General features: G+C 27.3%; 3 protein-coding genes, 1 long non-coding RNA gene and 1 pseudogene across 7 annotated transcripts; 2 read left to right on the forward strand and 3 right to left on the reverse strand.

Moving 5' to 3' along the window:
• Window positions 1-1,224: 1,224 nt before the first annotated feature.
• On the reverse strand, window positions 1,225-10,049 carry LOC114119910 (uncharacterized; annotated as a pseudogene).
• Window positions 10,050-10,207: 158 nt separating this feature from the next.
• Window positions 10,208-16,809, forward strand: LOC114119899 (protein bicaudal D). The gene is made up of 12 exons (XM_027981634.2): window positions 10,208-10,421; window positions 10,508-10,701; window positions 11,283-11,423; window positions 11,514-11,738; window positions 11,821-11,958; window positions 12,044-12,143; window positions 12,278-12,624; window positions 12,715-12,885; window positions 12,987-13,176; window positions 13,241-13,462; window positions 13,536-13,799; window positions 13,880-16,809. The coding sequence occupies exons 2-12, from the start codon at window positions 10,510-10,512 to the stop codon at window positions 14,152-14,154; spliced, it is 2,265 nt and encodes a 754-aa protein (XP_027837435.2). The 5' UTR covers window positions 10,208-10,421; window positions 10,508-10,509; the 3' UTR covers window positions 14,155-16,809.
• A 504-nt stretch (window positions 16,810-17,313) lies between these two features.
• LOC114119914 (Bardet-Biedl syndrome 4 protein homolog) lies at window positions 17,314-31,978 on the reverse strand. 4 transcript variants are annotated; one of them, XR_007604670.1, is made up of 12 exons: window positions 31,835-31,978; window positions 31,591-31,742; window positions 31,279-31,391; window positions 28,835-28,929; window positions 28,537-28,699; window positions 27,238-27,391; window positions 27,010-27,132; window positions 25,954-26,125; window positions 23,503-23,699; window positions 23,267-23,418; window positions 22,811-23,035; window positions 17,736-17,834 (listed from the first exon to the last, which is right to left on the reverse strand). XR_007604670.1 is itself a non-coding variant. In XM_027981653.2 (10 exons), the coding sequence occupies exons 1-10, from the start codon at window positions 31,866-31,868 to the stop codon at window positions 17,718-17,720; spliced, it is 1,320 nt and encodes a 439-aa protein (XP_027837454.1). In that variant the 5' UTR covers window positions 31,869-31,978; the 3' UTR covers window positions 17,314-17,717. The 4 variants fall into 4 exon arrangements, 2 of the variants coding, with proteins under 2 accessions (XP_027837454.1, XP_050058351.1); XR_007604671.1 differs by lacking the exon at window positions 23,267-23,418; XM_027981653.2 differs by lacking the exons at window positions 22,811-23,035; window positions 23,267-23,418 and having other exon boundaries at window positions 17,314-17,834.
• LOC126550559 (uncharacterized) lies at window positions 20,548-22,565 on the forward strand. Its single transcript, XR_007604672.1, has 3 exons — window positions 20,548-20,702; window positions 22,122-22,224; window positions 22,299-22,565. It is a non-coding gene; the product is annotated as an uncharacterized LOC126550559 (long non-coding RNA).
• On the reverse strand, window positions 31,929-43,653 carry LOC114119889 (ran-binding protein 9). The gene is made up of 11 exons (XM_027981620.2): window positions 42,786-43,653; window positions 36,699-36,863; window positions 36,419-36,609; window positions 35,007-35,191; window positions 34,835-34,947; window positions 34,515-34,776; window positions 34,112-34,449; window positions 33,887-34,047; window positions 33,695-33,806; window positions 32,940-33,111; window positions 31,929-32,864 (listed from the first exon to the last, which is right to left on the reverse strand). Exons 1-10 carry the CDS (start codon window positions 43,048-43,050, stop codon window positions 32,981-32,983), a joined length of 1,923 nt encoding a protein of 640 aa, XP_027837421.2. The 5' UTR covers window positions 43,051-43,653; the 3' UTR covers window positions 31,929-32,864; window positions 32,940-32,980.
• Window positions 43,654-61,350: the final 17,697 nt, after the last annotated feature.

The following is a 61,350-nucleotide window of genomic DNA, read 5'->3' on the forward strand; positions in this document are numbered from 1 at the left end:
GAAATTTTCAAGTATCTACGGCCAGTACTACTTATAGTTTTTGAATAATAACAAATATTTAAAATTGTTTAAGGATAAATCGTTATCGTTACGCAATTTCGTAAAATTTTTAAATTCAAACGCACTTAAAATTATCCCTATAATGATATTTCGGTTTCGACGTTTTCTCCGAAGCTATTTGAAGGAAAACTTATGGAGAACTTAGTGTAAACTTATTTTTAACCTTATATATAAACACAATTTATATGTTTTTTTAACTACAAAATTACTTATTGCGAATTTTCGTGATTTTGAAATACTTTGTACAAATTTGAACTATAAACGCTCATAAAAAAAATGGTGACAACGATTTTTGATTTTTTTTTTAATTACAAAAAAATAACTCATAAGGAACTTTGTATTAAATTTTCAAGATTTTTGGTCACCCAAAATTTTTTTAACGACTCTTCAAAGAAAAATTCTCAGAAAAATCGAAAATTTTAGTTGTCTATAAATAGCTCAAAAAAAGTCAAAATATTTTAAAAATGTAAGTGTACATAATACTACTATAGACATTTGGTGAAAATTTCAAGTATTTCAGGTGATTATTTTTAGTTTTTTTTTTATGAATTAAAGTTACAATCATATAAAAAAATCGATTTGATCGAAAACTGGTTTTTCGTAAAAATCCTCGTTTTTCAGTCACTTTTTTTGTTGGTTTTTTCTTTTTTTTTTTTTTTTGATCTTTATAAATAATATATTAAGGATATCCACTTTGCCATTGGAGACCATCCCTGAAGTTTGAAATTGAAGCATTATTTGGACAAGATATGCTGTACACAGATAAAAAAGAACAATACAATCATCACTTCGTTCAGAAACTAATAAAGTTTAAAATATTTGAATTTAAAAATAAATCAGTTGTAACAATAATATCATAAAGCGTTTTTATATATGCATTTTTTTTTAAATTAAAAAAGTTTAAGTTATGCACTTAGTACACAATAAATTAACTTGTGGATACACGGCAGGCAATTTGGACATTTTTTTTGTGCATCCAATTTGGATGTAGCCATGTAGCCCATTCTATTTAATTATTACAGTATCAGACATGAATAGGTACCACCTACCTCAAAATTATTTAAATACAAAAATATTGGTGATAGTAAAATAATATACTTGATTATTATTTATTACTCATTTATTATTAAATACAATTTCATCCATTTCTATACGTATATTGAAAACTGTTAATAGTTAATAGTATACAATAGTTGCTTATTATACCTACATTGTGTGGTTATAGATGTATCTTTCTATTTACTAATTGCTTTTACCATGACGGATATAATGTTGTAAGACTTATTCAAAACCTGAAATTTCATAGCAATATTAAAGTATCAGTTCGAATGCATAACATGTTAACCGTAAAACAAAAAATTTAATATTTACATTAGAAAATAGTTGTAAGTTAACTATTTTGTTCGTTGTAGCTTTCATTGTTATTTGATTAGCATTATTCATCTGCATAGTTAATAATAAAAGCTTTTTAAATATTAAATTCATCTTTGTCCAATTACAAGAATATACTCCAAGGTTGACAAATTCTCTCTGCTTAGTGTAAGTTTATAATATTATCATTAATTAATTAATTAAAAAAAAAAAAATAATTTTAAATTTTAACCTATTATTTTTGTATAAGTATACCTACCTTTAGGTTAATATTATCGAATAAATGACAATACAGGAATAATTGTAGACATATATAGAATATTCCAACCCCGATTTTAAATAAGTTTACGATTAGGATAGTAAATGATTCTTTTGATAATATAATCTGTTGGAAAATTTTTTTTGTAGTAGCTACTATAGTAAAATATATAGACTTATATAATACAAGAAAATTCATTAGAATTTTATTAAAATAATATGACTATTTAGCATTTTATGATATTACCATAATGAATGAGTTTGATAACATTATGAATAAGCCTGAACTAATAGCAACGTGCATTAAAACAATAGGCTTCACAATGGAAAAATATAATTTTACTTTCCTGTAAAAATTTATAAAAATAATCTTATTATAATGTTGTTGTTACTAGTTGATGTCAATTATTAATTATTTATCATGGCTATAACATAATAAATACCTAGTTCTTATATTTTGTTATGACCAATTGACTAAGTTGTAAGCCATAAGAAAAATTGATTACTTATCAGGGTAATTAAATTTTATGTTGTATACGATTTTTTTTTTTTTTTTTTATATTTTATTGTCGTTTTAAATCCATAAATATGTGTTTAATATTGTATATAATTCAAATTTCAAGTAGATATTGTATTAAGATATTTTTTTATTTGATTGCCTGTTATATTTAATATTCTAATCAAAGATTATAGTACTTAAAATTTTCAATGTATGTAATAATATACCTACTGCGTGATCATAATATGATTTTACTTAAACTGACTGGATATTATTTATATTGAGCTCAATGAATCGATTATATGTTGCACGTATGGGTTATAATGTAGGATTGAATCAGCTTTGACCCGGAGGAAACTTAGAGGAAGAACATTATCTCAGTAAGTATAAGTTCTTTACATTTTTAAGTAAGTTATAAACATTTGTAAAATGTTATATTATATGCCTATTGCTTACTCATACCTAAGTCATAACACGTTTAAAAATTCAAATAGGTATCGTAAAAAGATAAAAATCAACGTGCTGCAGATGTACAGAAAATTCTAAATATTTATCTTTCATTTAAGCTTAAAAATAGGACAATTATTTAATAATTATATAGTTAAAAATTAACAAAAAAATTGATTCTGTTGAACACCATTTTTTATTATGTAGTTACAGTAGTTCTCAACCAGGGTGACACGAAATATCAACGAGAAAAGGAAAAAAATTTAAAAATAAATAAATTTTTGCGAAAAAAATCCTATTATTATATCATCGTTTTGAAAGTTGTTTTCTGTGTACTGTATTTTTTTTTTTTTAATAATAGAATAATTTTTAAATATGCAGCTAAGATTGTTTATTATTTTGATGTTAGGGTGATGTAGTGTTTGGTTCTAATGGTTAAAGGTAACATAAATCAAAAAAGGTTGAGAACAACATGTAGTAGGTACCTAGTCACTTATTATAATATGTGAGCGTGTAATAAGTGTGTATAAATGTATCGAATATGACAGTAAACTAGTAAACATATATAATTTAAAAATATACGTTAACCTATCAAACTATTAAAGTTACAAGCAGTACAATATTTAATTTTAAGGTAAAATTGTGTCATGTGTTGCTGTCAATGAGCTTTAAAGTTAGGTTATGTGGTTGTGTTCTTTACAAGGTTCCCGTATCCCGTTTGTATGTAAGACTAATACATTCATTGTTCCGTTCAGAATTTAAAGTACACCAACTCTATTGTACGTAATAATTATGTCTTGAAACTATGAAAAACATAAAATATAAAGAGCACTGATGTTTTATGTGACAGTAGAGACATGAGACACTGATCGAGTATGTGCATTGTGAAGTTGTAAAATATGATCAGCATTCGTCTCGTTAATTTTTGCCATGTTAATTTTTGCCATGTTAATTTTTGGTACCTATTGTATATGAGAATGTAAAAATATACTTACAGATCAAGTTGTTGTTGATCAATTAAAATCGATTTAAAATATTTATAATCATCTACATTATAATCATGATCTGAAAAATTAAATGTATGTAATGGGTATTACCTATAATATTCAATACATAAAATAATATTATTGTATGTACTATACTATAAAATACTAAAATGTTAATAGAACTTTAAGGTCTTCGGCTTCTTTTGCTTTATTTTATCAGTAAAATTGGGTATTTGGGTGGGTCGAGTTGCGAGGATAAGGGTAAATAATTAAGGGAATAAGTTAATTTCGGTCATTTTTTTTTATTCAGTTGTCTTGTCTTAGTTTATATTATCGTAAATATCGAAATATAAATTACCTATTTATTAACTATAGGTACCTATTTTATCTTATTTTATATTAGTTGTAATTTGTAAAGAATAAAAAATCTTATAAAATATGAGTAGATTTTTTAGTGATTTTGATTCCTCGTTTTTATTTATCTAGTTGATTATTCTAAATTTTAACTCGAACTTATATATTTTTTTAAATAATGTAGTCTCACCTTTTTGAAAGTTAACATCATGTCCGAGGTTCTTAAATGCAACAGCCAATACTTCGTATTGAACGGTTATCGCCCAACCAATAGACAATAATAATATATCGATCATCAATATTAAGTATAATGATTTTATTGCTATTATTGTTTCGATTATGTAAAACAGGACATAATACTGATTGTAAGTGTTGACAGTGATAGGATAGCGTCTGTTTATAACGTTCTCTAAACGCCGATTGTCATTTTTATCCACTATGAATGAATTTATTATTATTGGACAAAAAAACCCATTGAATGATCACCAAAATGCAGAAATTGAAATATAATTGTGTAAGTTGTAGAGTTCTGTTGCGATGTTTGTACAGTATTTCAATATTATTATAACACTGTTTGCTTTTCAAAAATTTTAAACACGTAACGTCCAAAAGGTCTAAAATGTTTTTTCTGTTGAGTATAAGTATGATCACTTTATATAGAATAAGATAATTAAATGAACCAGAAAATATGATTAGAAATAAATCAATGTAGTTAATAGCGTCTTCCAACTCAAAAAAAAACCCACAATTCCCGAAACCAATTAGACACTGGGTTATTATTGTTAATGATATAAAAGAAAGTCTGTAAATATTCCAACCGAATATTTTTTTGCTGTTAGAATCAAATATTTGATAAAATCCGCATTGTTTCAAAATTTTCAAATGAATAGCAGCAGTATGATCGTTTAATATGGCCATCGGATTTGGTTCTATTTTACCGATGCAATCTGTAAAAAAAAAAAGTATCTATTAACAATTTAAATTTTAAATATTTATATTTAATGTATCAACAATAATACCAATGAATTAAAATTATTCTCGTGAAATTGTATTTTATAATACGTTTTAATTTTTGGTACCTATACTGTTGTTAATAAAAACTATTTTTGAAATCATTTTAATTTTTGGATAGTTTCATAATTTCTGCATCTCTTTATATAGGCTGTATTTAGCAAAGTGTTTGGAAAACTATAGGTAGTCAAATAAGCAAACTTTATGTTATATATAACCTAACTTACAAGTCACACAGTACATACTGCAGTTAAGATACAAATTAAAGATATACAATTAGCAAGTTATAGAAGCCAGGATGGTGTACCTACTTGACAATATAATGTATTAATTGAAAAAAAATTATAGGTCTTCGATGAAATGCACATCATCCTAAAGATAGACCAGTTGCGGTTATAAATAGTGCAGTGCTCAATGGAAAAAAAGATAAGGTGATCGAAACCAGAAGTACGACTTCCTATAAACTTCTAAAACAGACTTAGCGAAGACTGAAGTAGGATAATTGATCGTTCCTTCGATAAAATTCAGTATGAATGTCTGGTTAACAGTTACACACTATAACTTTCAGCAATGGATTGTTAACTTAATATATATTATCTATATTAAATTATTAAACACTGGATCTTACTGAGTCATGCTAAACATTTTAGACTATAGTGAATAGTAATACATATTCAATAAATAATTATAACTTATTATACAATAATATGATGTAAATAGATAGTTACCACTTATCGGTAATCGGTACCGTATTGGCTCTAAGTAAAAATGAAATAATGTTGAAGTAGTACTTAGCTAGCGTTCGTATTTTAAGGATAATTTGCTACACCACACGCGTTTCTATGGATCGTCGCTAAAATATTATAGTCTTAATGTAGTAGTAAAAATATAAAATCATTTATCAATCACAATGAAGAAAAAAACGAATTCAAATAGAATTAAACTTCCCGGCATTTGGGTGGCTAAAGCTCAAATGACACAGTAAAACATTCAGATACAAAATTACAAGCAACGGTGATAAATTTTATTATATGACTAAATATAATTATATACTGAATAACTAAAATTTTAAATTAGGTATCACTATGCATAACGTCTTTACTGATATAATTACAATTAAATATTCAGATTTAATATCTGTATTGTGTTGACCTATCCACTGTATAATAATAATTAATATAACACTATTCTAAAGACCAAATATTATATTATATAAAAAAGAAAATAATAATAATAATAATAGGTTAGATTATAGAGTATTGACGTTGGTATCGTATTTTTTATTTTGTAGTTTTAATGGTTTTATAAATTATATATAGTAGTAGTATCGATTTTATAAAAAAAACAGTTAAAATATTAACATTAATTTCCACGAATTATAAAATAAAATAATGAATTCGCTACACGAACTAGCTAGTAGTTTGATTATATTAATTTTGACAAAAGGAAAGTATAACATAAACCTGGGCAACTGGCTCATAAACTCATATAGGTGTGGACCCACTGACAGTGCTGATTTGAGGGTCAGGCTGACTCATAGTTTTTTCTCCTTAATATAATATAAACAATTTTTGACATAATTACATAAGACTGTTTTATTTAAACAGAATATATAATACATAGTGTATACAATAATAATCATTTAATAATTACTCATTTGATTTTTTATAATAATCTTAGTATAGAAAAATAATAATTATAAATATAATAATAGATGCACTATATGGACTTAGTAATATTACACCGCTATTTCGAGGAATATGTATTAAATATTCTGTGGCTATATAATAATATGATGTTTGGTAGTTTTTTATTAACAGTTGATATTAAATTTTGATTTTACTTGTTCTAAAATTAACGATAAAATACTGAATATTTAGGCGGTAAATAGATAGTAGATGTACGAGTATAGCGACTATTTGCAGTGATGTACAAAAGTATAACACAAGAGGAATTTTACTCAATTACTCTAAACAGTCTTTTAAACATATTGTAAAGCTAAAGAACATTATTAATAGTGTTCTTCTATTTTCAAGTGATTCAATATCAAAATTGGTAGCTTGTGGTTCGAGAAATATGTGTATTATATGTTTGATATATATGCAAGTACTCGTAAAGTCGTAAAAGCTGCTTCTGAATACACTCCATCTCATTTATTAGGCATAAATAAAATTTAATAGGTTTAAAATTTTAATAAGGATTGAAAATAGCCGAACACTATAAATTCTCATATAGAACTAACTAGACAAAAACAATTTTGCGTTTTTAAAATCATCTGAGAAATTACAACGTATAAAACTAAATAAGCTGCAGTGAACATTATCATTTATCACGCATACAGAGTATTTTGCGGGATATCACAGTATTTTTATCTATTTTTTTTTTTCATAATGTTTTTTGTTTCTCGAAAAACTTGAATATTCAATATAATATGTTCCCTGAGTTTTTTTACACGTTACAAAAAAAAAACAAAAGTATCTATATAACTTATATAATTTTCACAAGCCGTATAGATTAATAAAATTTTACAATTCAATTTTGACGTTAATTAATAATAATAATAATGTTTTAAATAATAACCAATTAAATTACATAACAAAAAAGGTTTATTTAAGTCAAACACAATTACGTTATGTATTAGAAAGCTATAATATAAGAATATTTTATACCTACTGGCAATTAAAAAGAGCAGCAGAATAAACATTGGAGAAACCTTTTTGTACTCTTCCATACTGTGAACGGTTTCTATTTTTAACAATTGATTATATCAAGGGCTCAGTTAAAGCACTTATTACATTAATTGAAACATTAGCCGAAATGTACATAAAGTGCACTCTATTTCTATTGCCACAGGCGTCGCACATATTTAAATATTCGGCAACGAATTACATACACCGTTTTGCTGCAGGCAGACCAGTGACATCTGGGTTTGCCAAATCCGATTTGGACTGAGGCATTTGTCAGGTGTATCGGAAACCTATCGCAACGACGATAAGGTGGTGAACCTTAACTCCAGACATAATTATACTGACGTTAGACATAGAACTGTATGGTTTATCTATTAAATCTAGAAATTTTGCACTTTTAAACACTTTTGCAGAATGAACGTTTGATGATTATTTTTGAAAGCTTTCGATCGAGGCGACGAGGCCACAGTGATCTTGAAATCCGCGGTCGTAATATTTTGCATCATATTTAATTTATACAACTATATATTATGACAGATTTATACGTTATGTGAATCGAGTAAATTATTCGATCAGTTCTTTGAAAGAATACTATGAAAACAGATAGTTAGACGGATATTACACGAATATTTTAAACTTAAACACTATGGTTAACATTAGCAATAATAGATTTTTAATTAATTAGCACCCATTCAGGTAGAGAGAGTAAATAAAATGATACAAAATTAATAACAGAAAAGAACAGTTGTTATTAAAGAGTATTAAAATTGAGTTTTATATTGCAGTTATTTATTCAAAACCTAGATATAAACAGCGAAGATTAAATTTGTTATGAAAATGAAAGTCAAATTAAAACTGTTGCAATCCCTTAACACACAGCTATACAGGCAGTGCCGTAGACAGGATTTTTTATGGGGGGGGGGGGTTCACAATTATATTGAAGTAATATTTAAAACATTTTAATCAGACATTTGTACCTATATTTTTCACAATATACAATGTGAATGGGAGGGGTTGAACCCCCTACCCCCCCTGTGTCTCCGGCCCTGTATACAGGCTCATTAAACACTAAAGCTATATTTAATTAGGAATGAAAAGATACATGAAAAGTAGCCGTAGAACGAGTTAGGTTGGGTTCAGGTCCATAAAAACTTAGATAGGTATGCTATGGGAAAATTGAACGGCGAAGAGCAAGCCACGAATAGAGATAGATGGAGGAAATGGTGGTTGCGGCAAAATACCTAAATGGTCTATAAGCCAGAAAAAAATAAAAATAAAATACGCCCGCCTCTACATATAAAGTACATGCAGATATGAATGCATGCTGTGGTGTTTTCTTAACTTTTAAAAGATTTGTTATGTTTGTATTTTCGTTAATTGTGTACATTAATTATTACATTACACTGTATGGCTTTTACAATACAGTAATAATGAATTTATATAGAGGTAAACATATTTAAAGATATATTACATAATATGTAAATATTATAAAAAAGAATAGCTTATAAGTTAAAATATTTAATATATATCTACTATATAGTGTATAGTATTAGTTAACAAGTTCTTAATAATTGTTACCTACCGTTAATATTAATAATGAGAAGAAAAAATCCTTTTAATTATCCTTCCAATTAAAATATATTAAGTTTATCGTTTATTTTGTCCTATAATTATGATTGGTTCAAAAAACAACTAGGTATAATTGCAATTATACATTATATTAACTTTAAATTTTATTGGAAATTATTAATTTTTTTTTTTATTGAAATATGAATAATGTTTTATGTGCCACAAACCGAATTCAAAAATCTGCATGATACCTGAAACTAGAGAGAGACTACGTACCTATACACTGAAGACACATTATCAGTTGTTGTTTCCGCGACACATGAATACACTATACATAACATTGGTAAGTCGTAGACGCGTAACCAGAAAATGTATATTAGGTGTGTCGAAAATGTTGGGCCTTTGAATCGTCTTCTATAATTTGTTTCTCACGAAAAACTTATGGAAGGCTCCTCCCTCCATACGGCATACTCTCCCGAGTCCCGATCACCTAAAACGTATAATATAATATACCTAACAATAATAGGTAATAAATCGTATCACTTAACAGTTATCATAGTAGAGAATAGAGATTGATCATTTATTTCAATATGTGTAAGTCTGGTACGTCGTTGATAGTAGTAAAAATAATTTAAATATGAATTTCCTGGACTAAAGTAAATTTAACGGGGTCCCGGTTCACACAGGCCTTCTGGCTACGTGCCTGGTAAGTTCAACGGCTAGCATTGTACTCTAAATTATGTCAATATTCAATACAGTGTTTTTTTTAATTTTTTTTATTTATAATTATTCCAGAATAACACGAGTGACGAGTAGGTAGTACATTTAATTAAAAACCCGGCCGCAGTGTTCCCGAAGATCTCACTCGCGAGTTTTTATAACCTCTTAGATATTTTCATTATACTTGTACCACGTTTGGAATAAATCGAGTTTTTGACTGATAACAGTGATAATAGATATTATGTTGAAAAAACATTGTCTCATAATCGTTTAATACATTAGTAATAAATATAAAAATTAAAAATGTCATAACTTATTAAATCTGCATTACTTAAGTAAAATTCTTATTGCTTCGTTAATTAGGTACTTCTTTTGAAGAAAAAACCTATTCTATAGGTAATTAAATCGTAAACTATGAAATTTTGATCGAAAATCGTGCAACAGTTAAGAGGACTAAAAGTATGTTGTATTCGTATTATATTAATTTGGAAGTAATTGATTACAGTCGTTGACTAATTTTTTATTTTTTTTATTTTTTCCTAAAGACATGGACGTGGCCAACTTGCAGCAAGAGATAAATCGGCTCACACGTGAGCTTGATCAAGCTCATACAGAAAAAGTTCAGTCTGCTACTTATGGATTAAGTTTACTGGAAGAAAAACAATCATTAACAAAACGTTATGAAGAACTAGAGAATTTATATGAGAATGTGAGACAAGAATTAGAAATCACTCAAGAGGTAATATTGTACATTATATAAAAGGAATATAAGGCGTTAACCAATATTTTATATCTATTTATACTAAAATACCATAACTATATAGATATCTGGGCATTATATTGTTTACAACAGTTGAAGGCTATTATTGATAAAACAAGGACAATCTTCTTTTTATTATATTAATAAATCGAATAATAATGATATAGAATTTAACATAAATATTTCATTTAGGTATATCAAATAAGAAAATTAGTATAAAAGTAGGTATTTTTATTGGTTTTTATTTTATTTCTGTATCTTTCATTCGCTCTTACTACTTTCTGTTTTCAATAATTAAACCAAAACTAAATAAATTTTAATAAAACAAACTGCATATTTGACTTTTTTATTTTAAAATTTGTTGATAATGAATAATGAATAATGATTTAATAAAATTGCTTGTAATCATTAAATGCCCAATTTTACTTTGTATTCTATTTTATGGATTCTTTTACTTTTATACTTATTTATTTATTTATATAGCCAAGGTTAAAATATTATTTCAAACTTGTATTGTTTGTATTTAGTTTGCATAATTTATTGGTTTATTTTTAATTTAGGCTTTGACCAAATTTCAAACCTCTCATAAAGTAACCACAAAATCTGGTATTGAACAAGAAGAGTCATTGTTATATGAAACAGCAGCATTAGAATCATCATTAAATACTACAATTATAGAGCTTGAAAATGATACTAAATCAGTAAGTGTAACAATGAACAATTTTATTATTTTTCATGAATCATAAATTATGATTGATTACACGATTAATTTTATTAACATTTAATAATAGTTACGACAAGAGTTGGAACGTGTCCGTATTGAACGAGATCGTGCCATTCAAGAAAATAATGATTTATCAAGGTTGAGTAATGAGTCTAACCATGAATCTAAGCAGCTTCGTGCAGAACTACGTGAAGTCAAATCCCGTGAAACTCATTTACTTTCTGATTATTCAGAATTAGAGGAAGAAAATATCACCTTACAAAAACAAATTGCTCATTTGAAATCTTCTCAGGTTAATATTAATATGAGAGTACTTTATGAAAAATATAACATTATCTGTTTAATTTCAAAAAAAATTTATAATTTATAAATAGGTTGAATTTGAAGGAGCAAAACATGAAATACGTAGACTGCAAGAAAATGTAGAACTGTTGTACTTACAAGTTGATGAGTTGGCAAAGTTGAAAAAAATTGCTGAAAAACAAATGGAAGAAGCTCTGCAATCGTTACAAGTATGTCAATAGTTTAATATGTATTGTTTAAGTTTAGTTATAGATAATGATTTTATTTGGATAAACAACTAAAACTTGGTTATAGGGTGAACGTGAAGCGAAATACGCGTTGAAGAAAGAACTTGATCAACGTATCAACAATGAATCAGTTTACAATCTCAGTAATTTAGCTTTTAGCATAAGAGGTATGTATGTGTTTAAATTTTTAGAACCATCAATATTTCTTTGTATATTTGAAAATTGTAGTAAATTGAATTCAATATATTGTTTTATAGTGCTCAAAAATGTTTGTATTAATAATACTATAAATTATTGTAAGGTATGGGCGGAGACCAAAATGTGGGTAGTGATGATGAAGATGATTTGCCTGTGTTACGTAAACTTGAAAACGATATTGGCTCAACTATGGAATTACCAGAATGTGGAAAACATGATTTGTTTAGTGAAATACATCTTAATGAATTGAAGAAATTAGAAAAACAGTTGGAACAAGTGGAAAACGAGAAGAGCTTGTTGACACAGAATCTTAAAGAGTCTCAATCAGCATCTGATAAATGTAAATCAGATTTGGAAAATTTAGCATCTCGTATATATAAACTTGGATCACACATAAGATCTTTAGAACATCTTGGTACTCAAACCAGTAAAGTAGTTTCTGACCATAAGGTATGTTTTATTTTTATATTATAATCATTAATTTAAATAAACTCTTCAATCAGTTGGTTGATTATTTTATTATTGTATCCATATGATTAGACAGAGGATGGCAAATCAAATGCAACATTAGAGTACTATCAACAATGGTTTAGTTTAGCATCTAAAGAAATTGACCAGCTTCATGGTGACTTAGAAGAACTTGAACGACAATTAAATTCATCTGAAGAAACCTTATCATTAAAAGATGAATTGATAATGCTCAAAAATAAAGTACTTTAACTTTTTTTTTTTAAATTTAACTAGAAATATTTTAATGATGATTTTATTTTATGCATATTTGTTCATAATTGATATGTCTTTATATTTTTTAGTTAATAGATAGAGAACAAAAGACAATGGAACTTGAGTCAAATGTTCGCTTATTGGGAGAATTGGCTACAGATGCTAGTGCTTCTTTAGATAATGCACAAAATGACCTTGTAGTAATCACTGACGAATTAGCTCAACTTGCTCTCCAAATGTCTGTGTTGAATGGAAAATCTATAACTTTAAATCCTATTGGTATATTACTTTTATTTTTCAATATTCAAATTGATTAAGTAATATGTAATATTTTTTATTCTAGTTGTAAAAACAACAAAAGAAACAGAAGAAAATGATCCCCGCCTTGATGTATTACGAACACGACTCAAGTCTGATGTTTTTATAAAAGAATTAGAAAGTCTCACTGAAGCATCATTTGTAGCCAAAAGTCTGAGAAACGTCCTTGATCAAATCAAAGTGCTTAAAGAATCTGTAAACACATCAATAGATAATGCTAAAGCAGTTAATCGAGAGAATATTGACGGTAATTGATAATATTTTTAATAATAAATACTAGTCATTGAGTTATTAATATTATGTTAAATTATTTTTTGTAGGTCAAAGAAGCTTAATGTTAGACAATAATGATGAAATGTCTGATCTCCGGGAACAAGTAATGAAATTACAGTCTCTCTTAGCAACAAAACGAGAACAAATATCATCGTTACGCATGGTTCTTAAAACAAACAAAAATACTGCCGAAGTAGCATTGAATAATTTGAAATCCAAGTACGACAACGAGAAAATGGTTGTTACAGAAACTATGACTAAGTTACGTAATGAGCTGCGTACACTCAAAGAAGATGCTGCTACATTTTCAAGTAAATGCTTGGAATTTATATTTAATCTTTGCTATATTCTTTTTACAACACATGTGAGCTTATTAATTTATTGTTTGCAGGTTTGAGAGCTATGTTTGCTGCACGATGTGAAGAACAAGTGACTCACATGGATGATTTACAGCGACAGTTGGCTGCAGCTGAAGAAGAAAAAAAGACACTTAATCAGTTGTTGCGTTTATCTGTGCAACAGAAGTTGATGGTCACTCAACGATTGGAAGAAATTGAAATGGACCGAGAGATGAAAAACGTTCGACGATCAATGGGTACACCTAATTCTTCAACACCGTCAAAAACCTCAAAAAGGTACAGTCAGCCTCAACGCCGAGACTGGTGAGACATGATATTTTTAGTATTATTATTTGTATGAAAACAAAAAAACAAAACAAAACAAAAGCCACCAACATTGCTTGTGATATTTCTCACCTCTCATGGGTAGAGTTGATCAAAATAAGTATAAACCGTCCTCTATACAGTTTTTATTTTTAAACTAAGTCTTGACATTAAATATTGAGTCCCTTTATGACCGTGGTTTCAATATCCGTCCTGTTTTTGAATATCCGGTTGTTAATATTATGCATTGCATTGCCGTCCTAATTTGGTTCTCTGGTAACCTCTGTTTAATTTTTTAATATTTTCTTAAATATTACCCTTTTTTTTATATCATTATTATTATTACTGGATTATAGTGTTTTATTTATTGATTGACAATTTTTCAATGACTTATTTTGTTTATTTAACAAATTTCATTATTTGTTACTCAAAAAAATTATTTTCCTGTATGTTACAAGTATTATTATTATTATTTATTGTTTGAAACACTTAATTTTTAATACTGTCGATTTTATCAAAACAAAATTATCCATTCACGGCACGTAAATATTAGTTTGTCTTTCGTTCCTTGCAAGCTCAATGAAAATAAACAATGGTGCCATAATATTTTTGCGCATTAATACTAATAATTAAAATTTATTTATTATTATATTCTAGTTAACTATTATTCCATTTTTACAATTATTCTCATTTATGGCAGCCAGTTTCTTATGTGCAATATACAATTATACACTTTTGTATTTTATTTTGTTGTCAAACTAGTTCTAAGATGTTAGGTTATTTTTTTTTTAAATTTTATTCATTTTATAGGCTCATTTATTTGTAATACTATTACCCATTTCAAAAAGAACAAAACATGTTGCAATATTTTTTATGAATCTAAATTATTTTACGTATCTTTTGTTAAATGTAAAATTGAATTATAATGTTTCTGTATAAGTACTTACCAAACTTAATTACCTGTAGGAATTTAGAATAATCTATCTTGTGGGTTAAAATCATGTTTTTTTTTTCAAATTGTTTTTACTTGTTTATTACTGTTGTACTTACTTTAAACTTCTTTTTTTTTTTTTTACTATCCATTGATTTGAATTAAAAAAAAGAAAAATGAAGTTTCAATTTTATTATGTAATGTTAACATTAAAATTAAATGGTGTAGGGACAATGTGTATCTATGTTATTTTATTGACCAATCAAAGTTGGATATTCTATTATTATATGAGTGTTTAGTGTGTGGGAACCGTACAATTTATAAATTTTTAATTGTTTTTATTTTATATTCATTTACTTCATAATTTTAACCATAAATAATAACATATACGGAAATCAGTGTTGTGAAATATCATTAATTAATATACCTAATAATAAAGAATTTTGGGGGTTAATCTATCATTTGTTTGTATAATATTATGTCTAATATGTTTTATAGTCAATAAGATCTATGTTTATATTATAGATGATAATACAGTAGAGTTTTGATGTACTAAACTAATTAAGAGGAACAATGGTGATAGAATAATCAACTTTTTCAGTAAGGTGGGGGTTGTTTAAACAATTAAATATTAGATAATATATAGCGTGTATCTGAAGGATTTGACAATTGATCATTTAAATTTTCATATTCTCCAGATACATCCTATGTATGCTAACAGAATTTCAGTTATATTTATATATTTTATCCTTATTATTTACTATTTACATATTTATTGAAATGTATTATAAAATGATACATTTTTAAATTTATTTTTTCTTCATTTTCTGACTGTTGGATAATTGATGCTCTACTGTATTATAAAAATATAAAACTTATAGTATCTGCCTACTCATTTTAAACATACTGTAAAATCTATGTATAATATGTTAGAAGCTCGACCATTGGGTGTTGGACAATAGATACCTATAATATGTGATAATCACCTCTCATATAATCTAACTTTTTTTTTAATTGTTTTATAGGAAGGGACTGTAATGGTACTAATATGTAATAGTGTTTGGTTTTATATAGTTATATTTGTAATTTAAGTACTCAATGACATCACCTTTAAAAATGCCTTGTTGCGTCCCTGCATAGTACAAGTAAGATTTATGGATTGAATTTTGGGCTAGTCACTGAATATCATTATAAATTTATGATACAGGCTATTACATCACAAAAAATATAATTATGTATATGTATAATTATGGTATACATGTGGGCTATATTTATCTTAGTTACTTAATTCGGTAAAAATTGTATTTTTTTTCAAATATATTGTATTATACTTTGTTAATGTTCTTGAGAACTGACTTATTTTGGGTATACCTCAAAACACAATTATTTTAATGAAACTATATAATATATATTATCTACTCATTATTATTTTTAAATTTATTCATGTACTAATGTATTATGTAAACATAAGTCATAATAATATGTACTAAATGTGATACCCAGTCCAATTTATTTATAATACTCTATACATTTATAATCTCTGTCTCTTATCTTTAGTCAATATCATTGCGTTTACAAATGTCAGAGGTATTGAATTGCTGTGTATCATAATTTATAACCCTAGGAGTACCTAATTATTATTTATATAATATATAACTATTTATTGTGACAAAACTTAATTAACATTATGTTACTGTATTAATAAAAAAAAACTGATGTACTTAATAATTTGTATGTTGTACTTTTATACTTGAGTTACACTTGGAGTCTACTGCAAGTGTCTTGGGAATTATCATACCGTTCAAAATGTTTATTACTATACAAAAATTTGAAACACTTTTGTTTTGACTTTTATTTTGCTTAGATGACTCTCTTGGAAGAAAATAATTATAAAATCATAAAATAGGTTACTTACCTACCCTTAATATAAAAACTACACTCAAGGTATTTGGAAATTATTAGGTAGGTACCTCTACATAATATTGTTAATACTGTGTTTATTGTGTAATTGTGAGTATAATTTTTATGATAATTAAGTAAATAAATTCAACAGTGATTTCAGATTTGTATGTACCTACCTAAGTGGTTGTATTAGTCCAATGTCTTTTGTTAATTTGTTTCAATAACCTCTCAATTTCCTCTCTAATTCCTTAACCTTATGATAGTAATAATAATAATAATAATAATAATATAATATGCTTAAGTTTTAAGCAAGAAAGATACATGACTGAATATATTTCAAATTATTATTTATTTATTTTGAAATTATATTATGCATATATAAAAATTTTAAAAACACAGTTTACCTAAACACTACTGAAATCTGTACGGTAAATTTAAATCACGCGTTTTTAATTTCCACTATATAATTTTCAGACTTGTACAATTTAGATTAAAATTAATAAGTGTCATGTGCCTTCGCAATCGCGGTTCTTAGGGAAGCTAAGCAAGACTTAAGCACTTTGGACGTGTTACATATATTGCGTATTTATTTATATAATGAACACACGCCATTTATTAATTCCTTACTAAAATCAAAATTGTATTTATTTCTGGAAAAAATGTAGATACCCCGTTTTCAGATTTCTAAATAGGCGCCTGCGTACACGAAGGTACCTATTTGATGAGGAACGCTATTATTCTACCTCCGCGTAGCAGGGCTCATCACTTTCGAGCTTCTCGTCTTCGTTTTCGTCAAACGATTGCGGTTGTCCGTTGATAGCGTCCGAAACTTGCTTTCCGAGTTCGATAATCTGAAATCAATAACGAACAACGGTCGCATTATTATTGTTTTGGTGTAAAATATAATAGCAATCGCCGGCGGTAAAACTGTGGAAGCAAAACTCGCAACTTATAATAACCATATATTTTCATTTGGGTCAATAATTGACTTATACTGAATTATTGTAGCCGTTTTATTTATTACATTATATTATTATAGTTTATAACGATGTCGTTATTGAACTGTCCGCGTTATAAATATCTTCACAATTAATATTTAAATACTTTATTTGGTTGGCTGCTATAATAGTTGTGCCCTGCGATAAAAATTTTAGCTAGTATTTTTGGTTTTCATACTACATAGGTATCTACTTATTAAAAATCGTGTATTTTATTATAGTATGAAATATTTTTAATTCTATAATATATATTAATATACCTAGGTACCAAATAAATAAATTCTAATTCGAAAGAGAAATTTCAAATAATAATTTGTACTAGGCCATAGTATAAACACAATTTGACATACCAAAAATACGATGTATTTAAATATATATATATAATTAATAAGTTATAACAAAAACAAAAATTGTAAAGAAAATTTTAAAATTTAAATGAAAATAATACTTTTTTAATCTATTTAGATTTTATAGAATCGGAATGATGCTATATGCAGACATGCTACAGCTATATAAATGTATAAAAACTGAAAAGACAATTTAGCTTGTAGAGTAATATAATATATAATATTTAAAAATTTTCACACACAATTCAAAAAACATTTCCTATTTGTGTATGAAAAATAACCCCCAGCATATGCCAACTTATGCAACCAAGGCATTGATTTATGCGATCAGCAATTTTAAATTTATGCCGATTTCTGAAACACTCTATATACATTATATTAAGAACATTTTCTATAATACTATAATATAATATGATTGCAGATTTTCGGAAACATATATTCAAAACTATAAAATACAAATTTGTTGGTATACAGTGAATTTAAGGCGTAGGTATTTATCGTTCAATATTTTAATAATCCATACATCCACCCGTGCTTCTATAACATAATAGGTATATTATGGAAGGAGTTGCCAAATGGCGACACGCGGACAAAAAATTTATTTTTATATTACTATTTTTAGTTATAAAATTTTCATTAGCTTTCAAATTATTTTATTTTTTCCATACTTTATCAGAATAAGTATGTATGTACACTAAATTTTGTAGTGACTGAAAACTTTCTCAATTCCTATAAAAAGACTATAATATGCCCTTTATATATATATACCTACAATCCGAGTGTATAATAATCATGAACTTAATAATTTGAACATATTTACACATACGTGCAGGGTTTATAGTGCGTTATTATGTGAAGTGGTTAGGATTAATATTTAACAATGTCATTCAGGACGGCTACAAGAGGTTAAAAAGTGTGAGAGGGGCGCAAAGGACTGCAGGACTTAATCATTACTTTTGATCGTTCAAAGCGTCCTCCTTTACTGCAGCTTAATATTTTTTCAAAAGTTAAGCACTCTCAAACGACAAACGTAATTAAATAATTTCTTCTGTTAAAAATAGTTATTTATGTTCGAAATGTTATTATTTAATATTTTAATTCTATTGTACTTAAGTTATTTTATTAAATATTTTTCAGTTTAATAAAAAATATTTATATACAGAGAAGGTAATATTTAGAAGATATAGTTCATATTATCAATATTCGGTTTCTTGAATACTTTTTATTCTGTTCATTGAATTTTTTTATTTTACTTTATGTGTAGGTAGGCGTTAAAAAAATTATTGTGTAATATACCTACATGATTCCCAAAGAAAATATTATATAATTTATATTTCAACGATCATGCAAAAGACCTTCGCCCTAAGTTCGCACACAATCGGTTTCAACGCCGTAATAAAACTAAAAATTATTGTATGATATATAAAAACTGTTTAAGTTAAGTATTGTACACGCTAAAAATATCAAAAATATGAAGATCACATTATCACCCTTCATCATTCTGGGCCATTTTAAGCCTTGTAAGGCTTTAGGTACTGGTCTACTAGTTTAAATGTCGAAATACGGTATTGCAAATGTAAATATAAATATATTAATACGATATGTTTGTTACCTATTACTTATATTACGCACTACATAATTTCAACACTTATACATTCTAAAACGGAGTAATTTATAGCCTGAGAATTTGACTCGACTGGGAGTATATTGTGTGGCTGTACTACGACTAAGCTACGAGTGCTACGGCGTACGTCTCACTTTATTTTTACAGTTAGTATTGAGACGAACTCTAATTTTGAATACAATATTACTACTATTTATACCAGATCTGTGATCCTCCTTCTTCCCGTTTCACTAATAGACGTTTTTATGAAAAAACTATAAAAATATGTTATACCTATTCATATACTGCCTATAGTTACCTATTTTGATGTATATGATTATATATATAATATACGTACAACTATATAAAATATTATATTATATTATTCAACAAAAAAAAAATCCATGTATTAGGAAAAATCTAGTACTAAGACCTTTATGGCATAAGTGGTTAAGTGGCCGGCCAACAGCTACTACACTCACAACGAAATATAAAATGTATTAATCGATTAAAATATAATTATAATCTTATATTCATTATGCTGTTTATAACATATAAATATAAATAATACACAAAACATACATATCATAATAATATGTATTATGCGTCGTTACCAAACGATTTATTTGTTTATACTTTACCCTATTCCAATTTTTATATTAATAAATTCTCATGACTTTTAATCAGCTCTAATATAATAAAATTTTAAACGCATAAATCATAATAATGTACGAGTTTGGTGAACCTGACGGCTGCCCTTGCGAAGAGTTTGTAAGTACATGCATTAACGGATACTATAGAATATATAATAAAAAAATACATTATGGCTTTTTCCCGCTCCTGTCACCTAATAAAATTGATCGTAATTAATTAATTGTCTTTTATCATAGTCTATAGCGGTAAGTAATAATTTGTTAATTTATTTTAAAAATAAAAAATATGATATAAAACTATATAAGTCTATATTAATCAATAATTTCATTTAAGAAAAATACGTAAGAATTTCGTTACCTAACGAGATTACTTTGGCCGAAAGTTTATTATTATTAAATTTGTACCTAACGTAATCAAAAATAGTAATATATTGTGATATGTACTTTGTGATATACTACTGCAGCAGTACGAAGTATTCAAAAGTGTAAAATGACCCACACTTCTGGGATATAAAATATAATATATTTATCACAATAACATTTATAAATCATACACTGTCATGAGTTCACACCACTATTATAGGTACTCGACATGTAGTTATGTAATTAAGAATTAAGTAAAAAGGGTTCATTGGCCAGGATGAATTAAACATGTTAGCATAATATAATATTGATTAAACTGAGTGTTTAACACATTGACCGATATCATAATCCATGTTTGATTGCAGACTGGGACTATACATCGGAAAAATAAAAAAATTATCTAGTTGTTATTACTATTATAGGTATAACTAAGCGCGGCTCAAGGGACACAGGTAACAGTGTAGCACGCTTGGGGCGTCATTTAAAATTGTAGTTATAAATAATTTTTACTAAGATATTTTTATATTTTTACAATTTTTATACATTGTGTGTGGTTTATTAAAAAATAATAAATAATAATAATTTTTCTGTTATAATTGTTAACAAACAACACTTTGAACTTGTAAAGTTACAAATAACACTAATAATGTCCTTGAGCTTAAATACCAATAAATATCTAATAGGTATCTAGTACAATATTGTTGAAAATATAAACTTAAGTCCGTTTGCATTTTTTTTTTATGTTTTAGATATAAAAAGTTAAAAATAACATCGACTTATAACATCAAGTGATAAATTACGATTATTGATAATTATTAGGTACTTATTTTTATTTGCTCGTTAACTTTCAGACTGAATAATTTTTAATTTAGATGCCCCTACTATTTATAAGCATTTATAATATTAGGTACTTATACTCTTTTAAATTATAAAATAATACAGCTAGATTGTTTCTATTATTTCCTGTGCACCGTGAGTGACAAGGGCTGCAACTAGCTGCTTTATATATATATATATTTATATATTAATATATTATACTTCGTGAACATATAACTATATACAACAATTAAAATGAATATTTTTGAATAACAGCCATTTTTGGAGAATTTTGACAGGATTTTTTTTTTTATTCACTATATAATAATATAATTAATGTGTATGTATTTATTGACAGGAGGAGGAAACATTTTCCGAGAGATTTTGGGGCGCATGTGGCATGGTACCGTACACTAAACAAGTATTTAATATTGCCGGAGCAATAAAAAATCATTTTACGAGTTCGTATGCATAAGACGCAATTATTGTTTAGCTAGAAAAAATTATTATTTAATCACATCATTCACAAATTTAGTTTCAGTCGCTTCACAGTATTATCGTAACGTCGTATGGTGGACTACGAGTACAGCTACGGTCTTATTTTTACCAATTTTCATCGACAAACCGATTCTAGAAGCAGTTACCACAAAATTATAGTTGTCTCATCTATAGAGTACTATGTACTCATAGCGCAACCATACAATAAATTATTATTTAAATAATATAATAATTATTTTAAATAATGATATTGTGTCTGATAATATATACAATGAAGAAATATAACAAAAATGTAGGTATTGCATGCGTCATGTACATATTTTAATTTTATTATTTTACCTGTTATCATATTATTAATTAATATAATTATTATTAAGGTACCTACCTAGTACCTACTCAATATATACTTAATAACTATAGGTATTTATATTATTATTTAATTGTCATTTCAGTTGTTTGTTATTCGTTTATTTATTTTTATTATTATTATTATTTATTATTTATTAATTAGAAAATTTAAATCCACGTTTGAGTCAACGTTGAACTTACTGAAGCCCGAAGGTGGATCACTTTATTTGTAGAATTTCACATTTATAATATAATTTAAGTGGTTGAACATGTTTTTTGTTAGTTTTTAATATACATGTACTTCTCAGTTATAGTTTGGCCGTGTAGGTTAACAGAGAATTGTTAACTGTTAGTCTTTGTGAAATGCTTCATTACAAACAAGCCATGAAGCAATTGGCATTATTTTCAGAAATTTTGATTTAAAACCTTGAAATTTGTTTTATGAACTTTAGCTTTTTATACAAAATATCATATTAAATGATATAAAATGTAAAATATAAAATCCATATTGTTTCTGAATATTTAATATAAACATAAAAACCAGCTATACCTATAGCTGGTATACAATTATGACCCTTAACGTCCAAAAAATATCATGTAAAATACTAAAATATTGTATTATTCATTGAAAATACTGTAAGTCAATTTTGTACACACTTGTTTTTAATCTAGAATAAAATTAATTGATTTAAGAAATAGTTGAATTCACACCCCAGAAAAATGTCATCTCCAATTGATCTGTATGACTGTATATTATATATATATATATCACTAGATCAAGTTGTAACCCACAATAAATACGCCATTATCTATAGGTACAACGTAAAAAGTTTTATATAGATATATGATAATATTGTAAATAGATTTTTTTTTCTAAAATTTATTAACGTTACTTCTTTATCTATTGAACCACACGATAGACATGCTTCTTGAAAAGCGTGGAAATTTTTTTCGGCTTCTTTTATTTTTCCTTGGTTAATTTCCAAGATTGTCAGATTTATTAGCGCTTCTGGATTGTCAGAATTCAACTCAATGGATTTACGATAAGCCTTTTCCGCATTCCTTGTGTCGCTCATATGATTTAATGCCACTAATAAAATAATATAATAAAACAAAATAAATATATTTTATTAGTAATATATAATATTATACAGTAGGTATTATAAATTATATTTTTAAGATTTTTTTTGATACCTATAGTTACAGGAAGGGCCTGAGATAAAAATTTAGGACGGGAAAATGAATTAGGTAGGTATAATATTGATATATTTTTTTAGAATAAAAATCCTAATTATTTAAAAAAATAATGTAATACAGCCGTCAGGCCAATGACAAATGTCAATATGTCAGAGCATCGGGAACCTCCCGGTATCCAGGTGGGCCGGTCGTCTCTGCCTAGTTATATAGCTCATATACCTAGTTAATAATTTTTATGTTTAATATTGATTTTATAACCTTGCTTGAGAGGTTAATGGTAAGATGGAGGCTTATATACTTATATACTATATTTACGAGATACTCGTACTTATCAATGGATGGAGGTGTAACAAAATTAGTAACTGAATTTATAGTTAATAATATTATACATTTATACCACACTATCACAAAATATATTTAAATAAATTTATTGTTGCTGTCGGAAGTCGGAACACTACTCGTCCAATCGTACATATTGTTTTCTGTGAGTTCACTGTACTATTCGATTCTTTTCCCACCATAATTAAACGAGTCTTGGTTTTGTTTATTAAATATTTTCGGTAGTTTTTTAACACTTTCAGTTCAGCGAAACGTTTCCCAAAAATTTTCCGTGGAGGGCGTCAAGATGATAAACACGTGCATTGGTCACCTTTATGTAGATACATGGATATGTATAATATACGTGAGAAAGAGAATGGCCAATTTAAATTTAAAGGATGTTATATTTTATATTTTACTACAAGTTCTTCGTACCACTACACACAATAATGTTCTATTCAGCAGATGTTTTCATTTCGGATAAATTTTTAGTCGATTGTATTTACTGAAAAATGAACACGTCTATTGAGTCGTTTACTTAATTATTTATTTATAACTAATTTCTGTATACTATATAGGTATTAGATATAATTATATATATATATTATATATTAATTAGACAAAAAATTTCATTTTTTTATACTTCAGGAATAGAAATCAAAAACATAAAAATACCTCCAGAAAATAGGTAGGTATGTACCTATTATTAAAATAGGGTAATTATTTTATGCAGTGGCGTAGCCAGGAATTATCTGAGGAGGGGAGGGGGTTTCAATGACATTTTTTTTTGCTCACCTCTAAAATATATTGTCCATGAGCGGTAAAATGTACTGAGTTGTACACTAATTGAATAATACATTTCATACATAAGTATAACAGTTAACAAAACTATAAATGTATATACATTGAAATAACAATTTTTTTTTAAAGCCAAGAGGGGGGTTTGAACATTTTAAGAGAATTATTAATGGAAACTGCCACTTGGACTAACAGCGATTAATTGAGTAACAAGAGTATGGAAGAACAATTTTGGTTTACAGACCTCTAGGTATTTGCATTAAACGGTGTGCGACTTATCGTTATAATATACTCTGAGTTCTGACGGCCGCAGTATCGTAATTTGAAATCGATCTTTTAGCACTCCAGTAATTATTTAATATCTAGTCAAGTTTTATGTTATGTCATCAAACGTTTTTATTGTACCTGCTTAAATTATAATATATACAAAAATATGGTATCTAATTAAAGTATGGAGTCGGTAACCGTTCATGGCAATAATATCAACGCATCGTATGAAATTTTCCATTTTTATAAATGCTCTTTGTGCTACCTACTAACTATATTAATCTATTAACCTCTCGGGCTAACTAAAATATATCGCATACTAAGGTATTACTTTTACATTTTTCATGGAAATAATATTATGTTATATTATTTTATATAAAAATGTATTATTATAGACTATAGATACTATTATTAATTATTAAACTCACACAATCCCTATTTAAAATAGATATTCTATTCCAACAATCCAAACTTCCAACCTACCCATAATATTTATTATTTAATTATAGTAGTATCATACTACACATTTGAGGTCGATAGACCATCAAGCAGTTCTTACAAGATTGCCTGAATTTAGATAGTTTCAGCAGTATGTATATATACGCATAATATATTTAATTATAATATTAAGCAGTACCTTTTTAAGTGATAAATTGTGATATATTTTTTTAATTAATTAAAGTAAATAAGAACAAAATAGCAATTATAATATTGTGTAATAAATAAAAAATAATACTATTTATTTTGAGTTTTAATTGACTTACATCCAATAAGCATAAAAGTACCAGCATGGTTTGGGTTTAATTTGGCTGAAGTTGAAAGAAATACAAATGCTGAAACGTACTGTCTGGTGTATATATGCACAAGTCCCAAGTTGTATAAAGCTATCCAATTAAATGGATGCAAATAAATAGCACGTTTTAAGCAGCTTATAGCCTGGAAAAGAAAGAAAACACAATAAATAGATATAGGTACCTACTAACCACGGTTATCTGCTAGTAAGATAACCGTGCTACTAACTAATATAAATATAATATAATCCATGCACATTACATTAGATGTATGAAAATGCATATTATATATGTATAGTGGACCAGTGCTAATGATCTAGGTAATTATTGATACTGCATTCTTAAAAAAAACGCACTTATTAGTTATTAGCTATAACTACTTTTAACTAAACAATATACGTACTATGCGATAAGTTTGCATATCTATACAACTATACTTCAATTGTTATTGTAATATAATTGTACAAACATATAAATTACAAAGGTAATATTTTTTTTTATGTATTTTAAGTTTAAATTTTAACGAAATCCCAAAAATATACAAACTATTTTGTAATAAAAAACGTATATAATTTTCAATTTTTAAATCTAATAGGTTCGAAAATGTTAGTGTTTTTTTTTTAGTTTGTTCTTAGTAAGTCATTATAGTTTATACTAGAACCAAAATACGTAATAACATAATACCTAATTAAATTTAAAATTTAGACGAAATTATATAATAATATTTATCAATACTATGTTTTAAGTCAAAATTAAATTAACTTACTGTCATAATAAAAATAAAATAAATTATGTATTTTTAAAGTAATATAAAAAAAAACACATTATTTCATTGAAATATACTTTAGTGATAATATTACATAGGCTGATAGATTGTTTTAACTCAGAATAATTTTTCGTATTCAATAATGATACACGGCATATATATTATAGTATCATTGAATTAAAAATTAAAATTTAACACAATATCCATTAGCCACTTTTTTATTTTTCTAAAATATAAATAAAAAATTTTACTGAAGAAATTACCGCGACGTATTTGTGTTTTCCAAAGAAACACATTCCAATATTATTCCATGTTTCAGAGCATTCTGATAAGTCAGTAACAGCTTTAGTGTACTTTGCCAATGCTTCGTCGTATCCAAAATTTCTCTGTTGGAAAGTTGGTTGAATTAAAAGCAAACATGAAAAGTTCTGTTAACTTATGTCTTATAGTTTATATAGGTACTTAATGAGCGCAAATGTTTTTATACCTACTTGCATTTCAGCTGCTAATGTCAGAAGCGCTTTAGGATTTTCGGGATCCTGACACAGCGTGTTTCCGAGAACGTTAAATGCTTGATCGTAATCACGTTGTTTCATATATAAAAGACCCAAGTCGACAGATATATTCGTGCTAAATGGAAACAACCTATTCATAAATACATAAATGTAAATAACCGGGTTACAAATGGATTTCGTTAATTAAGTATATATAATTAGATAAAATATGTTTTTGTATTTTATTATTATATTAATACATACACATAACTATCGGACAGCTAGATAGGTCTCCTGTAAGTGTAACCTTCAATTTATTTTATACAATATCAATTTTAACTATTTAAAGTATACCATTTTAAAAACTAGAAATAGAAAATTGAAATTATGTTTTAATATTTCTCAGATATCTATTAAATATTTTTTAAAGTCATACCTATGGAAGAACGAATATAACATAGCTATTTAAGTATAGACTAAATTTAATACATGTAATAAATAGCTTAATAAGATATTATTTTAAAATTAATTATTAAATCTTTTCAAACCTAAGTTCTTAACTATATTGGTCAACAACTTTTTGATGACAATTATAAATTATAATTTAGAATGATTAATTGATTAACTTATCTTGCAGTTTTATCTTTTTAGGTAGGTAAATAATGTTTTTAAAATTAATTTCTTTATTATATGAACACTTTTGTTTTAGTACAAAGGAGTATTAGGTAGGTACTCAAAGTTGTACAACAAATTGTAGTAAGTCAGTAAGTGGTTATATTATATCTTAAGGATATTATTTAAGTTTTTTCAATAATTTCAGAATTAGATACTAAAGAGTAAGAAATTCAATTATGTAATTTATGTAAGAACGATTTAACCAAAAACCAATTTGAATAGATTTTTGAATCTTCATATGTTATATGATATAGTGGTGCAGCATTACCTACATAATCTTGTGTTAAGAAGAATCAAGCGTTTAAGAAAGGCGAATAATCAATACCTATTGTGTATCTTTTCTATATTGTCATTAAATTCACATTCACATTAATTTAAAGTGTGTGAATTATTTTTTTCATATAATGGTTTAAACTTTTACATCAGTTGTAGGTAATTAAGTTAAAATTAAAATAAAATAAATATTAACAAAGTATCTAGCTATAGAAGTTAGGACTTTAACAAAATTACATTAATTTGAGTTAAAACTTAAAAGTAAATAGGTTTGCCATTTAATTTTTGTCAGTAGAATTACAATTAACAGAAATTTATTTAATAATTTTGTAATATAAAATAACTAACTTTGACGCCGAAATTAATAAACTGGTCGCATTTTTAAAATTATTTTCTATGGCAAATATTGAAGCTAATTTTTCGTAAGCATCTTGATTTCGACTAAGTTGAATTGTTCGATGAAAGTATTCTTTAGATTTGTCCAATTCTCCTAAGTTCAAGTAACACAAACCTGTTGATATTTAATTGTAACATGTTAAACATTACAGAATATTAAGTTCAGAAAGTAAAAATTGAAAAACGTTAATAATAATTATTAGTTATTACTTAATACAGATATTATTTACAATGTTAGCAATATATTTACCAAGGTTATAATATACTTTTGTATCTGGTTCTCTACTCATTTTTTCTGCTTCCAAGTACATTTTTCGAGCTTCATCATTTCTTCCCAAAAGTAAACTAAAATATCATAATTCATAACTACATTTTTACATATGTGTAAATGGGTAGGTATCCAATTAGTAGGTAGGTACCTACTTAAGTGTTACTCAGTATGGTGACAGAAGTTGATAATTAAGAAATAAAATGTTTTGGTAAATTAAATTATTGCTGTTTTCACAAAGTTCCTCATATCTAGATTTTTTTCCTTAAAAATTCTCTTTTCTAGTCAGCTTCTTCTTAGCTAGTTTATTAGCTACAGAATACGATTTAGATTCATGCATAGGCGTAGGTAGGAAATATTTTCGGAGGAGGTTTTAGTCTAGATATACATTAAATTTAATTCAGAATATTTATTTTAAAATTGTTTTGTCTTTAATTTCATGAGGTGTTAGAACACCCAAAACACCCTCCTTACCTATACCCATAATTTCTTGGATCGCCAAATTGGTTCCATCTCCCCCAACGACTATAATCACGTCATATATAGTATCGTTAATTCATATGTTCAATCTTACGGGGAGTAAAACCTAGTCATGGTTGACTTCACCTTTTATAGGTAGTAATAAAAGTAATAACATTATTGTAACTATCTCGAAACAAAATTGTTGTATTTTCACATTTATAGATTGGCCATATCTTTTCCTTACTTGTTCTTATTTATTTTCCCACAATTAATAAACCACTCAGTTCAACCTTTATGAAGTTCCACACAACCGTCACAACCTCCATAATTTGCTGCTTTGTTAACTGGATCAGTCACACTCCAATTCAAGATTCTTACTTGTACTTCTTAAAAATAAATATATTGTTTGTTATTTTTAAATTAGATTATGATAAATGTATGAAGAATTTTGTATGAAATTTATTTATCTGTTTTACTAGCAAACAAACATTTTATTGAAATTAATAGGTAATAACTAAAAAAAAGTTTAAAACGTCTATAAATAACTCAAAAAGAACCAAAATATTATGAAAATTATTTATTTTCTAGTGAATGGCAAAATACTAATACTATTATTTGGCGAGATTATTAAGACTCTATAGTCTACAGTACTTCATGTTTGAATAGATAGGTAGGTACCTAACAGAATAAATTTTGCCAGGAACTGGTTTTGCATAAATATCCCCTTTTTTCATCAAATGTTTTTATATTTGACCTAACAAAGTACTAATTAAATCAACCTTGCTACCACGTTCCTCATTCAAAGTTGAAAATCGAAAGCTAATAACATACACATATATTATACACAACTACATCATTGTAAAACCAATACATTCGGTGCTCTGCTTCTCAGAATCTATAATTATTATCATTATTATTAATTATTGATTTTTCCACCTAGTTTTACATTTTATAATAGGTTATAATAGGTACCTATATAGTTTTGATGAATTATATAAAATATTTATCAATATTTAATAAATAAAATAATAGGTATATCATTATTTTTTGATTAATAGTTTAAGATTGATAAGTATTACAACTTTGTTAGCAGCAGGTAGGCGCCAGACGGTATAGTCTCTTCTATGCTTTAGTACATTAAAAATAAATATTATGAACAGTGAATTGACATAATATACCTATTATATAGGTTTTTTTCTATAAATAAGACAAGGTCATCAATTTTCAATGGTATGATATTAAAATAAAATATTATATCGATAAATATTACTTATAATTAATTTAGTACCAAAAAAAATAATACTTATTTAATAGGTAGGTACTCATAATATAGGGCCCGAATTTATGTGCTCTTAACATCTCAGAAATATGCACTATAAAATATACATCTATGGTCTTATTTTGTAAAAATATTCCTACCTTATAAAATAAAAAATATGCAAAAAAAACGATTAAAAAAGTCTTAATTTCATTATTTTTTGTAGTATTTTCGGAATTTTAAATAAAAATAAATTAAACGGAATGAAAATTGTGCACTTGGATCACAAGATAAACACGACTAATATATGAATATGATCAGTGATAATAATTATGATTCACGAAAACTACTTATCCTGATACGTTTCAGATAAGATAATAAAACGATTTCGTCAAATTATATGGACTATAAATATAACTATGAATACGTTATTTTAATAAAAATAAGTAAAATATTACATAATATTATGTATTTAAAAACCTTTAAATGCAATAAAAAAAGGAGGAAAGTATAGAAATATGCTCAGCATGTGTCAAAAAATGACGAAATATGCAAACATATTATGCAAAATAAAACTTTATATTTTGGATCAATTGACTATGATTCAAACTTGTAGCCTACCTGGTTATTTTTTGGACTGTTTAGAAAAAGACATGCAAATGCACATAGATCCGGGCTTTACAGTCATAAATTAATATCAACTTACCATGACCGAGCAATCTGTTTGACTCCTTCGACGCACAATGGATTCAAAGCATAATATCGATCAAAACACCAATATGAATTTTTTATCTTACCTTCTTCTCTATATATTAATCCCTAAAAAAATCATCTATAATATACTACAATGGACTGGTTCATATAATATTTATATATATATTTTTAAATTATATCAAAGTTAAATAAAATTTACTTCTATCAAAAATAAATATTGTGAAATGTTTCCTAGTTTAATATTCAATTTTTTTTTAAATATTACTATAAATAAAAAATGTTATCTATGCATTATCATTATTACCAATATATAAAATGCAAATTCGTTATTATCCTTAGTGTTTCGTAAATCTTGATCAATTAATAATTTACATAACTCTAAATCTCGTTGTATGTAACGATTATAAATAATCCAATCAGATTTTTCTTGAACATTAAAAACTTGCATCATTGGTTCTGTAAATATTATTATTATACCCGTTACTGACAAAGGAGTTGGTTATTATTTATTACTTAGGTTTGTGTCATAGGTTGTTTATGTGAATTACCTGTAATTTTATAAGAAACTAATCCATTGTCCATAGTACTTAATAGTACTCATTAATTAATAATATTTTAATAAGAATCACAACAACAAAAATATATTTCACTCACGATTTTTACAATATATTGAAATTTTGTAACACATTAACATTAATTTTATAGGTATGAAGCATAATGTTTTGATAACTTATAAAATGTTGCTAGGCAACGAAATTTCAAAAACATACAAATACTTATTCATACTAAATATGTATAATATTATAAAAAATAAACAAACATTTCCAGAAAAAAAAACTATATTTAAATAAACTAATTATATTTTGTTAGTACAATCATATGAGACTAACAACTATAAATTAAATAATATGGTACAATGTTTAAATGATCTTATACATTAGTGTTGGCGATTCGAAATTTATATTTAATAAAAAATAAACATCATTTGATTCAATAAAAAAAAAAAAAACTTATTTGTCAAGAAAAGGTAATCAAGAATCACATTACAACAATAAAATATCATTGATACATGTTGCATAAATTATGTGAAGAGATCATAAAATACGCAAATAACATTTGCGTACATCAAATTATAAATTGGATCCGACAATAAAATATTAAACTGACAAGTTCATCAGACCTTCATAATTTGTTATTTTTATAAATATTTGTCCGCAAAAATAAAAAAGATTAACAAAATTTTTAAATTTTTAAAGTATACAATATTTGTAGTTTTTAATTTTTTAAATAATACAATTAAATAACAAGAAAAAATATGTATGAGTGAAAATAATTTTCAGATAAGTTTGAAATTTCATTTGTTAAATTTAATGCTAATTTACATTGTGTTAACAGTAAATATTTTAAAATTCTATTTGAAAAAATACTACTTACACGCTTATACAGAAAAATGTAATTGTCAATTAATGTTTTTTTTTTTTTAATTTGTACAAAATATTTTTTGTGGGTGATGTGGCCGCTTAAAGTACTTTTGCCATTGTTACTGTGTTCAAAATTGGCGGCCAACCGCTTTGAACTCTGTTAAGTATAAATAATAATTTCATGAATAATGTTTTTATAATTTGTTTAATGTTTAGTACTGCAGTTATTTACCTGCAGAATGGTGGCAGTGAGACGCGCACATTGCACGAAGGTCATTTGAGCAGTTCGTCAATATTAGTGAAAGCACATGCTCCCATGCTAGATGCTGCCATCAGCTTGACTAGTTCATAGGCATGACCAACAGTCATTTCCAGGGGCGGACGTCGTGGTAAATTACTCGATTCTAGTTATAATTAAAAATTAAAAAAAAAGAATTTAAAAAGAAAAATGTATTTGTTTATAGGTATTAAGAGGAGACCATACAGATATGTTGTATCCACTATCCATCTTATTAACACGTAACATATTAATATTTAGTTTCGGCAGTTCTAGTTTTGTATTGTTAGCTTAAATATTAGAGTGAATATACTTATTATCTAACTTAAAGGTAAGAATATTATCTGTGTTCTTGTGTAGCTTCAAAAATATTTTAATTTATGCAAGTTATATATACAAAATATATTAAAATTGAATAATGCTTGTAACTGGATTAAAATTAAAATATAATAAAAATCCAATGAGAAATCGCAGATAATATTGTTATCTTTAGGTTTGATAGTAGGTCAATAATTCACTCTAAGTTTAGCTAACAACATAAAACTAAAACTACCAAATCTAAATTTTAGTATGTTTTGCATTAGTAAGATGAATAAACCAGATGCAGATAGATGCCCTCTCAAGATATTTTACTATAAGATAATATAATACTTTAATACGAAAATAGCTCAAGTGTACTATTAAATATTAATATACACAATTCTAATTACCTAGGATAGCAGAATTCAGTGCTGCACATACACTATCTCTCTGGGAAGCTTCCAGTTGCCAACCAACAGGACTATCCCAAGGATTAGAATATGCTAATAAACTAAACGCATCCTAATCAAAAAAAAAAAAAACATATTATACTAATGATACAATATGGTATTACATTTATTATTATAATATTTTATACATACTTGTAACATTTTTTTATTTGTTTCATTTCTTCCTAATTCTTGTCGCAGTTGCAAACTAAGTAAGAATAATTCTCGACCGAATTCTAACATTTTTTCAACACCAGGCTTACTGCCACCACATACTTTTTTGGTAGTTTGGTGATATTCTGGTTGATCAATATCTGTATTTTAATAAAACTATTAATTAATACAGTTGTTTCTATACAATTAAAAGTGTTAACCTACCCATTGATTCTTCATTTCCATTATTATTAACTCTTGATGTTCCATTACTTAGTTCATCACAATTATGTCCATTGTGATAACCGTTTGAACTATACTCTTCTTTTATAAAGTGATTTTGGTGATGTCCATTTACACTGTCTGCTGACATAATATTATAATCAGTCATTTGGTTGTCTTCGTTGCAATCCATTTTTTCTATTTGGTAGTCATTAATTTTTGGTGTACCATTTTTAATCGTTTTAATTGTGGTTATATCTGATGAACCATTTAATATCAAATTCACTGAATTTATTTCAGTCACTTCAGTAGTATTTGATAATTTTTGACATTTTATGTTTCTAAAATAAACAAAACCAACATTGTAAATTTACTTTATGAAGATGTTTTAAACTTATTTATATACCCATTGGTTTGTATAGATGTCGGACTTCGATTAGACTGTAATGTACGTTTTGGCGAAGGACGAGTGGTTGAATGAATTTCAATGTTATCATAAGATGAGCGGGGTGTTACCTCAGAATCTGTACCATTAACCATTTCAACAAACTGACGACATTTGAGCTTAAATAGGAGGTTACGATTTGATTCAAGTAACCCAGGATAAAGCTTATTGGTCATTTCAATAGCTTCACCCATTCGACCAGTTGAAACTAATTTTAATATTTCTACATAAATTGTTACATATTAATTATCAGTCTTAATTTTTAGATTATTTAAAATTACTTTGGCGATTTTTTATGGAAGCAATCTCTTCTTCAAATGATTGATCAGTTTGAGAAATAAATGCTTCTGCAGTTGCACAGAAACCTTGGTGAACTAAATAAGTAGATACCATTCTAAAACAAAAATTATTATTACTACCTTGTAGTTATACAATTTTAATATTTCATTTTACTTATGGAAATTTGTCTGGCACTGTGAATATGGATAAGAAAATGGATAATTTTGAATAGTCATTTGTGTTTGGCTTCTGAGTTCTTTCATCATTTCTTGAATATTGAACAGAAATGGCATCTGTCCAAAATTGGCATCAACCACCTCACCAGGTGTTTGTAATCCTACTGTGGGAAATAAATTTGGCTGAAAAAAAAATGTAATATATAAGTACAATTTAATAAACAAAACAAGTTCATTCAGAGGATGCTAATATATTATTTGTTTTCAACATTTTTGACTTGTACTCAACTAAGTTAATTTGTGTTCAGCAGAACTAACCATGTATTATTAGTTTTAATATTAAGAGTGAAATGACCTATTATTTAACTTAAATATTAAAAAAATGTCAGTGTTGGTAAATTAGTTTCATTTTATTTTTACAATATTTAAATTTTTATGCTAATAATAGATACTTGTGTAAGATTTTCAGAACAATTTAAACATAATAAAAAAATCAGAGTCATTGTCATAACCACTAATTCAAAAAAGCGACTGTAAAAATAGCTAAAATACATAATAGCGAATGTCTAAAACAGCCTAAGTATATTATATAAAAAATTATTATTATTATTATTATTATTTATCTGTAGTAATATTATTACTAATAAGTTATAATAAGTTATAAAGATACAGATAATCACAAACAATTTTATAGCCGACTTATCCAATATTCTAGACAAGATATAATTATAAAATAGGTGGATTAGATACGACCATAATATTCGACAGCGACAGTATATGTTTAATAGATTTTTTTTATATTATATAGGTTTGAATTGTGGTTTTAATATTATTTAAAAATTTACTTGGAATGTGTCACCTAACATTTTGGAAATAAACTTATAGATGGGTTCAACCAAGAACAAACTAGAGCAATACACAAGAGGTCAAAATCCAATAACAAAAAAAAAAAAGAAAAAGTACCAAGATACTGCATTAAGAATTTACAATAAAAACAATACACGGAAAGAAATATTGTGAATTATTTGAAAGGCATAGCTTATAATTTATCACTATAATTATAAATTATACTGATTTACATTGATGTATAATTTAAAATGTATAATAATAATAATTTTAAAATAATTTATTTTAGTTGTTTTGAACATTCCCTATTATGTTTTTTTAGCTATTTTTCCATCGTTGTTTTGACATTAATTTTTTTTCGTTTAGTGGTTTTGACATAAAAAAAAAAGCCAATAACAAACATAGGTAATATTCTAATTTAAGTTTGGTGAAAGGTGAACTAGAGAATAAAAATTTAGTATCCATTGGTCAGAGAAAATACACAAATAGTGTGTTGATATCCACTTAAATCACTCAATGTTCAAATTTATATTACATAATTAATTGTTTAAAGTAATTACTCACGGGAAGGTCAGTAAATGCTGTTCCTAAATGGATTCCATTTTTAGTATAAAAACAGTGGTTGTGCACAAGATCTACTCCACAACCGATTATATCGCCAGTAGTAAAAGTAGGTCCGTATGGTTGACCTGTGCCACTTGAGCAAAATGAATGGCCATCATCACCATGATAACCATATGAATGTTTATCCCAACCTGGAATTATGTATATGATTAGTAGACATGTATTGTATATTTTATAAATAAATCAATTTCAATATTTTATTTTGGATCAATAATTTTACCTGGTAAACGATTCATATTGACTCCTTGGGCTGAAAGTCCAACACCCATGTAACCATCACGTCCTTTTGATACTATTTTTACTTCAAAATAATATAAACCACAAGAAGCAGGAATAGGATGTGTGGCTCTAACACTGGCTGCATCCTTATGTGTTTTACCATGACCTAATTAAAAACAAATGGAAGTATTATTATTTGCATACAATTAATTGAATATCTTATAAGGTACATTAGTTTTACTAAGTATTTTTGTATAATGTTCACTTAGATTTATTTGATATAAATTTATATAATTTCATTTACAGTGAACTAGACTAGAGTATTTAGTAAGTAATTCTAAGTTCATAAAAGTAGTAAAGATGGTATAGACAAGGTATTGGTATATTAGTAACAAGATTTGATTAAAATATTACTAATAAATATATTTATCTATACTAATATTATAAAGAAATAGTTAGTAAGTTTATTAACTTATCTGTAGGAAGTAATCTCTGGAACTACTGAACCAATTCTAAAAATTCTTTCCCAGTAAAAAGCTACATTATTCCTGAGTGACATAAGCTATATTTGATAGTGATTCATCATACTTTTTAATGTGGAATAACAATACTTGTTAATCTATTAAATATATAGGCCAATGCGCTATTTATTGATATACAATGACTAGAGGTGAATATTCAAAAATATTTTTCTTTAGTACTTTTATATAAAAGTCTTCGGCACTACATATTATCTCCTTCAAAATCTATAAATATATATATGATAATGGAACTCTATGTCATGCATATTCTCTAAAATTGCTCAACCGATTATTTTGATTTTAATAGTTAATTAACGGTTTTACATCCTCTTTTTACCTTCTAAGGGATATGCTACTTTTTGGGGACTGAACCCATTTCACGGTGTCGAAGATGGTTCTTGGTTAACTAAACAAGTCTAATTTAGTTACCCAAGATATTGGGTGGGGGGTCAGTAATTACTACCCGGCTTGCTCAAGAGTCCTGACGCCACCACGTGCAAAAATGTCACATGGCTACCTCGGAATCAAACTCAGTATCATGTGCGCCAAAACTAAGTTCAGACCTACTCGGCCACAGGTGACCCCTGATTTTAAAAGTTAATAAAAAATTAAATTATTATTTTTTTAAATAATTAAAAAACACAATAAAAAGGAAATCAAATTTGGGTCGTTCAATAGAAAAAAAAATGATTTAAAAAAAAAAAAATGCTGCTGTTAAATGGTAAAAAAAAAGGAATACTGGGTGAACAGCTATGCATAAGTTGATATGTCGGAAATATCATACATACACCAAATCAGAAAAAACGAAAAATATTATTTATTTACATGTGTTATGCTAAATATTAACATTAGGCGACCAAATTTAACACAGATGTATTTTATACGGGCGACAAAGAACATGGAGGATAGCTAGTTTATTGTATAAATAACAAATATTTTGAATTACTTTAGATCACATAATTTAAATAATTTAATTTAGTTATAAAAGATAGACCTTGGATAATTGCCAATAATTTAAACATATGTTAAAAATATGGTTAGTTATTATGCAATTTGACCAATACTCAACATTAAAATAAATGTATTAGAATGTAATTATTTGATATATATATATATTATACAAGCAACTTTGTTATAAATAAAAGTATTATCAAATACTTTGTTCATTATTATTTATTGTGATAAAATTTTGAATACTAAAAAAAAATCAAAACAAACGAACAATATACCTATTTTAAATGGTAATGATAAGTAAAATAAATAATCAAACAAAAAATGTAACATATTTTAGAATATGAATGAATCAAAAAATGTATTTGTTATTATTGTTTACTGTTGATTTATTAGAAATAGCTAATAAGAATGCCTTTTTTTTTTTTTTTATCAAAAGAGTCATCTAAATATTCGATTTAGAGACTGTAAAATATGTATAAGAGCGTAATATAATCCCACTTCTAAATATTTTGTCACTTTTATTTTATTTTAATATTTTGAAGATAGAAAAGTGACATCCAAAATTTACTTATAAAATAACTATTCCCTTACAAATCAAAATAAAAAGTGACAGTGGTACTGATATCATAGTCATCTAAAAACCTATAACAAATTACCTCTTTTTACAACTAGTTATAGACAAATATTAAAGTCTCTCATGAGATATGGTAGTTAAAAATCCGATTTTTTAACCAATTTTAAGCCTAAAATGTCTATACCCACTCACTAAGATTACTTATAACATTTTTCATAATTAATTTATAGGATCGGCGCCACCAGAAATATATATAAATAAAAACTCATTTATCAATTTGAAGAGCTTTATCACTCAAATTCTTAAGATATTTGAACTCAAAGACAAGTATTATTCAACTTAAATATGGTCATTATTAATAATGCAGTAAATAATACTTGTAACCAATAGTAAGAAGAAATATCCTTCAACTTAATATGACACATGCTAGAGATTACACAATAAAGGGACAAATATACAGTTAAGAAACTTGAAATCTATGAAGAATATATTGAAAACCAGTACAAAGGAGAAAATTGTAGATATATGTATACATTTTCAAATTTATATAGCTACCAGTTAGTTAAGATCCAATCACCTAAATTCCTTTGCTTCATACAAAAATGATAATAAAGAGTCACATTAAACAAAATCTGAATCTTACTTTGATGATATAGATAAATACTATTCAAATAAGATAGAGTGATTGTCCAACTTGTAACTGTCATACATCTATCTTGAATTATGTAACTTAACTTGGGCATGCAAGAAAATAATAGAACTTTATAATCTTGAATATAGCACTAAATAGACATAATATAACTTAACCGACACTGATATAAAAGTTAGCAATATACATTAGCTATTAGATGCAATTTTATACTAATTGTTTTGATCACCTTATCTTTTATTTAATTCAATTTTATTGTGTTATAATTTAAATAATTTTCTATTTATGTTGTATTATTTGCTTAAACTATCAAATGATAACAATAATTAAAGTGTTAAGTTTCTTAAACAAGTAAAATCAAATATTATTTATGTAAATAACATTAAGGTTTATAATTTTAAAGATTAAATAATAAAATATTTCAAAAAGAAAATATAAGCATAAAATGGACTAAGTCAATACAATATACAACCATTGTTATTATTTTGTGTAGAAAATAGTATTTATATGTTATTAACTCTTTATAAAAATATAAATTAATGCATTAAGTACTCAATTAAGTTTTCAAGATTTTTTTTTCAGCTAATTCTATCTTGGTTACTTAAAATTTATAATATTAATTTCTAAAAGGACTTTTAGATTACTAATTTACTAAAACGTATAAAATATTTTATGAAATAAAAAATTGAAACAAATCACAAAGTTATGCGTACCTTAGTAATAATTTTTATTTTTGATAACAAAACATGGCACCCCCCCCCCCTAAAATGTCTTTTGTAAAAAATCAATGTTTTTCAACCTTTTTATTTATTTACGTGATTCCTTAAATTAGGCAATTAAACCCTCAATTAAATATGTTGACACACTTAAAATAATTAATGGATTTTTGAAATAGTAACAATTACAAATCTATGTAAATTATTTAATTTACGAGTTTCCATTTAGGTATAAAAATAATAAATTTACATAGTCAAATATAAAGTATTAAAATAAAAAAGTATTAATTTATATTTTTATAAAAATAAATCAATGCAATATTTGTGATTTATAAACTGAACGAAGATTTCAATTGATGGGCGAACAAACTTAGGTACGCATGATTTAATAACAATATTTTTAAATCTTTTTTGGTTTTTGTTATTTCCAATGTCATAAATGCTGATTAATACATGTATGAAATTAGGTTAGTAAATCTACTTTGGTTATAGTTTTTATGGCAAATATAATTTTCATTAACAAATCTTATGAAAGAAATAAGTTGAGATTTACCAGAAAGATCAGTACTTTTATCAAGTCTTTTACACCATCATGACAATACTTACAGTATAAATGAAAAAAAAATTTAGGAGACACACCCAGTTGAGAACCACTGACATAAATTAAAACATATCATTTGTTTAGTTTTTATAATCTAAGTATAAGAAAATATATTTAAAATAAATATAGCTATAGGTAAACATAACAATATCTATCTTCATATCAAAATACTATAATAATTATTATAATATATTTAATATTGTTTGTATAAAATATTTATTTAATTATAAAACTACCATTTTCATATTAAAAATGCTCAAATATGCAAAATATGCAACTATAAATTTTAAATATGAACTCGTATTACCACGAAACAAATTTCTATATTACTTAGCTATGTTTTGAATGAATATTGAAAAACATGCTAACTCCTAGAAGTCCCTAGCCCTATTGATATCCATTGCCATATTTAAGTATAGGTTATGGTCTTATAGAGTTATGATAGTAGTAATTAAGGTAATAAATACAAGTATTGTATTAAAAATTAAGATAATCTGTGTTGTTGCTTTAACGTAAGTCAACAATGACATTTTTAATTAATTAATGAATAGATATTACTTCAATGTGTTTTCAACTAGGTACCACTTTTTTGGAGTCAGTATTTTATTTACCGATTATACATCTAATTATATTTGATTCAGGTTGTAAAAATAAGAAACATTTTTAAAACTTAACTGTCTAAACTTTATGTATTTAAAAAACTTCTTGCAGATGTCAAAACAATATCAGGTAAACCCACCTAGGTAAGCTAAATAAATAAATTAATAATGTTTTTACAAATATAATAATAAATGATTGGTAATCACAAAAATTATAAAAAAATCGATAGTTTATTTTATCGGTCATCAAGTACTATTATGAACTATTTGCTTGAGGAATGAACAATACCTAGTCAATTACAAGATAGATCATACATTAAAAATCAATAACCATGATACTGTACATCACCTCAGTCTGGTGGATCAAACAATGTATCATGGTCAAATTTATGTTTAAGTAATAGGAGTAGGTATAAACTATAAATTGGATATTTCTTAACATTTGGGTTTTAGCATGCATGTAAAAATTTGTCAATACATAATTTAAAAAAATAAAATATCTATTCCAGCAAAGTAACATTAATTACACATCATAGGTAAATGCGTGGTTATTTATAATTATTTATTCAATGATATATTACTATTACAACTACCAGCCAATAATTGTAGGCATAATAATTTATTACGATTTAAAAACGGGTAGGACGTTATTACTATGCGCCAAACGCACTCGACTAGTATTTGCGCAACAGTGGCGATATTGTGAAATCGCCGTGTGCAAGCGAGGGCGGGTAGGGAGGCATCCTATTCAGCGCAGGAAACTTCCGTACGTCAAAAACCATACGGACCTACAACTGGACAGTGCACACGTCGGTCATGGAGGGGGTTGTGTTGACGAACGAGATCAAGAGCCTCACCGAGCGACCTTGGCACGGTAACTGATGGTGCGAATAAAATCGAAATACAAAAAAAGCTGGCGAGAGGGGGCGCGAAGAAACGCGTCAGAACACTCTCGAGACGCGGAAATCGAGAAGCGAGCAGCCCAGGCGTTTTGGACACAAGTCACAAACGCGCGAGCTCGTCGCTATCGACTATAGCCCCGGTAGGGAGGGTACGTTTCGAGTGCGATGGCCCCGTCAACAGAGACCGTAGGGACTGGATTACTGGAATAGTGACACTATTCGACCCGTCGCAATAAACAGCACACACACACACACACATCACAATACCACATACCATACCGATACCACTGCCGTATATACCCCTCCCCCTCGACACTGTGGCACCACCGGGGCAACAGTGGGCCAGTGCGCGCAAAACAAAACAATGAACAGCTGATTCTTTGTTACCCACATATAGATATATTATAGTGTATATAATAATAATAATATAAAAATATATAATACGACGTCGACTGCGACTGGGAATAATATCGTTATTGAATTATCGAGAAACCGTGTCTACGGTCTAGAGGTGTGGGTGACACGCCAAAACAATAATTAATAATTATCGAATAAAAACGGACGTCGTATACCTTTGTAATGTACACGTATGTTGTTCTGCGACAGCCCGAGATTGGTGAACTTGTCTTTGGAGTTCCAGCTTCGCGGTAACGGCGTGTCGTTCTCGTCCACCATCGGGTACAGAAGCTTCAGCCGACCGTTGCCCAGTTCGCCGAACGCGCTGGTCGCGGTGCCGTTGACGGCCGCGGAACCGCTACCGACGGTCGAACCGCCGCCGCAGTCCGAGTTCACCACGGTCGTGTTGTTGCTGCTGCTGTTCGGGCTGCTGGCCGCCATATTTTGTACCACCACGGACGCCGCCACCGCGCAGTGTCGGAGTTTTGACGGGGGGTCCGACTGCGACACGCGGACGGGTGCCGAGAACTCGGCGAAAAAGAAACCGCAGACGGGCGGTGGGGAGGGTGACGTGGGGTGAGGAAACTCGAGTTAAAAACGGTAGAGAAATTAAAAAACGAATAAAAAAAAAAAAAAAACGATTAAAAATCACGTCTAAAAACACAACGATGTGGCGATCGAGTGCCCGAACTCCGCCTGGCTGGCGTCAGACCGAGAGAACTGCGATCCGTGAAACGGCACGACGGTGAGAATTATTATTATTATTATTGCGTACGCTATCGCTACTACGACTAAATCTACTACAACTGCTGCTATTGCCACCAGCGGCACTTATCATCGCGACGGATCGTACACACACACACATGCGCGCGAGCACTGCGCACGCACACGCACAAAGAGTAGGCCGTCACGCGCGCACGCACCAGTCACACGGCCCGACACACAAACAACACTGTGTTTATTATGGGCACTACGATTGCGGGGCCCGAAACGACGGTGCAACTACGACAATACGACTACGACGGCTGCAGTGCCGACTGCTGACGGTAGCTCGTTGCTCGTCGTTCCGCGACGGGACGGTAGGCGCGGTGTCGGAAATGCCCGGTAGATGGCGACACCGACGGCGCACAGCTGATCCGGACGGGCGCGTGCGCCGCGCGCGGTCCGCCCGCCCACGCTGCGCGCCGCCCAGAGCGGCTTACCGCTTACCACTCGTTCGACCTACATATTTTGTGGAAGGGCTTCCACCAGATGTACGCACACAGACGCGGCTGTCACTAGGTTTTTGACCTCAATACAATGGCGACGAGAACTTAGATTATTATTATTATTATTGATATTTATTATTCACCGCATACATCATAATATTATTATGTATGTATAATAATATATCGACAGACACAGTGGCGTACATCTGAATCACGACCTCCGGAAGGGAGCGGGGGGCTGTCCCCGCGATACATAATAATACTTGTTATATTTTTATTTAACGCTAATCTGATAACTTCATATTATTCTAAATACGAATATAGGTAATATTATACTATTACGTTATCACCTCCCCCCCCCAAAAAAAAATCGCGTTTCGACTCCCGAGATAAACGAATCTGCACCCACTCAATAGTACGCCATTGCAGAACGAACTATATACGAAGGATTCGCGGGTTTGGGCCGTGTTCTATATACTGCGTACTTATTGTTTAAACTCTATCAAGTGTGGGGACGCACCAATATATTCTTACGTTCAAGTCTTTTCTCGTACAACACGTAGACGGGCAAATAATTCGCGATAATAATGTAATAACGTGAGTGGATATCTGGCCGCAGGATAACCGTAGCTATCGATAAACTCATCATCATCTTTATTTTTGTCTATGCTTGGAATCGAAAATTTTGATAACCAATTGTGCGTTTGTGCCAAATTCTTAGTTTATTAAGTTTATTGTAGGTTTACGATCGCACTCCAGCCGAAACCGGATTCACAGTAATTATCTATTGCTTTTCTCTCCCCCCTAAAATCAACACGGACGATTCGTCTAAGTATAAATTGTATTTGTGCCACCGTCGCCAACGGGTCGAAACATCTTCGTTGTTATACCATTGATTATAATATTGTACATTTATATAATGATAGGCAGCAGTTAGGTTAGATGTATCAGTTATATACTGTGATCAATGGTTGTGCTCAATGTATATGTCTATCCAACCGAACAGTCGAAATGTCGAATTCATTTTCTATTTTCTATTTCTGTTATTTTTATATTAGGATGAAGTAATTTTTTTTTCGTAGGAATTCAATTCTAAAGTGCGACGCCTCGTTTCGCGTCCATGATTATTCGCGTGGCTGGTGCTTTGGTGGATTGTCGTTGAAAAACATTGAACCCGCAGAATTCCCTCCCCTTTAGATACAATTATGCCGCGCGTTCTGCTGCTATTATTAACCCTTCCACATTTCCAAGGCGGAATCTATTATTGAACGTCCAAAACTACCACCCTGAATCGCTCGTTCTACAAAATATTAGTTGTATACCTACGTATAATTTACCTTGCATAATAGTCAGACTTCGAATACCTATAATATCTAATCGCATTAATATTTTAACTACAGTTTGTACATAATATTCCCAACCTGTCATAACTTCTGACACAAATCATTATAAAATAATAATCAAATAATGTTTCATGGTAAAAGACATCATAGTATCATACCTCATACCAGACCTGAATGAATGAATCGAAAATTAATTAAACATTTTTAAATAGGTATCTATGGATAATTTGTAAAGAGCCAAAATATTTAGAATACTTTTATTGTCAAGAAAATCTTGTGAAAAATTAAAAGACCTTTGATACGATTATTTATTACTGACTATGTGTCGATGTTGGGTTATATTGAATAAAGTAGTTCCTAAATTAATTTTAAGCTGATAATTTGTATAATCTATGATTTACTAAACTAATTGTTTTCAACAAGTAAATTTCTTCAAAAATTCTATTAAATATTTTTCAAAAATAATATTTTTTAAACGTATTTTAAAAATTAATATAATAATCGATAGTAATACGCACTACAAATTTATAATGTTTATTATATTTATTTATCATCTATAAGAATTATTTAATAGGTATACTATTTGGGTGTATTAAAATTGCCTATAAAATTACCTGAGAATAATCGAAGTAAAAAAAATCATGGTGTTTGAGAATTGAGATACAATTCATGTACACGAAAAATACATAAAAATTGTTTTCAAAATTGAATAGACACCTGAAAAACGGTGGAATACACATGCACCCTTCTGCTATATTCTCAAATAAACTAGAATATTAGATCAAAGGTTCATGTTAGTGCTTAGTTGTGTTACATATTTATGGGGAATGTCGGTATAAATTGCGATTATTTTATGTATTATATACATTATACAGTAGTATTATATATTATGTGTATTATACCTACCGTCGCTGCACACTGATAACCGTTTTAACGAGTGGGTATCTGTTATTTTTATGAGGTTTTCATAATATTATACATAAAATGGGTTATCAACAATGAGTTTTCACCGTTTTCGGCCAAGATTATTAATATTAAATAAGTTTTACTAATATATTTTATTATGCGTTATTATTATTATTATTTGGAGATAATCATTGATTTTACACTAGTGCATACGCACTGTGACGGTTGAGCGGCTCGCTGGTTCATGAATTTGTGAAATCGATATCAAACGATGCACAGTTGTTTAATAAGCGACCGTACAAAATCGAAAAAATATAATACGTGGCATAAAATACGCGGAAATTGGAACGTCCGGAACCACAATAGCGTACAACGAAACACGATAGTGTCGTTCGTGGCTTGTAACTTATCACTTAGTACTAGGGCGGCCAGTTTTACTGACGGCACAGGATCGATTGAAAATTGTAATAGATTTCAACTACTGATTTCTGACGAATAACATATTGTATGCACCATGGCCGGCGGTCACCATTCCGCATTTTTATAATAACTGTAAAATACAAATATACATAGGTAATAATAATAACAAAATATTAACTATACATATTAATATTAACATTTAACGGCTGCTCACGGCAATATCAAAGCATCATTAGAGAATTTTAGTGTTGAAGAGTATTAAAACTCTATGAGCCACACCACTCACCAGTCATCGCTGATCACTATCGAATATCAAAGACCACATCGCAAGCAACGTTGATTCGTATTACACGACGATTAACAACACATCAACACAAATGGGTACTGTAGGTATACGAGTATACGTGGTTAGCGGATATAGGTTACTCAGGTATACTGTTTAATGTGGTACTGAAGTGGCGAACCATACCTTTTGTCCACCCAACCTTTTGGAATTACAACAGACCTTCGGTGGTTAATTGAAACCGCGAACAAAACAATTGTTGTTTTTTTAACGGATCGCAAATCGCAATTGATAAAAAAAAATATTATACTTGTATAGTAAAATTGTATTTAATTAACTTTACATAATATGCAACGTACTTACTGGTAGGTAGGTACGTATTTTATTTAGGTACTTAAAAAATGGATTTATTTTCAAAAATGATAGTAAATTATAATAATAGTGGAAGTACTAAAAACCCAGTTAAAGTAACAGTTCATAACATGCAGTTTATAATATCAGTACTACTATCTATATTGTACATGCTACGATATTAGTTATATAGATAGGTATTAACAAAGAATTCACTGATTAAAGTGAACCGTTAAGACATTATTGTTAAATTAATAATATTAATAATTTCTACATTATAAATTTATAATTATACGTTACAATTCACAACAAATGTCTTAATAAAATGTATTTCAATTCAACCAATATTTAAATAAAATATAAAATTAATTGAATTATATTTGAGGTATTGCATTTAAAAAAATAAAAAGGCAATGGGAACATAAATATATATCTTCCCCATAAGGATTGCTTACAGAAGAATGAATATAGATAATGCAATTGTATAATATATAATTATAGTTTGTGAAATACCTATATAATTTGAGTGAGTAAAAAAGAATTTCTTTATATCATATTTTATTCATATACATATGAATTCTGAATAAAAATTTAAATTAACCAATAAACTTCCAAAGCACTTGACGCACTCAAAAGTTTTCAGTATTATCGGCATTACTTTATTTATGTTTTCAAACATTAAATAAATATAATTTGATGTTTCAGTGATAATCATTTAAACCAATTACTTAGTTACTACATATTAAATGAAATTGTATTGTCACTTTTCCTCAGCTGTTTAATATACACATCATTAGTATCCTATCTTTCATTACCGTCCTCAAGGCTTATAGAGGCGGTTATAATAAATAATAAAATTATACCGTTGTAAAAAACTATTTACTGTATTTAATAAATCTTATAAATTATTTAAATTATTATAAAAAGTAAACTAATTTAGTATCTATTTAGTATTAATAAGTTTGTAAGAAGAACAAAACCTTTATTTTTAAACTACAATAAAATTATTATCGTATGTTTTTTTTTTACTTGTTTATAAACTGAGTATAATGAGTAGTATTGATTTATTTAATTTTTATGATTTCATAACCGATTTTATCACCATGAATCGTAAACGTTATATTATTCTGAGTTAAATTGGCAAAGTTATTTTATAAAAACAGTATTTTGTTGAAAAATTAGTCAATCATTATATAGGTCTATTTATACAACTAATAAAACTGCTAAATATGTATAAGAAATAATGGGTAACAGCCTCACTAAATAGATTACCGAAGTAGAATTTATTTGTTAAATCTCCATTTCATAAATTGAACAAAACAGTTGATTGGAGATATTACTTTGTTATAGAAGACTAACAGCTTCAATTTGTCAAAAATAATTTATATTTTAATCAGAAAAGAAAATCTGAAGAAACTATAATTTTATTTTCTTTCATTGGTTATAATAAAAATATTACACATTTTTTATACCTTCAACAAATTTATGTGTATCTTTGAATTGATTAGTATTAAACTATTGAGTAAATATGATAAGTTACATTTTGTATATCAAGAATCTGATTGACTCGAGGAAATAAAAATTAAATTTCATAGGTAGATAAAAATAATTTTTGAAAAAATGGCAAATTACATACTATTTTATTAATTTAGTTTGAAGTCGAAAATTTGAACTTGGAGTGCTAGAATGACGTCTGTCCAGCATCCCAAAAGGAAGATACTAATTTGAGAGTTAAGACTTAGATTACTAATTCTAATTTTTTGGTTACAAATTGGCCACTCATTAAAAAAAGATTAAAAAATTTCACTTATGGGTAGCTATGCTGACAGACCTCAAAGTTTATTATGTAGGTATGTATAAAATAAAATAATTTATTTTTGATAGAATTACAATTAGTTTATTTTAGACTTTTTCTCCACTTGTATCACCATAATTCACATAATATATGCTGTAGTAATAAGTAATAATGATAGTTCAATAATGGATAACTGGACATAGAAATAGGACCAATGTTTAATGTTTGTAAGTTCTTTTAATAATTACATTTCTAAATTTCTTGATAAAATTACAATTTGTCTGCGGAGAAGTAGAAATGATGTGTATAGATATACGTATAAACTCTGCAGTTCACTGTTGGGTCATATTTGTGTAGGTTATAATATACATTAATATTATAGTGTAATAAGTTATTCTAGATAAATATTTAGGTAAATTATTTTACCGAGTAAAAATATTCACTATAGTCTATAAATCATATTGTTTATAATAAGAATTAATTACTACCAAAAAAAAAAAAAAAACAAAATTAGGAATTGTAAGTTTATGGATGAATAAAATACAAATTGGTTAAACTTATAGTATGAGATTCTAAACGCGACTGTTTGATAATATATATTTTGTATTTATTTATATCGTTATACATATACGATATACCTACCCTTTAAAGGCAGGTTGAAGAAATCAAATAAATTCAAAATTGTTTTGTCGAATTCATATTTTTAGTTATATAACTATACAATTCAAGTGTGTTAGCCCCACATATCATAAATATATTATGTCGGTCAAACATGTTAAATTAGTACTGTGCTCAGTGCTGGTTTCTACGTAATTATTGTATTATTTAATTATAATAATACATTTAAAATTATGTAATTGTTATTATAAAACCATGAATCGTGGTACATTGTATTATATAGCTGTGAATCTGTGACATTACTGTTGGTTTACTTGGTTTTATACTTTTATATTTATATTATATAAGTATTCAATTAGAACGCCAGACTGTAGTATTTTTTCATTGCAGTTCTTTTATTTTATAGTATTTACCCTAACGGAAAATAATCTTATATGTTTCATTATCCATTTTTTAACTTAGCAATTGAAATTTGACCTCTGATTTTTAAAATTTAGGATTTAGACTCAGAGGGGGTGACTTAGAAAATATAAAACATAGTTGGAATGTTTTGGAATTTCTAAGTTTACTTATAGTGCAATGAATATATTTTTTAAAGAATTTGTATGAAGTTAATGATCACATAACTATTTAATCAAGGTTTTATTTGACGTTATAAATACTTTACTGAACTACGTTGATTTAAAATGATGATAGGTATGCGCCTAGAGCCTAGAGGTTAGTGGCTCACGGAGAAAATATAAAAACTTAATGTTTAAATCACTGCATCGTCATAGCCGTAAGTGCCTGCCAACCGTTAGTAATATCTATGTAAGATATTATTAAATATAATACACCTAAATGATTAAGAGAAGTACCTAATACCTATAAAAGATAAATTTATCTTGCTATTTATTATTAAGTTGAATTTAGTTCGTTGCTATTCATCATAAATATCTATATCGCGGTCGTGTCCGTTCTACTATAATATGACGTACATTAATAAATATTTTATAGATACCAGACAAACCTGAAAAAACATAAGCAACTTTTTTATTATTATTTTGACTGATATAAAATTGATATTGTTAGATATATAAAATGACATGTACCTTATCATAAATGTCCATTAATAAAAAATAAAAACATATTAAATTTAACCGGGAACTTTAAAATATAACTCAATTTGGAAACCATTATTTTACGTTTATATATTAGTAAAAAGATCTTTTCCATACAATACGAATATATCTGTAGTCTCCGGTCTGTTACTCTGTTATATATGAAACAATGTTATTTCGATCAAGCCAGGATTCTTAATAGCTTAAATCACCTTTGACATTAGCTAGACAGCTAGTGAAAGGTAAGTATCAAGTATAAACATCCGCTCTTATTGAGTATACAAACTATAATCCAAGTTCATATTTTATGTTCGCTTATAATTGAATCATCTCGTTAACAAGATATTGTGAATGCCACAAAATATTGGCCAATCAGGATTTGAGGTGCTCTAAAATGTAGAATAACATTGGAATGTGTTTTTTTTTAGAAATTATAAATACTTTCTTATAATTTAAACTATTTAGAAAATTAAAAATATATACTAAATTTTTTTACGATCTGAGGAATCTCAATTAATTTAAACCTAATTAAATTTCAAGCTTTTCAATCAATAACTCTTCGTGTTCTCTCTAATGCTCCTTGGTACGCTACAATCATACTCATAACTTCAATGTACCAAATATTCATACTATTGTATCTTATCACCGTAATAAATTTTAACCCAGTGATATAAAAACTTTCTTCTTGCAAATTCCTTGACAACCCACTTTGTCATCTTAAACGGTCTTGTAACCTATTAAGTAATCCATAATAATAACTTACTTCTCCTAAGTTTATGAATTTATAGTGTCGATGGATGCTCCTTTTCCTCACGTTTCAACTTAACACGTACAAATTATTAACTTATTTATACTTATTATACTTATTGTATTATTTCCTGTATACAGATTGTAAATGTGCTGTATGAATAATAATAAAAAAAAACAATAATAAATCAATCTGATATAAAAACAAGTTTAAGCTTTACAAATTAATATAATAAGCAGTATCTATACGTTCCAAAAGTATACCTGAGATAATAAATACATTGGAATACGTATAAGTATTTATATAACAATATCCATAAATGTCTTTTTTTGAACTTATTTTACTGTAGAGTGATAGATCTCCAAATTTCTTGTTGGGTGTAAACCATTTCGAGTTAAATAAAAGTACATGTATTGTTAGGTACATCGTACATGCAATATAAGTGATTGAAATATGAAAAATAATGTTATTTTTTATGAACATAAACAAATTTATATTTAAATATAACAAAGGTAATAATTTTTATAACAAAACAAAAGAAATTTTTTTTTAACAAAACAAATAGAGGTATAAAATAACCAAAAATCACTTAAAAAACTATTGTGACAGGTCCAGATAGAAAAGAAAAATTCGTGATGTCTGCAGACTTATAATGTCGTGCACTTGGACGAGGTATAGCGGCGGTGGCGGGCGATGACGGAAACTCGGGTGCAACGGCTGGGACGGATGGCCGCCCATGCTCGGCCGACGGGATTCCGGGATGAAAACTCGGGGCGAGCCACCTCACTGGTTCGTGTGTCCGATATGTCGTTTTCGCCCAGGTGCCCCGCCGGTCGAGTTCGAACTGCCGGCCGCCGATGCCGTACGACCGGATGCACCGGATAGGCCCCGGCGTTATTGTTCGTACTTCCTGTAGGAGTCCAACTATTGACGCCAGCGCTTTCTTTGGAACCGTTAACAACTGAGGTTAAAGCTGTGACAACCGATGACAACGCACCGGCAAAATGTCTAGAATCTGCAGGTAGTGAAGCTCATGAAGATACAAATTTAGAGTTGGTGTGTGTAGGAGTCCAACTATTGACGTCGGCGCGTTGTCATCGGTTGTCACGGCTTTGACCTCAGTTGTTAACGGTTCCGAAGAAAGCGCTGGCGTCAATAGTTGGACTCCTACGCAGGAAGTACGAACAATAACGCCGGGGCCTTATTGGTTCCGACCTATAACACCAGAGACGGTAGAGGAGCCTCCGTATGACGATGACGATCGGGAGGTAGCCTTTGTCTTTGGCTTAGACGATGAGACGGTGCGACGACGACAAAAAAGACGTCGATTTCTGTCGGTCGTCAATAGTTGGACTCCTACACACACCAACTCTAAATTTGTATCTTCATGAGCTTCACTACCTGCAGATTCTAGACATTTTGCCGGTGCGTTGTCATCGGTTGTCACGGCTTTGACCTCAGTTGTTAACGGTTCCAAAGAAAGCGCTGGCGTCAATAGTTGGACTCCTACACACACCAACTCTAAATTTGCATCTCCATGAGCTTCACTATCTGCAGATGTTATACATTCCGCCGGCGCGTTGGAATCGGTTTCCACGGCTTTGACCTCAGTCATTATCGGTGCCGTGGAAAGCGCCGGCGTTATTGTCTGTCCCTCTTGAAAAATTGATTGATTTGAAGTTTCGACAACCAACAGTTCATCTGCACAATCATTTTCATTATTGTTGGATGTAGATGATGAAGTGTTCGGCGGTGCGTAGGCCATAATTTACGTGTATTATTTAAGTACGGTAAATGCAAAAAAATTAATAAAGAATATCTCTTGCAATCCGTCAGAGAGTATGAAAGATAGGTAGTAACTGAATTAAAATTGGTCTCCGCGATGATACACATCTTAGGATATCTCCTTGACAACAATTAAAAATAATATAATAAAATATTATAAACAGCCAATAGGCGTATAATACTCTGAAATTAAATACTAATTTTTTTTTTTAATTTAACAAGTTATTGTTTTGGAAAATTGTATTGGAAAAATGTTTGTATTTTATGTTATAAAATGTTGAATATCTATTCACTCGTATAATGAATATTTTTTCTCAAACTGTAAATATTATTTGTTATAATTTAAAAAAAATTAGCTATAATAAATTACTTGAAATTTTCACAAAATGTTTGTATCATAATTTTATATTCATTGCATAGATTTCGAAATGTTTTGTTTCTTTTTGGAACCAAAACCAAAATATCTAAAAAAATTATTTAGTCAATTACCAAATTATTTCGTCAGGTTAAAAAAATAATAATAATATAATAGTTATCTTAAGCATTATTATTATTCAAGCAAAAACGTGATTATTATTATATTACCAATTTATCTTAACTTGAGTAGGTACTAATTAGCACTGTGTCATTTCTTATCAACGTGTTTATTATGGGGTTTGGTTTATACGAGGATTTATAATTCTATATGTTACGGGTAATGTTAACATTCGGATAATATCGACATTATTTGGCTAATGTGTAATTTTTTGTTTATAAACTTGAAATATCAAAATAATCCGGATAATGTTAACATTAGCCAGTCAATATTGGATAATGTTAAAAGTTATGTACTAAATAGATTATAGAGTTTTTGTTAGCATTCTATAGTGTGGTCAGCAACTTTTTTGGTGTCAAAGGCCAAAAAATAAAAATAATTCATGGGCCCATACACCTTATTGTATTATAACAATTTAAATGTTAAACAAAGTTTATATATAGTTGTATCTATCAAATTTAATGTATTTCAGTTTTATCCTTGTTTGGTATAATAATTTAACGTGGTATATATTTTAACACAGTTTCAGTAATAACATATACAATAATAACAAAAAATTTAAAATATAAAAATACTAATAAATTAATGTGATTTTTAAATTTAAATAAATTGTAATTGTGGGTATAAAATTTTAACACAGGCCGCGGGTTGCTGACCCCAGCTAATAATATCTTATCTTAACTTATAACTGAGTTAGTTATCTTACCAATAAGGTAAACAATATAATATATGAGCTTAATATTTATCTTAATTTTACGAAATTTTTTTTATAATTGTATACCTATGCGATATCGCGTTTCGATCTGTTGTTAGACTGTTTCAGTTTTCACACATGGCAATTGCCAATACAGTGTTAAGTGTTTTAAATTTAATTTTAAATAAAATGGAAACAAAAACAGAATTTTATAATTTATTTGAGAAATTGTTGTCTGAAAAAAGAGCAGATCATTCATCTTTTTTGTCAAATGAAAAATATTTAAATATAATTAATGAATTGAAAAGCAGCAATAAATATCATCGTTTGAATAAAATTGAAATTATTAATATCAGAGAAGAAGAGAAACTTATAGCATCCTTCGAAAAAGGTAGTTCTAATTTACTATATTACGTGAAAATTTATGCATTATATGATATAATAAATGAGGTACACCTTAATATTGGCCATGGTGGTAAACATCGAATGATGTCAGAAATAAAAAAATAAATACAAAAATTTCCCTCAAGAAGTTGTATTTAAGTGCTTAAAATTTTACTAACCCTGTCAAACAAAACTGTCATCTATACATATATACTATACACTGATTTATTCCAGTTGCACCAATAAATAAGTACATAGGTGATAGGTATATATTTTATTACATTTTTTTTTTTATATTTCATTTTCAGCTTTCTGATGGAGCTTAAACATTTTTTAAACATTCTAAGGTCAAAAAAAAAAGAAAGTTTTAAATGGCTATAAATAGTTTAAAATTAATCTACCTATATATTTTGAAAAATTTGTGGTGTATAAAATAAATGTATAATGTGAGTATTAATAGAATGTTTCAATTTTCTATGATTAATAATTTTTAAATAAAAAAAATATAAATAAAACATTTTATAATTTGACCTCATATCTACAAACCGTAGATTTATCACTGTTGTAACCAGGGTTTGACCTCTGCCTTTTTAAGTTAGACTATCTTCTTCTCAGACGTCTAATCTATCTCTGTACCAAATTTAATCACAATCGGTTGAACGGTTTGGGAATACATAAAGAACAGACAAACAGACAGACATTCATTTATATATATAGCTAATTATATAATATATTAGTATAACTACTAAAGGCAGATGTACCTTATAAGTATATTGCTTATTATTTTAATATTGCCCTTCCATTTAGGATAAAATTCTTATTTGGTGGATCTTTACTCTGCGTACTACGCATATTATATTACAAAATCTAAGAATTTGGTTTAAAAGTTTTTACAAAAAATAAAACTATAAAGTATAGTATTCGTACTGCATATAAAATGTTTCTTTTTATAGTAACCATATTGTTTAAGAACTAAATGCACATTTTTTTACTCTTTGTATTCGATGAAATCATCATACAATATTTTAATTGTTATAAACCACAACAACAAAGGGCTAAAATATAATACGTTTAATTCATTTTTAACATTCAAATTATTTTATATTATTTTATTGCGTTCATCATCATATAATATTAACTGAAATGTATTAAAAAATATTAGACAATATTACAACAAAATATAATCAGTGATCAACTGAATGTGCTATGCGGAAATACTGAATTGAAGATAATATACTGAATATTATAGGTGTACTTAATATTTTTGATCGCTGTAGTAATGCGGATGTATTAAATCTATTATCTTAACCTAATATAAATACTACACCTATTAAGTTATATCTATAATCATACGTGTTTAAAACGAAAAAAAGTTAAATGTAAAATTATATTTTATGTTATCACTAAATAGTGAAATATTAACGGTCATTAATATTTTATAAGTCATTCTATAATATTATGCACTTGTGATATGTCACTCAATGACAGTTCTCTAAAGGTTATGACTCCGAAAAGAATCTCATTTATACATGAATTTAAACGTCATTTTTTTTTCTCAAATAACTCATATACATTTTTATCGTCGAGCTTAAATTTTGAATAATACAAGTCCTTTCATATACAATTCTTAATAATACATTTTTCATTTTAAATTTTAATTTTAAAATACAACGCATACCTATGTCATAGAAAATAAATATTTAACAAGTGAGGAATATACAAGTTCAATTAGTTCAAAACCTATGTATATTATAGTAAAACACCGACTAAAATTTATTATTTTAATTATTTTATATTTAAATAAATGATATAATGATATTATATTATATATAATGTATATTAATTAATAATGATGATACTTATAATCAAAAGTTTCAGTATCTACAACCTATATGTTTTGGATAATAATAAATACTTCAAATTGTTTGAGGATAAATAGTTATCGTTATCTGATTTCTTAAAAATTTAAAATTTAGACGCTCATAACATTTTTAAAACGCAAATCCGAAAAATCCGTAATCCGAATAATCTCTTTCCTCAATCTTCTTCGGATTAACGATACCCTGTTTAATATACATGCTATATGTACTGTACATAATATAGTGAATATATTTAATAGATATTTAAAAGTTATTTGTCATTAAATAAAGGTATATAGATTATAGCGTTGAAAACTAGTTAATAACGTTGTACCTAATTCAAGTTGTAAGTAGTGAGTTTAACAGCTGGTGTACACTATAAAATAATTTATAAATGTAAAAAAAAAAATATTTTTAGTTGGTAACAAAAATGTTGAACTTAAATTTATAGCATACTCATTGAATAAACGTCATTGAATTTCTAAAAAGGTACAATAATTGTTATAATCTAAATAACGTAGTTGTAACACAATTCGTTGATCATAATATGATAATACAATACACTATACTACCAAGGATACAACAAATAGGTAGAGGAAATCGCCAATTATTATTATTCCAAAAAATTATTAGATGATCTAATATTTACAGTACCTATTACAATTTCATTTCAAATCTTCTTTCTAGTTAATGCATTTATTAGCTGGATTACAGTATCCTAGAAATAATATAAAAGGTATGTACTACGTAGGTGCCTACCTTATAGTTTTTTCTTTTGAATACTTAAAAGCATTGTTATGGTTTTCTAAATAAACAAATAAATATTATAAAACATTATACAATAAATGGAGAATAGAATTTTTAATACCTATACAATTACATGAATATGATTATTGTTAAAAAAGATTATATAGAATTATATAAATGTTGAATATTTAAAAATATATATTTTTTTAGAATATTACTTTTTATAGTAAATAGAATAAATAGAATAAATAGATATTATTTAGTATTTTTAATAATAGTACCAACCATAGGTATCTATTGGCTAATCATACATATTATAATCAATTTTGTGTTAAGCAAATCATTACTCTTTAATAAAATAATACAATAAATTATGTGGTTCATAGATGTTATGTTGTTAAAATAAATATATTGTTAATGGAAGAAATTTATAAATTAGTAAAGTTTAAAATATTGAATTAACATTATAACTACAGCAATATACTGTATAAGTTACATATTATATTAAAGTTAATTTACAAATCATAAAAATTAAGTTATAATTAATATGTTTGTTGGATATAAAAACACAATATGACGATTAGGCATAGTATTTAAAATTTAAATTATTCCACATACTAAATAAGCATATATTTTTAATGATATCTTATCATAATTCATTAGGAGAATGCATTTCTATAAGCTAAAAATACAAGACAGTATAGATAGGGAAATTACTTTCCGATTCAAACAATAATTGATAAATATTTTGAAGAATCCGTGGCTTGCATGACAAACAAGGCGTGCAAGCTCATTTTTATAGACATAATATGTATATATATTATATATTATATGTATATTATACGTATTATGTTTAGCTAGCGTGTTATATTTTTTTTCTTTGACGAAGGACGAGCTGATGTATGTGAGGTATAATATATTATAATTCTTTTTTCACGGATGAATTAACGTGCATTTAGTAGGCATGGTAATCGGTATAATATTTTAAACCTATTGAATGCATCTATCAGTTATAATTACGATTCTTACGAATATAGTACAAATATAGATCACGTAATAGTCATATATATATATTTATTTATGATAACAAAGTGATTTAATATATTATATTTTTTAATAATAACATTATTTTTTGAATCTTTGTCAAATATTTAAATTTTTTTTTTTTTTTTAGATATACGTAAATTCATAAAGATTGCATACTTAGACTTATGTTCTATTAAATAGGTTTTTATAGTCCATGTTCATTGTTAAAATTGTCTGAAAATAAAATGCTACAAGTCAGTGGGCCCCATTCGATACGCCTGTATCTGAAACATGTGTGCAATTTAATACACACCCTCCATACCCAGTTTTTACGGTATCTACCAACGCGACTTTAATAAATGTATAATGTATATTTTTTACGTATGCATAGTTTACTATAAGTAAACAATATAGCTTTATAATACATAATAATATGTTAAGTGTATGGAATTAAAAAGCGTGAATTAATTACATATACATAAACACTTGATATGATGATAATATGATAAACATAATTATTATATTATATAAAATATTTAATTTGAAATCATTTTTCGTAAAAGTAAGTCAAGCACAATTAATTTGTGATTTTTTTTTAACGGTTATATAATTTTTAAGTTTATAAATAAAATATACTCTTTCATATAACTTCATCATCGTATACCTAGAAAATAGGTGAATACGTCTCTTTGGTCAGAATATTTATGTAAACACATAATAATATCATGTATTTTGTTATAGGTAGTATTATTACCGTAGTAACATAACGATTTCAATTTATCAAACTTGTTTTTTAATAGTAATAATTTTTTTATGTTACATATTGAGAAAAAGCTTTATTATTGGTCTTTGTCATAAAGTTATTGATTTTTAGCTACTTTAGTAAAATCCATTTTTAATATTTTAGATTCTATTAAATTGTTGTGATATAATTGAAAATGTGACATAAAATAAACCAACCACATGCCGATTTCTATAATCATATTAGGTTGCTTGTAGTGATACTTTCACAGCATGCTTAACATGATTATCCTCTTGATATTATTAGCTTTCGAAAAAAATAGAGATTGATAGTTTCAATCAATCTTTTTATATAATCAAATTCAGATCACACTATAATATTTTAATAGACAATAGTATTATACAACCCACAATAAGTCAATCTCACTTAAATAGTTTTATAAGCATAAGGGTATGTAATATTGTAAAAAAATACCATACTCATAAAAAAATGAAAAAAAAATGTTTGCTTAATTGTATGCTAATAAATTAGGTACGATAATTAATATACAAAATATACTGCATTACAATTAATCTTAATGATACAGAATATTATAAATTATATTATTAAATGTGTAAAGTATACTATTAGAATAATTGTTTATGCTTTATACTATAGTCTAGATTATAATGTCTTACAACATTTGTTATTAAATAATAAACAGAAATAAAATTATTGCTTTTAAATGTTTGGAAGTGACTGAATTCATTGTAAGTATCTACTTGTAATAATAATAATATAGTATAGTGACTAGTGAGTCGTATCAGTAGCGTAGTAGAGTTCGTTTATGGGGGGGGGGGTTAAACCCATAAAACTCCCTTATGTTTTATAGTAAGGTCCAAAGTAAAATTTTGAAGTATGAAGAAATCATAAATTATCTATATTTTATAACTAGTTCACTGTGTAGTTCCTATTTTTTGAACCTCATTTTAAGTAGGGTGTTTTGTACTTTGTTACATAATAAATTACGTTACTCATATTGTTCATAACACGATATCTGCTCATAAAATTGAGATGAACATACGTCAGACCCTTCAGTAATGTGTCCATCAGCCTTTTCACATTGTTAAAGGTCCGTACTATATAATAATGGGGGCTAGATGATTTCTTAAAATTACACATAATTGCTAAATAAAATAAGCAAATAAAATTGTTTTAAATTAAAAAATAACCAAGTACGCTTTATTTAAAAATCATCTGTTTTTTCGGTTTACTCTGTATATAGTATATACCATGTATTGGTTATTGTTTGGTAACGTATATGGTGTTATCATGCACAAAATCAATATAAAATATATTAATTAAACGAAAAACATATTCTATTGTGTTCTATATAGTAATATTTTATAGGTATTATACATGAACAATTTTTTATTTTTTATTATGTATTTATTATTTTATTATTTTATTTTTTAAATATATACCTACTGATATTTATAGTTTTTTTTTAATTTTTTAATTTTTATGGCTTCAAATATGTGGATTAGTCTACCTATATTTTTATATTTATACGAAACTAATTACTTGCTGTAAGAATATGAATAAGGACTAATCTTAAGGGCAAATATAATTCATTTAAATTATAAACTATCCTGATCGCCAAGGTTATGTAACGAATTTATATTCCAACATCGATTTGTTATAATAATTATGCTCAGTATGTATTTTTATTTTTTACTAATCAATAAATAAAACTTAATGTGATCAAAACATATATATTTACACAGTATAGCGAGTTCTGTACATAATATAATTATCCTTATAATTGTGTACACAGTTAATTTTTATTTTATTGTATGGTTTATTTCAAAAACCGTTTTACTGATTTAAATCTATATCATGTAATTATAGTATTTATTTATAAATATAGAACTTTAATTTAATATGAAATGTCGTTCGTCTTATTAAAATCAAATACTTAAGGAATAACTATTTTTATTATTGTATTATTTTATTTGTTTTAATTATATGTAATAATTTTTAGTTTTAATTTTAAATTTGATAAGAAAATGAAGTTTATTTTTAATCAATACTGATGAACCAATTTGTGAATAATTATTTTTTTATATTTTTTAACATTTTTAGAAATTTGAATTAAATATATGAATGTACATTATGTGCTCTAACTTACATAATTTAATAGTTATGTTATAACTTA

Source organism: Aphis gossypii, chromosome 2 (assembly GCF_020184175.1).
Source record: "Aphis gossypii isolate Hap1 chromosome 2, ASM2018417v2, whole genome shotgun sequence".
Classification (NCBI taxonomy): domain Eukaryota; kingdom Metazoa; phylum Arthropoda; class Insecta; order Hemiptera; family Aphididae; genus Aphis; species Aphis gossypii.

What these genes read in the sequence shown, in the direction of transcription:
- LOC114119899 (XM_027981634.2), top strand. Translation starts at nt 10,510, where the DNA reads ATGGACGTGGCCAACTTGCAGCAAGAGATAAATCGGCTCACACGTGAG. An exon ending in CTCATTTGAAATCTTCTCAG is followed by an intron (nt 11,739 to 11,820) that starts GTTAATATTAAT and finishes ATTTATAAATAG; the next exon opens with GTTGAATTTGAAGGAGCAAA. An exon ending in AAGTAGTTTCTGACCATAAG is followed by an intron (nt 12,625 to 12,714) that starts GTATGTTTTATT and finishes CCATATGATTAG; the next exon opens with ACAGAGGATGGCAAATCAAA.
- LOC114119914 (XM_027981653.2), bottom strand. Translation starts at nt 31,868, where the DNA reads ATGGACAATGGATTAGTTTCTTATAAAATTACAG. An exon ending in AAAAGTATATTATAACCTTG is followed by an intron (nt 28,700 to 28,834) that starts GTAAATATATTG and finishes AAATATCAACAG; the next exon opens with GTTTGTGTTACTTGAACTTA. An exon ending in CATTAGCAGCTGAAATGCAA is followed by an intron (nt 27,133 to 27,237) that starts GTAGGTATAAAA and finishes ACTTTCCAACAG; the next exon opens with AGAAATTTTGGATACGACGA.
- LOC114119889 (XM_027981620.2), bottom strand. Translation starts at nt 43,050, where the DNA reads ATGGCGGCCAGCAGCCCGAACAGCAGCAGCAACAACACGACCGTGGTG. An exon ending in CATACGTGTACATTACAAAG is followed by an intron (nt 36,864 to 42,785) that starts GTATACGACGTC and finishes GTTTTTAATTAG; the next exon opens with GTCATGGTAAAACACATAAG. An exon ending in TGGAAATGAAGAATCAATGG is followed by an intron (nt 34,048 to 34,111) that starts GTAGGTTAACAC and finishes ATTAAAATACAG; the next exon opens with ATATTGATCAACCAGAATAT.